The sequence below is a fragment of the Heteronotia binoei genome, chromosome 3 (assembly GCF_032191835.1).
Source record: "Heteronotia binoei isolate CCM8104 ecotype False Entrance Well chromosome 3, APGP_CSIRO_Hbin_v1, whole genome shotgun sequence".
In the NCBI taxonomy this organism is placed as follows: domain Eukaryota; kingdom Metazoa; phylum Chordata; class Lepidosauria; order Squamata; family Gekkonidae; genus Heteronotia; species Heteronotia binoei.
The window spans coordinates 36,968,904-37,040,992 of NC_083225.1; positions in this window are offsets into that span (position 1 = coordinate 36,968,904).

Below are 72,089 nucleotides of genomic sequence, written 5' to 3' on the forward strand. Positions count from 1 at the left end.
TTTAAATACCTTCCCTCCCCAAATCACACCAGGAAGGTATTTAACATTGGCTTTGAAATGCTTTCCCATCACTTGCTAAAGTAGTCTGATAGAATTCCCATATTGGCTGTTGAGGGTTGATTCTGAAAAACAGTAGCTTGCTGACAGCTGCTTAGTGATTTTGTGGGGGAAGCAAGATTTGAACAAGGGCTTTTGCACCCTTATTCCAGATCCACCCATGCCAAAAATAAAATCCAGCATATGGCCCACTTGATGTGTGGGGGTTGATAAGAACTGGTAGAGTTCCAATACCTCCATGAACAACACTATGTCCTTGGCCTGAGAGGAGGCCCAAATAATCAGCATAGACATTGAAGTCCCCCAGAATCAAAAGTCTGGGGTACTCTGATGCCCAGCCAGACATAGCCTCCAGTAGGCTAGGTAGGGTATCTGTTGGGCTGTTGGTACACCAACCAGATAGCCAAACTTTCCTTGGCTTCTCAAACTAGGCCATTTGATGCCAGCAATTTTTGTCATAGGGTGAGTCTTGAAGGAGAAAACCTCCCAAATGAGCATCCCAAATGGCTGGCTCTCTCCCAGATGGCGCCCCCGGGCTACTCGGTCTTTCACCAATCACGGACCACTGGCCGGGGGGGAGGGGTGGCGCTACTCATACGGGAGGGTTACTCCTTTAGGGCTCTCCCGGCCCCAACGATTGATGGCTTGGAATGTGCCGGTCTAGCGTGGGACGTGGGGGAGGGGTTGGCGATCTGGCTGGTGTACCGTCCGCCTAACGCACCAGCCAGCGCCTTACCAGCCCTGATGGAGGCGGTGGCGGGCTGGGCGTTGGAGTTCCCAAGGCTTATGGTCTTGGGTGACTTTAGCGTCCATGCAGACGACGCGGCCTCCAATCAGGCGCTGGACCTAGTGTCTTCCATGGCGACACTGGGACTCTCCCAATTTGTTACCACTCCCACGCATCAGGCCGGACACATGTTAGACTTGATCTTTGCGTCCGGGATTCTGGTGGACGGTATCGCAGTAGAAGCGGTGCCATGGTCGGACCACCTAGCCCTTAAGGCCCGTGTGGGTGCGCCCCCTCGACCCTGTACGGGCGGCGAGCCTATTTTGGCTCGCCCGCGGAGTCAGATGGACCCTGAGCGGTTCCAGAGGGCTCTGCGGGACCCCTGGCCCCCTAGCAATTCCCTCAATGACCTAGTGGATACCTGGCATGACAGGTTGTCCAGGGCCATCGACGAAATTGCACCCCGGCGTCCTCTGCGCCCCCGAAGTAGGCTGGCTCCTTGGTATACCTCGGAGCTACGCAAACTGAAACAGGGACTCAGACGACTAGAGAGGCGGTGGCGGCATACTCGTGACGAAGCGACGAGAACATCCTACAGAACGTTTATGAAGTCTTATGAGATGGCAGTCAAAGCTGCAAAGAAGGAATACTTTGCGGCTAGGATTGCGTCTGCAAATTCACGCCCAGCACAATTATTTAAGATAATTGAGAATCTGACCACTCTGCCCCAGGGCAGACCAAACATGAAAGAATTGGAAATAGGCTGTGAGGCTTTTGCGAAATTTTTTGCAGATAAAATCTCGTCACTCCGCCAGGACTTTCCTGCCACATTGACTGCAGCAGACGAACCCGGGGCTCCGTGCCTGTCTTCTGGTGTTATCTTGGATCACTTCGACGCGCTTAGTCTTGGGGAAGTCGACGAAGTCCTCTCAACTGTACGCCCTACAACTTGCGACCTTGACCCATGCCCTTCCTGGCTAATTAAATCCTGCCAGAGGGAGCTTAGATATCCTATACGGGATATCATAAATAGATCCCTCTTGGAAGGGCAATTTCCAACATCTTTGAAAGAGGCCATGGTCCGCCCTCTCCTAAAAAAGAGTACAGCAGACCCGGCCGAATTGGCAAATTACCGGCCGGTCTCGAACCTACCATTCTTAGGTAAGGTTATAGAGAGGGCAGTGGCGTTACAGCTGCAGAGTTTTTTGGATGACACTTCCGCCTTAGACCCTCACCAGTCCGGCTTCCGTCCGGGTTATGGGACGGAGACAGTGCTGGTCGCCTTGGTGGATGACCTCCAGCGGCATCTGGATCGAGGCGGCGTGGCGGTGCTGATACTGTTAGATCTGTCGGCCGCATTTGATACGGTTGATCATCAGTTACTGGCCCGCCGCCTCGCCGACACGGGGATTGGGGGATTGGCCTTACAGTGGCTTTCCTCCTTCCTCGAAGGACGGGGACAAAGGGTGGCCATTGGGGGGGAACGGTCCCGGAGGCACCCACTAGTATGTGGGGTCCCACAAGGGGCAGTTCTCTCCCCGATGTTATTTAACATCTATATGCGCCCCCTTGCCCAGATTGCCCGGAGGTTTGGACTTGGGTGCCATCAATATGCTGATGACACCCAACTCTATCTGCTAATGGATGGCCGGCCTGGCTCCGTCCCAGAAAGCCTGGACCTAGCATTGCAAGCCGTGGCAGGCTGGCTCAGACTGAGTGGGCTGAAGTTGAATCCAACGAAGACAGAGGTCCTGTGCTTGGGTCGCGGTGCCTTGGGAGGGGAAATCCCCTTGCCAGTCCTTGACGGTGTGCAGCTTAAAGCGGCACACAGGGTCAAGAGCTTGGGGGTTCTTCTGGAGTCTTCATTATCAATGGAGGCACAGATAGCGGCCGCTGCCAAGTCCGCGTTCTTTCATCTTCGTCGAGCGAGGCAGTTGGCCCCCTTCCTGGAGCGCCGTGACCTAGCAACAGTGATCCATGCTACGGTCACCTCGAGACTGGACTACTGCAACGCCCTCTACATGGGGCTGCCCTTGTGCCGAATTCGGCGGTTGCAGCTGGTGCAGAACGCGGCGGCTAGGCTGTTGTTGGGGCTCCCAAGGTGGGAGCACATACAGCCAGGGCTGCGCGGACTGCACTGGTTGCCAGTGGCATACCGAGTTCGCTACAAGGTGCTGGTTATTACCTTTAAAGCCCTATATGGCCGGGGACCTACCTACCTAAGGGACCGTCTCTCCCCATATGAGCCCCAGAGGGCACTGAGGTCATCTGGGAAAAACCAGCTGAATATCCCTGGGCCAAGGGAGGCCAGACTGAAAGCCACCCGGGATCGGGCCTTCTCTATTACTGCTCCACTACTGTGGAACCAACTTCCTGAGGAGGTGAGGGCCATACGATGTTTAGAGGGATTCCGTAGGGCCTGCAAGACCCACCTTTTCAGGATGGCCTTCAACTAGCGAAAATTAGTGGAAAACTGTGACAAAACTAGATATGCTGCTAGAAATGCTTTTACTCTTGAAATGTTTTTACTGCTGAAATTTATTGAAATCTGTTATAACGCCATATTATTATGTGAATTTTAATATTTTGTAATTGTTTTAACCGTGTTTTATAATTGCAACTGATGTAATGTGTGTTTTATGCTGTGAGCCGCCCTGAGCCTGCTTCGGCGGGGAGGGCGGGATAGAAATAAAAAATTATTATTATTATTATTATTATTATGCCCCTCTGCCCATTGGTCTGGGACTAGTGAAGGACTAAGAAACTTGGGGGAGTAAGTTGGTTCAGGGTGACAGGCTTGCCCTCTCTCATCCAGTTCTTGGTCTCCCATGCCAACAGATAATTCTGAAGAACAGAAATCTTATTATCGATAGACCTGACATTGTACAATACTAGTGTCGGAGAAGAGTATTTCTTCCTAGCACCACGACCGGCATTTCTAGGGATGGACAAAGGTAGGAAGGAGACCAAGCATTTTGATATCTCCATCTCCTTCCCCTACATCACCTTGCCCCACTGTACTATCTTCACTGCCCCACCATTACTGAGATCCCTGGTGCTAGCATGGTCTCCCCTGCTAGCTGTTATTCTAGGCCACTCCAAATCTTTGCTACAAACCCAACTGAGAATGTTTAAGTCCCATTAATTTCAGCCTGCTTGAAAGCCCCTTGTCATTACATTAAAATCATATTGTGTAAGTTTTGTAGATGCCGAGAATGGGGTTCTATTCAACAGAAATATCGTTGTTGTGAGTTGTGGCAATGTCAGTAACGAAGCAAGGAGAATGCAGATTGCTACCTAATGCAACGTAATGTTTCATTGTTGTTTGCTTAACGACGTCTGTATTTCTGATGGAAGTGATATGGAATACTAAACGCATTGCTTAAAAGATGCCTAGAACTTGAGGGGTTTGCACTCATTGGCAGGAAAATGATAATATTGGCAGCTCTGGATTAAAAAGAGAGAGGGGGGAGAGAGGGAGGGAAGGAGAGAGGGCCTGCATAACATCCCCCAGTTTACTGTTTTCTCTCTTGCCTTCTGTGGACTAATCCATCTTCTCTTGACACACTTTAATATTTAATGAAACTACATAAACATAGCACATTTATTAGCCTGCTTGTCTCTTTTAGGGAAAACAGAATTGCTGCCAATTGAGGGAGTGAAGTCTTTACTAAGCACCGCATTTCCCCCCTTTAGGATTGCAGCCAATTGTATTGGATTAGAGAAGCTGCTCATATCACAGCATTTCGTGTTTGTGGGCAATATTTCCAACAAGGTTCTTTTTTTTTTTTTTGTAGATTAATCTCTGAACAGCTGCATATTTTTGAGGGCCCTTGAGCAAGAGGTGATCAGTGCTTCCTTTCACCCGTTCCGTTTTTGTGTGGAGGGGAACAAGACGAAGGTGTTTACTGCAGCATAATCACAGCCAGTCCTGTAACTTCTGAGATTAGGAGAAATGTTTTCTAGGGCAATTGCTTCAATCGACCATTTCTCATCATATATTGAATAGGCATGTATGTCACCCTGTGCAGTTAAAAAAATCCTCAAGTTGAGCCCTGACCTGGATAGCCCAGGCAAGTCCAATGTCATCAGATGGCATTAAAGTTGTGAGCTACTGCATAAATTATTATGCTCTGGGGTCATCCTTCCCGACCTAAGACAAAAATGTGTGAGCTGGAGGCTAAAAATCTGTGAGCTAGCTCACACTGACTCATCTTAGAGGGAACACTGCTTGTAACATAATGCATCACTAGGTGGTGAGCAAGACTTCTTTTGGGGGCACTGACCCAAGGTCACCCAGCTGGCTTCATGTGGAGGTGGGTGGAATCAAACATTTTAAGATAAAAACATAACAGAAGCCATGTTGGATCAAGTCAATGGCTTATCCAGTGCAACACTCTATATCACACAGTGGCCAAAAAAAACCCAAACAAGTGCCATCAGGAGGTCCACCAGTGGGGCCAGGACACTAGAAGCCCTCCCACTGTGCCTACCCCAAGCACCAAGAATACAGAGCATCACTGCCCCAGGCAGAGAGTTCCAACAATACGCTGCGGCTAATAGCCACTGATGGACCTCTGCTCCATATGCTTATCAGATCCCCTCTTGAAGCTGTCTATGCTTGTAGCCACCACCTATGGATGAAGAAGTACTTCCTTTTATCAGTTCTAACCTAACTGGGAAACAATGGGAGGGGCTTTAGCTCTGTGATAGAGCATCAGTTTGCCTGCAGGCGGTCCCAGGTTCAATCCATGGCATCTCCAGTTAAAAGAATCAGGTGGTAGGTGATGTGAAAGACCTCTCCCCGAGACTCTGGAGACCTGCTGCCAGTCTCAGTAGACAATACTGACTTTGATAGACCAAGCGTTTGATTCAGTATAAGATGCTTCATGTGTTCATGCTTGGTCCTTCTGCCGTCCCTGCACTCACTGAATGCCAATACTAACAGTTCCAGGATTTGTATCTGTAATACAGTCTCAAATATTAGCAGAATCTATTTCTACATGAAAATCATAGCAAGGAAACCTTTTGTACAAGGTCCTTTGTAGGACAGAGATGAACATAATGGTTTTTGTTTGTTTTTACTTATCTCTCTCTCTCTCTCTCGGCTTGACTTCGCGAACGAAGATTTAAGAAGGGTGCAGTAGTCCATGTCTGCTGCAGGCTCGCTGGTGGCTGACAAGACCAATGCGGGACAGGCAGATCCGGCCACAGTGGCTGCAGGGAAAAGTCTGATTTGGGGTTGGTGCTGTAGCAGTGCAATTCTTCCTCAATCTCCTTTTGTCCTCAAGACCAGCTATGCGTGCGTTCTCAAAGGAAGAGACAGCCTGGTGGATGGTGTGCCTTCATGCTTTGCAATCTGAGGCTAGGTCAGACCACTGGTGATGGTTGATGCAACAGGTGCCAAGGGATTTCTTCAAGGAGTCCTTGTACCTCTTCTTTGGTGCCCCTCTATTTCAATGGCCGGTGGAAAGTTCGCCATACAAAGCAATCTTGGGAAGGCAGTGGTTTTCCATCCTATGCCCTGCCCAGCGCAGCTGCGTCTTCAACAGCAGTGCCTCGATGCTTGTAACCTCCGCCCTCTTGAGGACTTCAGTGTTGGTCACAAAGTCACTCCAGTGGATGTTGAGGATGGTGCGAAGGCAGCGCTGATGAAAGTGCTCAAGGAGTCGCAGGTGATGATGGTATAAAACCCATGATTCGGAGCTGTAGATGAGGGTTGTCATCACAACCTCTTTGTAAACATTGATCTTTGCGCCTTTTTTCAGATGCTTGTTGCTCCACACTCTTTTGTGCAGTCGGCCAAAGGCACGGTTTGCCTTTGCCAGCCTGTTGTCAATCTCCTTGTCGATCTTGGCATCTGAGGAGATGATGCACCCCAGGTAGCTGAACTGCTGGACTGTCTTCAGAACTGATTCACCCACAGTGATGCAGGGAGGGTGATAATCTTCCTGGGGTGCAGGCTGGTGGAGAACTTCTGTCTTCTTCAGACTAACTTTTAGGCCAAATAGCTTGGCAGCCTCTGCAAAGCAGGACGTCATATGCTGCAGAGCTGATACCGAGTGGGAGACAAGTGCAGCATCATCAGCAAACAGTAGCTCGCGGATAAGTTTTTCCATTGTCTTGGAGTGAGCCTTTAATCGCCTCAGGTTGAACAGGCTGCCATCGGTGCGATATCGGATGTAGGCACCATCGTCATCATCTAGATCTACTGCGGCTCTTTGAAGCATCATGCTAAAGAAGATCGTAAAGAGAGTTGGCATGAGAACGCAGCCTTGCTTTACACCTGTGCCTATTGGGAAGGGCTCTGAGAGGTCGTTGCAGTGTCTGACTTGGCCTCGCTGGTCTTCATGTAGCTGGATGATCATGCTGAGGAACCTTGGGGGACATCCTAAACGTTCCAAGATTTGCCACAGGCCTTTCCTGCTAACGGTATCGAAAGCTTTGGTAAGGTCGACAAAAGTCACATATAGACCCTTGTTCTGTTCCCTGCATTTCTCTTGGAGCTGCCTGAGAACAAATACCATGTCGGTGGTGCTCCTGTTAGCTCTGAAGCCGCACTGGCTCTCTGGGAGGAGTTCTTCTGCAATGGTGGGCACGAGTATTCTGGCAAGGATTTTGCCTGCGATGGAGAGCAGGGTTATCCCCCGGTAGTTGGAGCAGTCTGACTTTTCCCCTTTGTTCTTGTGTAGAGTGATGATGATTGCATCGTGAAAGTCCTGTGGTAGTTTGCCTTGTTCCCAGCAGGTGACTAGTACTTTGTGAAGTGTGCTATGTAGTACTGTGCCCCCATGCTTCCAGATCTCTGGTGGGATTCCATCAACTCCCGCTGCCTTGCCATTTTTCAGTTGCTTGATGGCTTTAACAGTCTCTTCTAGGGTGGGGATCTCATCCAACTCTGTTTTCACTGGTTGAAGTGGGGTGAGGTGGATTGCTGAATTTTGAACTATGCGGTTGGCACTGAAGAGAACCTGGAAATACTCCGACCACCATTTCAGTATGGATACCTTGTCTGTGAGGAGCACTTGGCCGTCTGCACTATGCAAGGGACTCTGAGCCTGATATGATGGGCCATATACTGCCTTCAGGGCTTCGTAGAACCCTCTTAAATCACCAGTGTCTGCACACCAGTGCAGTGTTTTTACTTATAATTATTGATAAATAAAGATTTATTTTAATTTATAGCCAGAATACACAAACAAACAAAAGTATATTAGGGATGTGCGCAAACCAAACCATGAACAGCTGTTCGAGCACAAACCAAGCCTGTCCGTGGTTCCTGAACCAGAAGTTCATGAAGTTTGAGGATGGTTTGTGCAGGCTCTGAAGGCATTTAAATGTCTTTGGAGCCTGACCAGAAGTGAGCTCCAAAAGGCATTTAAATGCCATTGGAGCACACCACCAGCCCCGTGGTCCAAACTGAGTGAGCTGCTTTCAGACGGTTGGGCGAGCCTGACTGAGCTTTGAGAGTGACTAAGTCCAGCTGGACTAAACTCCAAGAGTGAGCTCCAAAGGTCTTTATAGGCCTTACATGCCCTTATATGGCCTGCTTATATAAGGGTACATAAGGCCTATAAAAGCCTTTAGAGCTCAGTCAAATTGGGCCACTCTGTTGGTCCAGTCTGACCCGGAGGTGCTTAGGCATTTAAATGCCTTCAGAGCTTTCTGGGGACTGGCTGAACTCCTGAACCACAAACTGAATCATCCAATGGAGGAGTTTGTTGGGGATTCATGGTTCCTGAGAACTCTGAACCGTGAACCTCCAATGAACCTTTATTTTCCTGGTTCATGCCCAATCCTAATGTATATATAAAGGAACAAAGTATAGCAGAAAACCAGTACTCGGTCCACACAATCATACATTTGAATATATCTTTAAATAAGTTTGAAGTGGTTTAATAGTAATTGCCTGTTTGTGGGGATAGTGCAGTTTGTGAACAAACAATGCTCAGTACCCACAGATGTCAGTCTCCAGCATTCTTTGAAGGTAGTCCATGATATGATTAAACTGCATTCTGGTTTATGCAGATTTATGGCAACCGCATGGGGTTTTCAAGACAAGAGATGTTCAGAGGTGGTTTGCCATTGCCTGTGTAGCAACTGCGACCTTCTTTGGTGGTCTCCCATCCAAATATGAAATAGGGCTGATCCTGCTTCGCTTCTGAGATCTGACGAATCTGAGGCAGCCTGAGCTATCCAGATCAGGGCCTATATATTATACTGACCAGAAATTGGTTACACAAGACCTTGCACAAATAGGAGTATTATTGAGTTGACTTAGAACAAATGGCTACCCCTTGCATTTCCCCTTGTACAAAAACTCTAGCACAAGCAAAAATGTTGACTGGATCCGAGGCATGGGGAAATGGAGAAAACAAATTGTGCATGGAACAATCTAGTATATTTAAGAAGAAGAAGAGTTGGATTTATATCCCACCCTTCACACGGAGTCTCAGAGCAGCTTACAATCCCCTTCCCTTCCACTCTCCATGACAGGCACCCTGTGAGGTAGTTGGGGCTGAGAGAGCTCTGAGAGAACTGTAACTGACCCAAGGTCACCCAGCTGGCTGCATGTGGAGGAGCGGGGAATTGAACTCATTTCTCCAGATTAGAATTCTCCACTCTTAACCACTATACCAAACTGGCTCTTAACTTGTCCTACTGGGTTCTTCAGAATGAAATACTAGCATCTTTAGAATAAAACATGAATCAAAGTTATTTTCCTCTACTGAAATGGTCTATAATAATTGCCAATAACTCCAATGCATATGCATGTTTCAATAGACTCTTGTTTCAATGCTCCATTGAAAACCCTTCCATTCCAGGTGATGTATGACATCCTGAAAGGCACAGGCGATGCCTTTTTTAGCTCAAAACCTGGAATAATTTGTGATACCATGATCAAATCCTATCAATCAAAACCATTTTATTCACCAAATCAAGACACTTCACATCTAAACCCCCATCCTTAGCACAAGACTAATTTGTGTTCAATAGTAATTCATATATAATGAAGCAAAACACAGCCTGGTGATATTTATCATCTCTCTGTGCATCAGGAAAGTATTAGTTTTAATGATTTTTTAGGAAGTCTCATAACCATATGTCTGCAATTCAAATGACTGCCTGCGAAAACTGTACAATTACACTGAGACCCAAATTGATAACTTCAGATCTATCCAGCAGTTCAGCACCATTTCTCTTGTACTTCTGATCTCCAGCTATTAAGATTGAATGTCAATTATTAATTCAGTTTGATATAAATGCACATAGCGCCAGTATAGCATCTCTGGAGCTGTTTTATCCTGATCAGTCAAAGTAATTCCAATAACATCTATATTGGACAGACTCATTTACGATCTTTACTTTTACCTGGATGTGCTTTCTCAATACCATGACTGAGCATAAGCCATTGAACTGTCTCTTTTTGTTTCATTTCAGCTCTCAATGACTGCATGCTTTGGGACTATGCATGTATCACCTCCTTCATTTAAAGGCCTTTATGTCTGGCTTTTGCTATTTGCTTACAAAAATCAACCACTGCCTTTTATCTATTCAAAGGATTCCTATAATAGTTATGTGTTTATATGGAATGGTTTCTTCCATCAATTGCCTTCGGAGCACCGAGTTTTTGATTTTGCCATGCAATCTCCAGGTTGCTACTGTCTGCTGGAACCCACTTGTTCTCAAGTACTGCCAATGAAAAGAATTCAGCAGCACAGGAGGTGGGGGGCAAAAAGTGGTTGGTGTCCTAAGCAATGCCGGTTACTGGCATTACTACGCCTCCACATCTGAGATCCTTCAGTGAGCCTTCTCTTCATCATGAATACACAAAGCTGCCTTATATATTGAATCAGAACACTGGTCCATCAAGGTCAGTATTATCTGCACAGGCTGGCAGGTGGAGGTGCTTCACAGCATGCACTACCTGATGTCAAGATCTTATTTATTTATTTATTTATTTATTTATTTATTTATTTATTTATTTATTTATTTATTTATTTATTTATTTATTCTATGACTTATATCCCGCCCTTCCCATAAAAATGGCTCAGGGTGGCTCACAACAAACAATAAAACAGTTTAAATCATTATTACATATATAAACATTTAAAAACATTTAACATTTAAAAAGTTTTGCCATGAATGTTTCCTCTGGCCATGAATGTTCTACTGATTATTTGCTGTGCAATGATAACTTTTGCTCTGTTTTGACTGTGTGACATTTATGTAACCATTCTCCCCTGGACAACAGAAGGCCTGCTCAGAGAGCTTGCATTCTGTGAAGGCCACCTGTTATCAGTTGTACCAGTGTTTCCCAGGTTTTGTTTTTAGAAAACTGCTCAAGGAGGGGGCTTTGCTCTTCCTCTGAGAAAATACTTTGAACCTTGCTTCCCATTTTGCAAACTTGCCAAAACTTGCTTGTATAGTAATGGTTAAGGTAATAGTATAATTGTATGGAAGAACCTCATGGTGTAGGGTGGTAAAGCTGCAGTACTGCAGTCCTAAGCTCTGCTCACGACATGAGTTCGATCCTGGTGGAAGCTGGGTTCAGGTAACTGGCTCATGGTTGACTCAGCCTTCCATCCTTCCGAGGTCAGTAAAATGAGTACCCAGCTTGCTCGGGGAGAGTGTAGATGACTGGGGAAGGCAATGGCAAACCACCCCGTAAAAAGTCTGTTGTGAAAACATTGTGAAAGCAACGTCTCCCCAGAGTCGAAAACGACCGGTGCTTCCACAGGGAACTACCTTTACATTTTACCTTTTTATAATTGTATGGGCTGACTCTCCATGGTCCGTTCTTCCAAGAAGTATCTTGGCTGTAATATGTCTCAATAAAAGAACCTTATTTGATTTACATAATTGTAATGGAAATTAGATAAGTGGTGAGCCAGACAGCCCTTCTCCATGAGTCAGCAGAATCCAGGACAGCAGGGGGTTAAATCCTGCACAGTTTTGTAAATGAAGAACACCTGGGATGGGAGAGCTGTGTAGGTAAGAAGCAGGCAACTGTGGAGAGAAGGTGATGATGGCTTCAGTGACGGATTCAGTAGCTTTGGAAGATGGCAGAGGAAGAACAGCTTCAAGCACAGAAGACAGTGGGGGAGTGAAAAGGCCTCGCAAGGGAGAGGACAAACTTCTAAGCTGTGTGGAAACTGTAGAGAAACCCCACACTCCAGCCTGGTTTCCTAGACAGACTGCTAGCCTCATGAAGTAGACTTTTCTTTCTCCTTATAAAGCTCACTTGGGTGGGTGAGAGACATTTTCACTGTTACTCTTTGTTAAAGCTGAATAAAGCTGCATTTCTTTGACCGCAATTTATTCCTTGTAGGAATATCTAGAACCATGGGTAATGCAATCATAAAGGTGTGCTTGCTGAGAATTGTGCAGAACTTGACACCTGATCCTTTGAACTGGAGATGCCAGGAACTGAAGCTGGGACCTTTTGCATGCAAAGCAGATGGTCTACCACTGAGCCATGGTCTCTCATCCTTATTATTTCAAAACTGTAAATTTCAGGAGGCATGTCTTTGCCGCAAAAAAAAAATGTTGAAACTGATCAGTGATGGCTACAATATTGCCTACAGGAGCCTTTCTGGTACCAAGAAGATTCCCATTGCAACTCCAAGATCTGCAACGTGAATGCTTATTAACTGGCAAAGCTGGGGTTTGCTTCTTCTTAATGTGGAATTTAGGATTAGGGACATTACAAAATATCATGACTATTCTGGTTTAATTTTGTAAAAAAAATTTTTACAGTCCCTTAGCGCTTGAAATGAAATCATTGCCTTTTCCCTGACACACACACACCCTGATGAACATAATGACATTTAGTAGCAAGTTTGCTATCACCTGCACTGTCTAAAAGGACACATAAATGCCATAAAGCAATTCTTACAAAATGGGAGAAAAGAAAGCAAGCCGGATGGAAAAGTTCACCAAAAGCAAAAGAAATCGAAAAGATCATGTTTGAACATCTTTGCTTTGTATACTTTGTATACATGCTTAGAGAAGCTCCCAAGTAAAGATGACACATCTGTTAACAGGAAAGCAAAGAAATGTACATTTCAGTTCCACTTCATGCTGGTATTCGGGGCTTTTTTTGTAGCAGGAACTCAATTGCATATTAGGCCAAACACCCCTGATATAGCCAACCCTTCTGGAGCTTTCAGTAGGCCCTGTACTAAGAGCCCTGTAAGCTCTTGGAGGATTGGCTACATCAGGGCGTATGGCCTAATATGCAAAAGAGTTCCTGCTACAAAAAAGAGCCCTGCTGGTATTATTATATTAGATATCACACAATTTATGTTGTGATATGGGGAGGGACCAGAAGCCTCTGTCAGAACACAATATTGTTCCATTGTAGCATTCCACCATTTAAAAGAATTTCAAGAGAAGGAGAAAGTTTTAATGCCCTGCTTTCCTCTACCCTAAGGCATCTGAAAGCAGCTTACAATCACCTTCCCCTCCCCACTCCACAAGAGTAACCTTGTGAAGTAGGTGAGGCTGAGAGAGTTCTGGGAGAATGATGACTGCCCCAAGGTCACCTGTAAGGTTACCAGCTCCCAGATTCCAGCAAAAAATCCCCTGGTTTCAGAGACTCCTCTCTGACGTGGATCAGCAGACCAGCAGAAGAAAACCCTCCCTGAAACAGGGATATTGCCATGCAACATTCCCAATCTTCCAGAAGTGATGTCATTGTGTTTGGGATGTCATGCAGGGACACTCTGGTATTTGGGCAAACTCTACGGTTTAGAGAGTAAAAAACCCATAGAGTGTCACCCAAATATCAGCATCACAGTGTGATGTTCACTTCTGGGTGACATAATCACACTGGGATGTCACACAACATCCCCACCCACCCCTGGATTGCCCTTCAAATTCCCCCACCAGATAAGTGAGGGGACCCGGCAACCCTAGTCACTCAGCAGGCTTCATGCGAAGGAGTGGGGGATCAAACCCAGTTCTCCAGATTGGAGCTCCCTGCTCTTAACCACTATACCACACACTATACCACTGGCTCTCACCAGTTGAAGCATGCTGTTGAAGTACCAGTTGAAGTCTATAGTGCTGGACTAGGTACACCAGTGATCTGATTAGTGTAAGGCTGTTTTATCCATGTACAGCATAACAAAAATAATAATAAAAAAATCTGGAGAGTCATGGACAGTCATTTAAGAGAAGTGGAAATACTTTAAAATTTTTCATCTTAGAAGCTGTTCTTCATATTGTTGTGGTAGCTTTCCTATACATTCTTCTACTCTTCTGGTCCCTAAGATGAACTTATGTGTCCTGTAAACAATATATAGTTTTTCTGGTCACAAGAAACAAATTATGGGTGCTTTTCCACATCTCCACATCTTTATATCTGAAGCAGCCTCATATTATTTTATTAGCTATCTCTCTAACATTCTCTCTCTCTCTTTACACACACACACACACACAAGCCTCTTAATTTGATGAATACTAAGAACATAAGAATATAAGAGAAGCCATGTTAGATCAGGCCAATGGCCCATCCAGTCCAACTCTCAATACATATACTGAGATATTAGCCTCTCCCTCTGTATGGATTTATTTCCCTGAGACAACAAGTCCTCGAGGTTAAGCAAACTAGAAGTTAACTTTTATTTATAGTTTGAATCTAACAGTGAAGATAGTAAGATAGATGGTACAAAGCTTCTTTTCCATTGAACTTTTGAACTGTTTCCCTATTCAAGCATTTGGAATCTTCTGTTAGAAATTGACTTTTCTTTCCAGTTAGCATTAAGCTGCTCTTCACTACAGGTTCTCTCAGCCAGACATTCTCCTCTCCAGCTCCCTAACTGCTCTCCTTCTTCTCTTAACTGTTGCTTTCAACTGCCTCTTATTCCATCAGCTCTCATTGGCTGGTCTTGACGAGAAGTGGAACCCAACCTGTTTGTAACACAAATGTTAGTGCTCACACTGTTTTCCCACCGTTTCCTTCCCCACTGCAACTGTCTCCCCCTCTTCCACATTTTTCAAGTATTCAGAGCATTAATATTTTACAGCTAGTGACTTGTAGATAGACATGAGTTACCTCTCTGCTTCCATTATGGTTGACTGATTCAGTGCTTCTTAACGGCAAACTTGGAGTCCCAGTCTGGAACTATCTGCATGTAGTATTTTCATATCACCTCATGGGACTTGTATTCTTCTGGACATCTGACCCATTGTGCCTACATGATTGTTCATTAAAAAATGTGTGGCCTGCATCGGGCAGACAGGACTATGCACAGTGTACTAACAGAGAAGCCCATGTGGAGTAGGTTAGGTGGATGGTGTAATGGATTCAGCACTATAGCACTTAAAAAGCAAGCCCCTGTCTCTGGGGGATACTTGCCTATGGTGATTTTATCCATTGATGGCGCAGGTGCAAAACTAATCACAAGCTAGAGCTCATAAGATATAAATTAGTTTATTTATTGAAACCCGGCCTTCTGGTGACCCTGAAAAAATAGACTACCAGTCAATTTAGAAGAAGAAGAAGACTGTAGATTTATACCGCACCTTTCTCTCTGGATCAGAGTCTCAGAGTGGTTTACCATCTCCTTTATCTTCTTCCCTCACAACAGACACCCTGTGAGGTAGGTGGAGCTGACAGAGCTCTCCCAGAAGCTGCCGTTTCAAGGACAATTCCTGCAAGAGCTATGGCTGACCCAAGGCCGTTCCAGCAGCTGCAAATGGAGGAGTGGGAGGGAATCAAACCCGGTTCTTCCAGATAAGAGTCCGCACACTTAACCACTACACCAAACTGACTCTCTTTATGGCAGGAAAGCCTGTACAACTGGTTATTATGCAGGATCAAATCAAGGAGAGGCTCAAGGATTGTGCTAACTAGCAGCATGATCATGGTGCGTTCAAAAGTCGTTTTCATTCATGTTGAAGTTCAAGGCATCTTTAGTGGCTGCTGGTAGATCTGCTTAATTCCGTAATGAACAAATGCTGATGGACAATGGATAATTACAGAATACGTCAGTGGCCCCAAGATGGGTGGGAGAAAGCCTTTCACAATAAGAGGATCTGGATAGAATTTGTGACCTGTATCAGGCAGACAGTAATAACTAACAAATAAACCCATGTGGAGCAAGATAGATGGATGGTGTCATGGATTCAGCACTATAGATTCATATTGTATAAGAATAGACACTCTTTAAAGGGAGCAGGAAGGTTTTTGGGGTTTTTTGCTACCCTTGATTCATTATTGATCAGCGTAACTTTTTCTTCCTCAAGAATGTTTTTTTCTCCCAGGTGGGATTGTCTTTTTTAGACATAAACAGACTGAATTGGCAATTGGTCAGTTAAAAGTGTTCTGTTTTAGCACTGTTTTGACAGGAGGGCCAGTCTGAATGTGGCAAAGAAAATTATTAGGAGAGAAAGAAAAGGAAGGCTCCTGAGAAAACCATCTGGGCTTGAGGTAGATTCTCAGGAATCTACCTCAAGAATTCTGTGATCTGACATGATCTTTTTGGCCAGTGGCATTTTGAACTTTTGTATTCTGTTTGTATTATGCTTTCAGGTGTCTTGTGTATCCTCCCAGGCATGCCAAACTAGACTATTCAGCCTTCTGATTCCAGTGGCACCTTTAAGTCCAACAAAGTTTAATTCTGGGCATAAGCTTGCATGCACATGAAAGCTTTGTTGGTCTAAAAGGTGCCACTGGATTCAGAATTCGTTCTATTGCTTCAGGCCAACGTGACTGCCCACCTGAATTCAGCCTTCTGTGTTTCTTTGGTTTTTCTTACAAAGTGCTGGCTTCAGATACAGCTTTTACAACTTCTATAAGAAAGTTAGAAATTATTCATGGGACAGTAAACCTCTGGAGCTCTGAAATGCGCATATTACCATCTGCCATGATCAATACATCTGGCACACCAGACATGATGTCACCAGCTAGGAATGTGCTAAGTGACTATTTAGATCCAGTATTAGGCACCTGGTCTGTAAAACAGAAAACTGGGGATAGCTAAGGGGAGTAAAAAATAGAAGATCTATGGCTCATTGGTAGATCATCTGCTTGACATCTGAAAGGTCCTAAATTTACATAAGAACATAAGAACATAAGAGAAGCCATGTTAGATCAGGCCAATGGCCCATCCAGTCCAACATTCTGTGTCACACAGCGGCTATATATATATATATATATATATATATATATATATATATATATATATATATATATACACACACACACACACACACACACTGTGGCTAATAGCCACTGATGGACCTCTGCTCCATATTTTTATCTAACCCCTTCTTGAAGGTGGCTATGCTTGTGGACGCCACCACCTCCTGTGGCAGTGAATTCCACATGTTAATCACCCTTTGGGTGAAGAAGTACTTCCTTTTATCCGTTTTAACCTGTCTGCTCAGCAATTTCATCGAATGCCCACGAGTTCTTGTATTGTGAGAAAGGGAGAAAAGTACTTCTTTCTCTACTTTCTCCATCCCATGCATTATCTTGTAAACTTCTATCATGTCACCCCTCAGTCGACGTTTCTCCAAGCTAAAGAGCCCTAAGCGTTTCAACCTTTCTTCATAGGGAAGGTGTTCCAGCCCTTTAATCATTTTAGTTGCCCTTTTCTGAACTTTCTCCAATGCTATAATATCCTTTTTGAGGTGCGGCGACCAGAACTGCACACAGTACTCCAAATGAGACCGCACCATCGATTTATACAGAGGCATTATGATACTGGCTGATTTGTTTTCAATTCCCTTCCTAATAATTCCCAGCATGGCGTTGGCCTTTTTTATTGCAAACGCACACTGTCTTGACATTTAATCCCTAGCATCTCCATTTAAGGGATAGGTAGTAGTTAATGTGACAGGCCTCTACCTGAAACCCTGGAGAGCCACTGCCAGTCTTAGTAGACAGTACTGATGGACCAATGATTCAGTGTAAGGCAGCTTCACATGTGTTTGAAAGCAATACTTCAGTATGTGGAAGTAGCCCATTAAATGAATGGTAAACTAATAAAGGAATATGGAATGATATGGTATAGTCAGGGCTGTAGCCAGGATTTCATGTTTGGTGGGGCCCACAGCAGTATTTTTGTGAGTGGGGCAGGGGGCCACCTAGGGTTGCCAATTCCCAGGTGGGTCAATACATACGGGAAACCACAGTGTATAGATAATTATCAAAACAGAAACCACAGTGTTAAAGCATTGCCAACACTCATGCTATGTCAGCAAATACACATTTATCTTAATACATTCGTTATTATTAATACACTCCAACTTTTTGTTGTATTTAAAGTCCAAAGTTCATCAAAACAAATAAATATCCACTCCGGATGCTTGAAAATAGTAAGGTACCAGTCCCTGCTGTATCTGTGTGTTCTTTCTCAGACACAGGCGATACCACGAAGGAAAGTTGTTTTTTTTCTTTTTCAAGGCAGAAATCCTCCATTAATCCAACCAGTGTGCTTCAAAAAGTTTCCAAAAGATTGGACCAGGGGTCCAATTCTATGAGCCCCCAAAGGTGCCCCTGTTCTTTATTATTCCCAATGGAGGGAAGGCATTTAAAAAGTGTGCGGTCCCTTTTAGTGTGATGGTCAGAACTCCCTTTGGAGTTTCGTTGGGCTTTGCACACCCTTGCTCCTGACTCCCCCAGAGTCTCCTGGCTCCACCCCAAAGTCCCCAGATATTTCTTGAGTTAGACTTGGCAACCCTAGGGCCACCCAGTTTGGCCCTAAACACTTTCTCTGCTTCTCAAGTAAAGTAACAGCCCCTCCTCCCATTTGTCTAACCCAGTAACCCTTCCAGGGGGATGTGGCTGCAAGTAGGCTTCTCTCCCCCCCCCCCCCCCAGTGCTGATCTGAAGCCCCATCCTGCTGGTCTCTCCATTGAAACGTGTAGAAACTGCTTGGTGGACTGTCTAACATCCCTTCCAGATGAAGATGTGGCTCCATTGAAACGTGAAGATTATTGACGACTATCCATATAGAGGGCTCTTCTGGACATCTACTCAGGGCTTAAAATATATATTAATGGACTTTGTTTGAAGTATTATACCAGCACCTTGTTCTTGTTTATCTTATTTGTCAATGTTTGTACATACTGTGAAGATATATTAGGAATATAACTGATTGACAAATTAAAAACTAATGAGTCACCAGGTCCGGATGGCATACATCCAAGAAAGAACTCAAAGTTGAACTTGTGGATCTCCTGACAAAAATATGTAATCTTTCATTGAAATCTGCCTCCGTTCCTGAGGACTGGAAGGTAGCAAATGTCACCCCCATCTTTAAAAAGGGTTCCAGAGGAGATCCAGGAAATTACAGGCCAGTTAGTCTGACTTCAATACCGGGAAAGTTGGTAGAAAGCATTATCAAGGACAGAATGAGTAGACACATTGATGAATACAAGTTATTGAGGAATACTCAGCATGGGTTCTGTAAGGGAAGATCTTGCCTCACTAACCTGTTACATTTCTTTGAGGGGGTGAACAATCATGTGAACAAAGGGGACCCAGTAGATGTTGTTTACCTTGATTTCCAGAAAGCTTTTGATAAAGTTCCTCATCAAAGGCTCCTTAGAAAGCTCGAGAGTCATGGAGTAATAGGACAGGTCCTCTTGTGGATCAAAAACTGGCTAACTAATAGGAAACAGAGAGTGAGTATAAATGGACAGTCTTCACAGTGGAGGATGGTAAGCAGTGGGGTGCCGCAGGACTCAGTACGGGGTCCCATGCTCTTTAACTTGTTCATTAATGATCTGGAGTTGGGAGTAAGCAGTGAAGCACCCAAGTTTGCAGATAACATTAAATTGTTCAGGGTGGCGAGAACCAGAGAGTATTGTGAGACACTCCAAAGGGATCTGTTGAGGCTGGGTGAGTGGGTGTCAACGTGGCAGATGAGGTTCAATGTTGCCAAGTGCAAAGTAATGCACATTGGGGCCAAGAATCCCAGCTACAAATACAAGTTGATAGATTGTGAACTGGCAGAGATTGACGAAGAGAGAGATCTTGGGGTCGTGGTAGATAACTCACTGAAAATGTCAAGACAGTGTGCGATTGCAATAAAAAAGGCCAACACCATGCTGGGAATTATTAGGAAGGGAATTGAAAACAAATCAGCCAGTATCATAATGCCCCTGTATAAATCGATGGTGCGGTCTCATTTGGAATACTGTTTACAATTCTGGTCACCACACTTCAAAAAGGATATTATAGCGTTGGAAGAAGTCCAGAAAAGGGCAACTAGAATGATTAAAGGTCTGGAACACTTTCCCTATGAAGAAAGGTTAAAACGCTTGAGGCTCTTTAGCTTGGAGAAACGTTGACTGTGGGGTGACATGATAGAGGTTTACAAGATTATGCATGAGATGGAGAAAGTAGAGAAAGAAGTACTTTTCTCCCTTTCTCACAAAACAAGAACTTGTGAGCATTCAATGAAATTGCTGAGCAGTCAGGTTAAAATGGATAAAAGGAAGTACTTCTTCACTCAAAGGGTGATAAACGTGGAATTCACTGCCGCAGGAGGTGGTGGCGGCTACAAGCATAGCCAGCTTTAAGAGGGGATTGGATAAAAATATGGAGCAGAGGTCCATCAGTGGCTATTAGCCACGGTGTGTATATGTGTGTGTGTGTGTGTGTGTATGTGTGTATATATATGTATGTATATATGTGTGTGTATGTGTGTGTATATATATGTGTATACGCACCCACACATATATTGGCCACTGTGTGACACAGAGTGTTGGACTGGATGGGCCATTGGCCTGATCCAACATGGCTTCTCTTATGTTCTTATGAATGCTTCATGGTCTTCTAGACCTTGTATAATGAATTTTTGAACTTATATCTGAATTTTGACTGAATAGTTTGATTAGTGTGTGGTTAGTTATTTTTCACGGATTTTTTTCTCTTTCAGTTTTGGCTTTCCATGATTTTCTTAGTACTTGGCTTGGTCTCTTTAACCAGGCAACAGCAAAGCCTCCTTCCCATCCTCCCAGAAGGAACTGCCCCCACCATGGATTCTAAGATCCCCCACTGCCTCTGGCCACCGAGAATCCAGCTAGCAGGGGCTTGTTTCTGTTCCAAGGAAGGCTTCCTCCCTTGACACCTCAATGCTTGGAGGGTCTCTCTCTTTCCCAGCACTCTTCTGTGCCAGCATGATGAGGTGATCTTAGGAGTGAGTCCCATTCCTGGCGCATGAACACTCAGGTGGGTCAGCCACCACAGCAGCCACAGGGGCCCTGTCAGAGCATACTGCACTTGTTCAGACTGGCAGTGAGTGGCGGTGAGCAAAGGGGGCAGATTGGAGGCTCTCCAGTGGAGGGGCCAGACAGATGAAAGGGGGGATCGAATGGAGTAGCCTGCCCCCCCAGGCCCCACTGTAGTCCAATCTCTTCAGAGCTCGAGCACTAAGCAGGGTCAGTACTTAGATGGGAGATGACCAAAGACAGCTCTGTAGAGGAAGGCAATGGCAAATCACCTGCCCTGAAGGTCCCTTGCTGGAGTTGCCATAAATCAGTTGTGACTTGATGGCACATACATGTATATAGATCAGGGGTGGCCAAACTGCGGCTCAGGAGCCACATGTGGCTCTTGACACCTCCACCGCCCCATTGGCTGGCTTGGAGAAGGCATTGCTCTTTTTAAATCACTTCTCCAAGCCAAGCCAGCCAGCAGCTTGGAGAATGCATTTAAAGTTGTTTTCTTTCCACCTCTCTCGCTCCTTCCTTCCTTCCTTCCTTCCTTCCTTCCTTCCTTCCTTCCTTCCTTCCTTCCTTCCTTCCTTCCTTCCTTCCTTCCTTCCTTTTCTCAAGCATCTGATGTTCATGCTTTGTGGCTCTCAAATATCTGACATTTTTTCTATGTGGCACTTACATTAAGCAAGTTTGGCCACCCCTGGTATAGATAAATACAACGTGCACGCTCCTATATCTAGCAAAATACAGAAGCCCAAAACAAGTCCCCAGATTTTTTAAAATTTGGCTGGAACTTAGATTTGCCAACCTCCAGGTGGGGCCTGGAGCTCTCCTGGAATTACAACTGATCTCCAGTCTGCAGAGAGCAGGTACCCTGGAGAAAATTTAAACTTTGGAAGCTGGATTCTGTGACATTACATTCTCACTGAGCTCTTTCCACTTCACAAACTCCTCTCTCCTCAAGAACCAATTCCAAATCTCCAGGAATTTCCCAAGCTAAAGCTGACAACATTACTGGGACTGCAAAAATAAGTGTGTGTGTATTTGTAAAACCAGGTGAGCCAAACTTACCGACTATCCATTTACTAGGTCACCAGTTCAGACCTGGTTTCCAGAGTTCTGCAGTCCATACATGGCACTGACATCACAAGGACTTTAGTCATTGACTCATTCATTTACTTAAATAGTCCATCAGCCAAGTTATAGAACATGATTGGCAGACAGTGAATCTAAAAGAGAGGGGGGGGGGAACGACTAAAATATTCCGCTAAATCAAAGTAAGCAGCTGTTTCTATAAGATACCCAGTTAAATCGTCAATGAGGGAGGGAGGGAAACCCTCAAGTAGTGAAATCAGCAACAAAAATGGTGATTTGGATAATATAACTCAATCGTTAAAACCTACACAAGAAGTTATGCAACTGTTTGCAGAAAATATGCAGTTACAGAGGTAGAAAATCATGCTACATAGCTGATGGGAGAGCAACATCTCTAAAACTGTTTGCTGCATTTTAAACAAAGGCAATTATTCTGTCCAGGGTTTCCAGCAAATACATCCTTCTAGATATATTTAACCTCAAGCTGTGTTATGACTTGTGTGTATAGCTTCTGTGCTCTGGGTACTCCTGGTTGGTGTCCCAAATACAGATGCTGAATCCTGGTTTGCCCTCCTGACAATCATATCCAGGGGTGCATCAGCAGTTAGGCTGATGAAGAATGTAAAGGAGGAGCAGGCAATGAAGTGTTGACAAGACATAGGTTGTGTGAATTGGCTCTCAGTGTCTTCAGCACCTAAGAGACAAAGGATAGTAAAAGCAATCAATGGATTTTCCTTTTCTCTCCCCCCCCCCCCCACACCTGCACTTTATTGTTGCCTTGCTGGGGAAAGGTAAGCCTTGGTGGTGGCTCAAACAACCTCATATTCCACTGACACTTTCAGTTCAGCTGTGTGAGCCAACCAACTGGACGTCTCACTACTTGATTATTCACTAAGAACATAAGGAGCATTGGTGGATCAGACTCATGGCCCATCTAGTCCAACCTTCTGTCTCACACAGTGGCCATCCAGTTGCTCTCAAGGGTCAGCAATAGGTCATAGAAGCCAAAGCAGAGACCATCTCCTGATGTTGCCTCATGGCACTGGGCATCAGAGATTGACTGTCTACTAACCCTATTATCTGCGATTCGAAATAGATTTTTCTTCTTCTATTAAAGTCGATAGCTTGGATTCAGCAGTGTGAAAACAGAAACACACACAGACTTAGTGCACCTCCCAAAGCATTCATTTTATTTAGAGGAACTATTCCCTGCAGTCTGCAGATGAGCCTAAGGAACTCTGAGGGATCCCTAGGCTAGGACCCCACCGGAAGCTGACATCCCTACCAAGTCTACTGATAGTGGCCAAGTTGAAAACTGGCCAATATTGCTGGGGACAGTCCTCACCTCGTAATAAGGGCAATCCATCTATCCTGAAATCAGCAGCTGACCCATCTCTCTGAAATCGACTGAAATGAGAACAAGAAATTCCAGCTACTTATATTTGTTAGAAATGTATATCTGTTCTGGATGTCCTTTGCAATGTTCTAAAGTTCCAGTTATTATAGGGTTAACGCTGTGCCTGATTCCCTATTGTCTGAATGACCTAGGAAGAAGATATTGACTGCTGTCAATCAAGATCTAGAAGCGGGAAAACCTTTTTTGCCTGTTTGGTAGTTAGTCAGGTGACTTCCTTTGTTCAGGCAGAGAGGTCAAGAAGAAGGAGGAAGTAGCCGCCATTAAGCACATTACCTTCTAGTGTAAGCATGTAGTTCTATAGTCTTTGCTGTTTCACCTCCCAGTACCCTTTCCCTGTAGAAATAAATATGTTTTTGCTTTTTCATGTTAAATGCCTCTCAATGATTTTTTTTTTCCAATTTAAATTTTATTAAAATTTTTACCATAAAAACATAAAAATAACAATAACATACATATAGCCAATCTAATCAATATACTAGTTAGGCAAAATGCATACAGTCACTTTCACATGACAGACAGCAGTATAAACTTCTGTTAAGATACATATCTTCCAAACTTCCCCAGAGTTCAAGCTTGGGAAGATAAAGAAACAGAATTTCAAACAGAAATTCCCTAACAATATTTTGCTTAGATTTTGTCCACATTTGAAGGACAAAGGAAACGTGGAAAGCATCCAGGTTCCTGAAAGCCTGTGCTGAAGCTTCACCATAGCAGATACCATGGCTGCCATTATAATAAATTTGAGCTAATCCATTCTGGAGAAGTTCATTTGTTGCTGTCACTCAGTAGGTAATTGAACCAGGGAAATGAATACCTAGCTAACACAGGAGTGAGAGATAACTATGTTCCTTAGTCAACACTACCCAGATTACTGTTAGGATGTCTAAAGCCTTGGCAGCAGGCATTAAAAAAGAGAAAGAAAGAAAAGCTAATTCCCAGGAAACAGTCTTTTCATATTGTCTTATATACCCTTCCATTTCATTTGCATGCAGAGGATTTTCCGGCCACTCTCGCGGTTAATGGACTAATGATTAACAACAGAAGATGCTTTTACAGTCAAGTGAATTAGAATAATTGTTTGAATGAATGTGGGGAGAGTTAATGTATTAAATTGGTCCTCCACACACTGGATGGCTTCCAGTGTCAGACGTGAAGGCTAGCGCACTGAGCATGGAGGCTCCTTGTATGAAAAAAGAAATATTATGCTGGGAAGAATCGCTGAAGATAAAATATCTCTCTGATCTGGGGACGCACAAGGCTTACGTCTTAATCAGAATGTTCTTCATCAGCAGGGAAGAGGACAGCATATGCTCATCACAGATGTTTAGTAGAGTATAAATCATGGAATCATAGAGTGGGAAAAGACTTTTGGAGTCATCTAGTCCAGGCTCCTGCACAATGCAGGAAATTCACAAGCACCTTCCCCTGCCAATGCTGCCTCTAAGCTGTGGAGTCTTGTGAACAAAAATTCTACTTTGTGAGCTACTTGCATTAAAGTTGTGAGCTACTTGCATTAAAGTTGTGGCTACTGCATAAATTAGTTTGTTCTGGAGCCATACTTCCTGAGATAAGACAAAAATGTGTGAGCCAGAAGCTAAAAAACTGTGAGCTAGCTCACACTAATTCAGTTTAGAGGGAATACTGTGCTCCTGCCTTCCTTCTAATGATCTGCCTAAATTCACAGAATCTGCATTGCTCTCAGATGGCCCTCTAGCCTCTGTCTGAAAACCTCCAAAGAAGGAGAGTCTACCACCTCCTGAGGAAGCCTGAGGAACCACTCTAAGGCTGCAGTCACTCACGCTAAATAATGTACTTTCAATCCACTTTCAGTGCACTTTCCAACTGGATTTTGCCTGTTCACACAGTAAAATCTAGTTGGAAAGTGCACTGAAAGTGCATTATTTAGTGTGTGTGGTTGCAGCCTAACTGTCAGGAAGTTCTTCCTAATGTTTAGTCAAAACGCTTTTGATTTAGTTTCAACCCACTGCTTCTGGTCTGACCTTCTGGGGCAACAGAAAACAACTCCTCACCATCCTCTATATGCCAGCCCTTCAAGTATTTGAAGATGGTGATCATATCACCTTTCAGTCTAAGGTGTACCTAAAGTGGTTGAAGTGAATGATCTGTAATCAAAGTGATACTGCATGACAATGACATCACTGGGTACAAAGAAGAACAAAGCTTCGGAAGGAAGGAAGGAAGGAAGGAAGGAAGGAAGGAAGGAAGGAAGGAAGGAAGGAAGGAAGGAAGGAAGGAAGGAAGGAAGGAAGGAAGGAAGGAAGGAAGGAAGGAAGGAAGGAAGGAAGGAAGGCTACTGTAGGCAAACTGAGATGAAATTAAAGAAGATGCTGCAGATTTGTGATTGGCTCCTCTATCTCATTAATCTACAGATAACCACAGGGACCCTAATTAGGATCTGAGCACAAGGAGTCAGACCCCTGCGCTATAGGGACAAGTGAATAGCTCACCAGTCTCTTATCTATTCATCAAGTACTGCTTATACGGTTATCATCTTAAGCAGAAGTTAGTTCACCAGTCATTAAAGTAGTTCTGTCCATGATGAAAGAAACAAAAATCATAAACGAGATTATTGTTCTCTTTTAGAAGCAACTGAACTGGTCCTGACTTTAATGGAAAAGTCCACCCAGATATACCATACAACTTAAGAGCTGTGCTGTTTCATCTCCTGTAGAAATGGAATGCCTTGAAGATTCAGACTCCACTTTCTTTGGTAAACACTAATTTGACTCAGGCTGAAAGCTAGTCCTGCTTCTAAATCCCAATTAGCATTTTGCACGTCAACTCAGTGAGTGTATTTGTGTATGTTCTAGTTCAGCTAGGGACGGCTTTCAATGACCTTAGCCTTGGAAACAAAAAAGGATATTTCACCCAAATGTAATTTGCACCCAGAAGAACTGTATTTGTATAATTGCATGCACAATGTTTTATTCATATAAATATTTTCTGCAAGAGCTCAAAGCATATACATAAAATTTAGAAACACCACCTAAGTGGCCATACTTGCAAATTTGTCCCCAAAGGACTGCAAATGCAACAGAAATGTAGAATGTAACTTTCTTTGTAAAATATATAGAGTGTGATCTTAGGCATAGAAGAAATTCAACAAGACAAAGGCAACACTTATTCAAAACTAATAGCTTCTGGCTGGTTATATGGCATGTGTATGAACCAGGATACAGCACTAAAATTTTTGTATCCAGCTAAACAGAAAAGAATTGCAATCAGTGATTTAAAAAAAATATTTCCACACTATTTGGCTGCGGTAGTATTTATGGTGCAGTAGTTTCACTTCCTGCTGGGCCCAGCATTGTGGCTGCCACTGCCATCTCCCCCACTCTGGACTCCTGGGGTGGGCCTGGCTGCTGTACTGCCACTGTGGCCCATAGATGCAACCCTGCTGGCAGTGTGTGGCTCACCATGGCTGCATCCTTTGCCGAATGCCTCATCTGGCCTCCCCTTCTCCACTACCGGCCTTCTCCTCCTCCACTCCTGGAAGTGGGGAAGGGAGGGTGAGCACCTGGACGCTCTCAGAACACCAGGGGACAGCTGGTGGCTTCCCCTGTTGATGTCGTGCCTGACTCCAGACAGGACGCTCTCCATTTCCTGGCTTTCTTGTGCAGTCCCTTTAAACTTTAAATGGATGCACAAGAGAGCCCAGAACAGCTGAGCGACAGGGCGCATGCTCAGTTGCACAGCTGTTTTCACTATTTTCTGGTGTCACTAGGAAGCAGCATGAACCTTATGAACTATCTTAGCAATTCATGGAAGTCCATGACCATGGACTAGGGGTGTGCACAAAAAACAAATTCTGTATTTGGGGAGGTTGGGTAAACCAACTCTGGAAAATATTGGTATATATTGATATTCCTGAATCCCGGTATGATATTGGGGCTCAGGGAAAAATCAGTAATGCCAAATATATACTCCATAGAGTGAGAGCCAGTCCCCATAGAGTGAGAGCCAGTCTGGTTTAGTGGTTAAGTGTGTAGACTCTTATCTGGGAGAACTAGATTTGATTCCCCACACAGCTGCTGGAATGGCCTTGGGTTAGCCATAGCTCTTGTAGGAGTTGTCCTTGAAAGGGCAGCTGCTGTGAGAGCCCTCTCAGGCCCACCCACCTCACTAGGTGTCTGTTGTGGGGGGAGAAGATATAGGAGATTGTAAGTCGCTCTGAGTCTCTGATTCAGAGAGAAGGGTGAGGTATAAATCTGCAGTCTTCTTCTTCGTCTTCTTCTATAATGGAATTGAACGCTTTCCTTCTGCTGGTCAGTTTCATTCCCAGCCAATCAACTGGGGAGTGAAATTGACTAGTGGATGCAGCAAGGTGACTGGGGAAGGGAAGACTCAGTGAGGAGGGATGTTTAAATTCCCCCACCTGTCTCCCAGGATTGGTTTCCCCAGAAACCCCATGTTCCTGAGATAGGCAAGGGAAGGCCGCTTGAACTGCCTTCCTTCCCACATAAGATCAGGAGTACCTTATAGGCAGCTGAATCATATTAGAGAATCTGGCTTAATTTGGCTTAATAAATACCTGGAAAATACTGATAAGGTATTTTAAAACATTTGTTCCATATGGCAAAGCTGAATGCACACCTCTACCAGACTCATCATGGACTTTGATTCTCGAACCGCGAGCAGGACAAAATTAAGAATTTCGCTTCATGGCTCAGTTCATGCCCATCCCTACTCCACACGCTATAGAATGCAAATAACAGCACAATAGCAATAAACTACACCTTGCAGCAACAAGCTGAAATTACAAATGTAACAGTGGCACAGCCACGACAGCAGCAAGTTTACAGACGCATGCCAGCAACATCTAGCAGCCATCTGTTGTCACTATAACAATATAAAGTAACTTCCTATATTGCTACTCTGATGATGCAGACACAACTTACCAGTGACTTATATAGGGGGAGAACACATAAAATGCATAGAGTACCAAAAGCAACACCCTGATGCCAACAAAATTTCATTTTCTCGAATCAACTCCCTTTCTTCTGCCAACATATTCCCTCAGGTGGGCTTTGATTAGAGGCAAACAGGGCTTTTTTTGAGCAGGAACGCAGTTCTGGCTGGCTTGGTGTCAGGGGTATTTGGCCTAATATGCAAATGAGTTCCTGCAGGGCTTTTCCTGCAAAAAGCCCTATGTGTATCAATGTTGATGTCAGGGGGTGTGACCTAATATACACATGAGTTCCTGCTGGGCTTTTTCTACCATAAAAGCCCTGGAGGTTTGGCTGCCTAGGTTGTACCTGGGCCAGAGTGCAGAGTGCCACTTCAGCTGGGACTTGTCAGGGGTGATGGTCTCCTGATGCAGCTTCAGAAAGGCAAAAGTCACTGCCAGGTCCCCCACAAGTGGTATGCACTCCCCAGGCTTCACTTCAATGGCATTCCACAGCTAGGGTGAGAAGGTGGAATAGTCAGTAGTCAGACCCTGTTTGTCCTGAGCAACTTAAAGGAGGTGGATGGAATTGGTCCTGTTGATCTGGGGCAAATGAAGTATGCAGGGGTGTCGAACTCATTTGTTATGAGGGCCGGATCTGGTATAAATGAGACTTTGTTGGGCCAAGCCGGGCTGGGCCATGTTGGGCCGGGCCATGTGTGTAACTATTTAAGATTGCGTAGCAGAGATATAAGCTTGTTAAAGACACAGACAAACACAATTAAAGATTTTTTTTTAAAGCCCTTAAAACATTAGCACATTGGACTTATAGATGCTTTCTTTGACTATCTCCCATGGGATCCAGGGAACTGGGCAAAGGAAGCTCTGGCTCTTTCCCTCCCTCCCTAGGGAACCAGGAAGGGGAGGAGCCTCAACCAATGGAGAAATTCAAGGTTTTGCTTTGTTGCTCCTGTGTGATTGAGCAAAGCAAGCTGAGATGCAAAAGGAAGCAAGAGTGAGGGAGAAGGAGGCAGATGACAGCTAGTTGCTCGGGGGGGGGGGGGACTGGTAGGAGCCCTCTTGGGGCATCTTTGACACCCCTGAAGTGCAGTCTATACATGGCTAGAAAACAGCAAGCTCAGGCATGTGAGGCAGTGATGGAATACCCTTCCTCAAAATAGTAACTGTTAGCAGGTCCAAATGGAAGCAAAGGAAGCTGCAAATAGTTTAATTCCCAGAGAGCTTTAGAATTAACAAAAGGGTAGATGACTCAGCACCTTCCCCTGCCAGAACAGAGATCTGTCTTGGGGTTGTAGACCTGCTGAAATGATGTTACAGAAGAATGCCAAAGAACCCAGTATTCTGGTTCTTGCCTAGGAGTAGCTCCGCATCTTCATATCTTCAACATTTCCTCAGGAAGTGGACATTGCTGACCCAGAAAAGGGGAAATGCTTCAGGACACATTTAAAGTCAAAGGATAGATGCTTATCTTCTCATTATGTGTTATATAAGTTGTATAAGACTGAACTCAATGTAGTGATGCTCTAAGAATTGTGTCCATTAAAGGAAGTTCCTAGAATGTCTCCCGGAAATGGCATCACATCTTTCCCAAACTCCACCCTCACAATCTTCCAGCATTTGTTGAGGACTGAGGCAATCCTAATAACAAAGCATTTGAACTGACCCCTTAACAAAGGATTAATTTTGCAGAAATTAACAAGGAAAGTGTTTCCAAGCTACTCAGCTAAACATTATCACCTGCTAATTGGTGTAAATCAAATAGTAGTTAAAACGATAACTTAAGTGTCTGGTTCAGAAGATTATGTTCCCTTTTCATATGTCTTTGTCCTTGAGGGCTCAAATGATGTGTTTCTTCAAGGGAAGGGGGGGGGAGAAGCTGAGGCACGCACACACACTTCTAGTACACAGATGTTTTGCCAGCCAGAAAATTGTCTGAACTGGACCACTGGCATTGTAGGTAACAGACCTAGAGAATGGCAACAGCAAACAAAATCACGCATCTTCATAAAACAAAACCTGTCTCTTTGACTAATTTGCTCACGTAGGAGACCTGGAAAAGGGAATATTTCCTCCCCTCATGCAACCTAACCCACAAAAAAATTGACTCGTATGTAACCGCTAAGTCAGTTGGCAGAAAATGTACAATATCAGCAAAACTCTAAGAACACAGTTGCATTGGGGGAATTTCAAAAATGTTGCTTATCCAGCATCATCAGTTCAGCAGCCTCAAGGCTAGTTTAATTAGGCTACAATTCACATGCCAGCAAGAAGTTTTGTAATTACCTTCAAATGACCAAATCTTGTAAAACCTAGGGGGGATTAAGTATTCCCCCATAATGAACCATGCTGAAAATGAAATTGGCTGGGAGTTGTTATCCATGATATTATGGAAGAGAGGCAAATCATGGAAACAGAGAGCTATTTGTAAAAACATTTGCAGAATAAATATCTTTTAACAACTGTGCATAACGAATTTGCATACCGTTCACAAGGAATATGATAGATTTCATATTCTCATCAAACAATGTGGCCATATTTATGCCAACATAATAATTTCATAGCCATCTATGTTATATATTCTTGTGGCTTGATGCATGTGAAAACCAATGTGAATTGGATAGCATACATTCTATTATTCTTTTTTTTTTTTACTTTTGTTTCTGTATAAGGCCATTGGTAAACCTCTTCAGTAGATTTAGGGAAATATTGCCTGAATGCTGATTCTGAAGGTTTTAAAATCAGTGGTGGAATAAAAAAAGCAGGATCTACTAAATAAAAATAAACTTACCTTTAAACAAAAAAGGGGAAGATGTGTACTACTCATCAGGGCTGGCCCAAAAGCATGCGGTGCCCCAGGAAGACTTACTGCCCCCATGCCCCCAACCTGACCCCCTCCCATTTTTCTGCAGTGCTGCAATACGGCACTGTGCTTCACTTCACTCTACTCTGCTTCTGGCACTCTCAGAAGCCAGCCTCATGCTTACCAGCTTTGGCCGGCATTGCAATAGACCCTTCTGTTAATATAAAGCAGAAAAAGGCTTTTCTCCCCCCTCCCTTCCTGTTTCAGAAGGGAGGGATGAGAGCAGAGCCTCTTCCTGCTTTATATTAACAGAAGGGTCTATTGCAATGCCGGCTGAAGTGAGTAAGCACAAGCTACTCTGCGTGTTCGTGGGGGGGAGGTGGCCTACTTGCCACCCCCTCCTTCCCCTGCGTGCTCAGAGTAGCGACGCCAGCCTCATGCTTACCCACTTTGGCCACCATCGCAATAGACCCTTCTGTTAATAAAAAGCAGGAAGAGGCTTAGCTCTCATCCCTCCCTTCCAGAACAGGGAGGGAGGGGGAAGCAAAGCCTCTTCCTGCTTTATATTAACAGAAGGGTCTATTGCAATGCTGGCTGAAGCCAGTAAGCACGAGGCTGGTGTCTGAGCATGCCAGGGGTGGGGGGGACAAGGTGGCTTGCCCATGCGGGGGGAGGGGGAGGTGGCCTGACCACTGCCGCTGCCTAACTGCCCCTGGGCAATTAGGCATTTGTCTTGGGGGGTGGGGGGAGAGCCCAATTCAGTGCCCCTCCTTGCCCAGCACCCTAGGCAAATGCTTAATTTGTATAGTGGGCAAGCCAGCCCTGCTACTCATAAAGAGCTGAGACAGAGCTTTGATAGATACATACAGGGCTTTTTTTTTTTTTTTTGTAGCAGAAACTCCTTTGCATATTAGACCACAGGACTCTTCATACAGGACCTACTGTAAGCTCCAGGAGGATTGGCTACAGAAGGGTGTGTGGCTTAATATGCAAAGGAGCTCCTGCTTCAAACAAAAAAAAGCCCTGGATACAGATCAATTCATGCTTCAATGAAGTTAGTTCATTCATTCAGCTGCCATTGTTTAGATGCTGGGTAATGAAATATACATTCATGTGTAAAGGAGTCCTTTTAGGAATCCTTTTAGGCTTCAGTATACAATAAAACATAATAGTATGGGACCAGAATGGATGGAAGGAAAACAATGTAGAAAAGCCCTCAATTTGAAGAAGAGGAGAGTTGTTTTTTATACCCCGCTTTTCAGCATATTATAAAACCACAGCATGGCCCACCTTCATGAATGAGCTTCAGACCTCCGTGATCGATCCTCCACTTTCCCTCCATATGTCTCCTATATTTTATTTTTTTGAATGCTGTATCATTTATTTGCAAACTACAGTTTTCCAATTTGTGAACAACAGTCGGTTTTTGTACCCACTTTTCTTTACCTTAAGGAGTCTCAAAGTTACCTACAATCACCATCCTTTCCTCTCTCCACAACAGGCACCTTTTGAGATAGGTGGGGCTGAGAGAGTTCTGAGATTTTGGGCTGGAGCTTGAGGAAGGCAGAGTTTGGGGAGGGGAGGGACTTCGATGGGGTACAATGCTATAGAGTCCAGCTTTCACAGTGGCCATTTTCTCCAGGTGAACTGATCTCTGTTGCCTGAGGATCAGTCGTAATAGCAGGATATCTTCAGCCACCACCAGGTGGTTGGCAATCCTAATTCTTTTTCAACCTCTGGAGACAAGTCAATTTGTTTTGGTTGCAAAGAAGAATTCTGAAAATGATGACAATCTCTGATACCCTATACTAACCCATAAGAACATAAGCCATGTTGGATCAGGCCAGTGGCCCATCCAGTCCAACACTCTGTGTCACACAGTGGCGAAAAACCCCCAAGTGCCATCAGGAGGTTCACCAGTGAGGCCAGGACACTAGAAGTCATCCCACTGTGCCCCCCAAGCACCAAGAATACAGAGCATCACTGCCCCAGACAAAGAGTTCTGACAATATGCTGTGGCTAATAGCTACTGAAGGACCTCTGCTCCATATGTTTATCCAATCCCCTCTTGAAGCTGGCTATGCTTGTAGCCACCGCCACCTGCAGTGGCAGTGAATCTGTCTGTCTGTCTGTCTGTCTGTGTCCGTCCGTCCATCTATCTATCTATCTATCTATCTATCTATCTATCTATCTATCTATCTATCTATCTATCTATCTATCTATCTATCTATCTATCTATCTATCATCGTCTGTCTATCTGTCTATCAGACTGCCACTCTAAGGTCAATAATGGAATGATTTGGAAGATTAAACTCTTTTCCCACTAGTTTTTGAGTGCTGAGTTTTTCAATGTCAGATTTATGTCCATTCCCCCCCCCCTATGGACTGACCTATTTGTTCACTGAAGAGAATGAAAGGGCATTGCTGACATTTGATGGCATGTATAATCTTGGAAGATGAAGAAGTAAATAAACCTGAGATGGTATGGCTGGTGTTGGTTGGCCACTGTTTGAGACAGTATGCTGAACCACTTGTCTGATTCAGCAAGGCTCTTATTATCTTCCTAATCTGAGGTGGTGTTTTACCTGTTATACATGCGTATAAAATATTGTTTGTACATTACAGGAAATTGTCCATTGCTGAATTTATGCCAGCTTTGAATATGGCATCATTTAAACTAGGATGAAACTGAAATTTAGAAAACACACACCTCTTTACCAAACTGTAATTTAGAATACATTTTAGTGTGTAATTTAGAATACATTCATGCTGTCCAGGATTACCCAAAGATGGTGGCTCTGGCATTTGTAGGTTTTAAAGAGTCGTTTGTATTATTGTTTAGCCGTAGAAAGGGCAAGATGCAATTACTGGATGACACATTCTGTACTGATTCCCATTATCTTCAGGATGGAATGTCTCCTTCAGATAAATGGTGCTTTGCTTCAGCCTACAAGAAGCGCTGTCTTTAATTCAGCACAGAATGGTAATGTAAAAATATTGATCCATAATCAGTTGCTGACACTCCTATTTTCCTTAAGTTGTATATTTGCCAAACTGCAGACGCAGCATTACTGTCTAGCTTACATGTCCCCCACCACACACAAAAAATTAATTTCCAACATTTCATCCAAATGCCATTCTCTATCTAGCCAAGCTGCTTTGAGTTCTATCACAAAGGCTTCCAGTTCAGCGGTTACTGATTTTTAAGAGAACTGCTACAAGGCATTCTCTGCTAAACTCATTTTAATTTCCCTATAAGCAAGCTAAGAAGATTAATAAATCTGAATTTCTCTGAAGAGTCATTCGCATTGTCTCAAAGCAATCACTCATTGTAATTTTCGTTATGGGAGAATCCCAATTTGCAGAACAACTCCTTAAAAGCTTTCCAGTAAATGGGGTGAGAGGGAGCAGCCAAATCCTTTGTCATCAACAAGTTCTCCCCAGCTTTATTTCAGACACCACAACATTATGAGCCAAATTCCACTACGGTGTAAATGGATGTGATTCTGGTTAATGTTGAAATGGAAGTTTCACCTAGAAGAGTTTGATTCCTTCCGCAAAAGTGGACAAATCCCAATTGTATCTGAGAGGAATTTAAGTTGATAGCGCTCAAATGTCACTGCTATAAAATATGGCCAATTTAATAGCTATCATATTTTACTTTTACACTGTGGGCAAAAATACACGGCCACTTGAGTACATTTTTAATGTTAGAATCGTTTGTGTCCTCCATAGTGTTTTCTGTACAATTTAGGGCTGAAAGGTAACAAATGTCCATGGTTGCTCTTTGAAGAAGCAAACCAGAAAGCAGCATGAGAACTAGCAAGTCAGAACTGTCACAAGCAATGTTTCCTAAGCAATTGCAGAGTTAGTTCGATCACCTACTGCAGCTGGTCAGTCCAATTCACACAGCAGCCTATATGACCCAGCCATCACAAAGGCTCCTGAGTGACTGTAGCAGCTATCAGATTCAATAGCTACAGGTTTCCACAGAAACTTTCCTTTCTAGTTTCCTCAATGCCACACACTTGTTTCTTTTGTGCACTCTTCAGCCAATCCTGGGTTCTTCCAGTGCAGAGAGGAACAAGACAGTCACAAAGAAAAGAAGCAGCGATGGTTTCATTGTTGAAGAGGCTAGGTGCTACTGTTTGCTCAGAAGCAAGCCCCACTGGGTTCAATGATGCTTATTCCCAGACAACTGTGCATAGAATTACATCAGAATAACTAGAACATCAACGTGCATCCTGGACTTTAAATGACTATATAATGGAAATGATTTTATTGTATATTTGTTTTTAATATTTGATGTTGTTTTTATTTCCTGTTAGCCGCCCTGAGCCTGTCAGGGGAGGGCAGGATATAAATGTGATTAAATAAACAAGTAAGCAAGCAGTTGGGATGAGAAAAAGTGCAGAGAAGGCTGCAAGGGGGCACCATAGGTACATATATTTATTGACTTGGACTGTTGCAGCTACAGAACAAAGCAGGAGTCAAGTATCACCTTTAAGACCAACAAAGTTTTATTCAGAATGTAAGCTTCCGTGTGCTCAAAGCACACTTCATCAGACAATCGTAAGGAATGGCAAACAGTCCTAAATATAGAGAAAGTGGACTGTGGGTTAGTATGCAGAGTCATGGAAATGCTTTTTAGCAGATTAAAAGAATCATGAGTTGGGGTCTGGTGTTTCTTAGTTAGTGTTAACTGGGCTGAAACAACAATAAGAGGTTTTTTTTTTTAAGCAGATTGATGTCCATGTACTAAACCCATTAGTTATCCTCAAGTGAAGTCTGTTGTAATGTTTTTGTTGTTCAGTCTTTGGGTTAAAATGAGGGCATGGGTTACTTAGAGGTTTGATTTAAAGAGACTGAACAACAACAAAACATTTGTTCTACTGCTTCAGACCAACATGGCTGCCCGTCTGGATCTGTTGCAGCTACAATCATATGGAGCCCTCTGGCCTTAACTGCCTCACAGGCTGAGTAGGTTGATGTGGAAAAAAAAAAAACGTTTTATAATAAGACAGTTCCGGGATATCATCACTTCAGATGATATCATGCTGGTGACTTCATGATTAAAAATAAACGGAAGGAAGATGGGTTGTTGTGAAGCATGATAGAAAGAGCATGCTCATTTTCTATGTATAAGATTCTTTCCCTGTAGGAGATCATTTAAATATTCAATTCCCTACTGAAGTATGAGGTCATGGAACCCAAGAACAGTTTCACACCTTAAAGTGTAGCCATGGACAGTTTTTACAGCAAAACTCACAGTACATGACTGACATTCACACAGTGTAAGCCCAGCTCCATAATTTAAATGCTAGAAAAATCTACTCTCTGCCTGAATGCGAACAATGGGGATACAATAAGTCTGACTTGGTGCAAAAGGCTTTTTTCTTGTGTTTCTTCTTGCACAAGGCTTTTTTTCTTGTGTTTCTTCTTGCACAAGAGCTCTAGTGCAAGTGGAAATTTTTCACTGGATCCAAATCAATGTCCGTATGTTTTACTCAGTTCTTATCATACTTAGCTGTGGTGGAAAAATCAAACTGTGATGGGACTGCAAAGATGAACAGGAGGGACTATACCACCAGCCAAGTCTGGTTGTGTCTCAATCACTCCATTTATGGGAAGTTTGAATAAACTGAAATCTTGGGTGCAGTTGAAATGGGTAAAAACTATGAATGCTTCCAGAATTGTCTACAGCTGAAATTGTTCCCCAGATTTTAAAACTGATAATAGTCTAGACTTGTTTCTAAAATGAAACCTATATGCTAATATTCTCCCATAGTTTTGCATTTTTCTAAGTTCCAAATTTTGTACAAGGCATTTTGCATATATTCTTTAGTGGAACTTCCAAAACACATGAAGCTGCTTTATATGGAATCAGAACACTGGTCCACCAAGGTCAGTACTGCCTACTCTGCGGATCTCCAGAATCTCAGGGTGAGGTCTTTCACATCACCTGCTACCTGACCCTTAAGGTATGCTATGTAAATAACAAAGATGATCAGGGGCTGGGATGAGGATAAGAATGAGAATGATCAAGGGCCTGGAGACCAAGCCCTATGAGGAAAGGCTGGGGGACTTGGGAATGTTCAATCTGGAGAAGAGGAGGTTGAATGGGGGACAGAATTGCTCTCTTTCAGTCTTTGAAGGCTGTCACATAGAGAAGGGCAGGGAGCAGTTCCTACTGGCAGCAGAGGATAGGACTCACACAATAATTGGCTTAAACTAAGGGTGGGAAGGTACTGGCTGGGTATTAGGTGGAATCAGCTACCTAGGGTGGTGGTGAGCTTTAAGCAGTCTTTAAGCAACAGCTGGACAAACACTTGTCAGGGATGCTTCAAGGGGACCTGATCCTACACTGAGCAGGGGGTTGGACTAGATGGCCTGCATAACCCCGTCCAACTCTATGAGTCTATGATGCTATAAATAAATTATAAAAGGACATGGAGAGTGTCAGGAATAATGCTCTGAGCTAGGCTTCCCAACCCTCCCGCCCTGGCGGGGGACCCCAGGATTTACAGCCTCTTCCCCCGCTCGCCAAAAAAACCAGAAGCAGGGGGGGGGATATGGCGAGCTGCGAGTCCGGGTCCTTCTGAGCCCATCTTGCCACGCTCCTGGCCTGCCTCCACCCTCCCCTTCTCTGATTTTACCTCAGAGGCGGAGCAGAGCGGGCAATGCTGCTGCGCTGCCACCTCTTCTCCGCTTCACCGTAGCTGCTCCTCCGAGATGGGCTCAGGCTGAGCCCATCTTGGAGGAGCAGCTACGGTGAAGTGAAGAAGAGGCGGCAGCGCAGCGGCGTCGCCCGCTCCGCCTCTGAGGTAAAATGAGAGATTGGGTGCTGGGGCAGGGGGGAAGAAACAAGCAGCTCCGCAGCCTGCCCCCCTCAGCCTTGGTGGGTTAGCCGCTGGAGAGAGGCAGGCAGCGAGTGGCAGAGGAGGAGCTTTGAGGAGACCACGCCCGGCCTGCAGGACGGGGTGGAGGAAGGCCGTGAGGGCAGCTGAGAGCTGAGTTGCCTCCCACTCTGCCAGACGGTGTGGACCCCGGTGGGCTTCTTTTCCCCACAGCGATGCCTTCTCTGCTGCCGGCCTCACTGCTGCCCGCCTCACTGCTGCCCGCCGCCTATTCCGCCCCTTTGCCGGCAACTGCTTGGCGCACAGTGGGTGGGGATGAGGTTTCTTCAAAGTCTTAGGGGGGGGGTTGCAAAAGGGGAAACTTTGCAGAAAGGGAAACCCTCGCCCCCTTGAGCGATGCTGGGCTGGTCACTGCTGCATCTCCCAGGCTTGTTCCTTGCTGCCTCCGAGGCCTTCGTCCCCCACGCCCCCAAGTCCTTGGGATTTCCCATCCACCACCAGCATCCTGGTTTTGGCTCTAAACAAATTTGCATCTAGTTATTGGCTTTGGTGATTCCAGGTCGTTTAACATACTGGAATTAAATAATTGTTCTATGGAGGTGCATCAAGTAAACATCTCTTACGGCCTCTACGCTGCTGTTCCCTCGAAGCTGCAAGAGTCTTGTGAGCAAAAATTCTACTTTATGAGCTACTGGCATTAAAGTGGTGAGCTACTTCAAATAAATTAGTTTGCTCTGGGGCCATTTTTCCTGAGCAAAGACAAAAATATGTGAGCTGGAGGCTAAAAAACTGAGCTAGCTCACGCTAACTCAGCTTAGAGGGAACACTGCTTACGGGAGGGGGGAAAGTGGTGGGGGGAAACTCACCAGTCCAGCTATCTACAGAGTGACTCCAGTCTAGGTAAGCTCTTTCTCATTTTGCAAGGCAATCCTAAAGAGTTGCACATTTTTAAACCCATTGCACTGTCGGTTTCGGTTTCTAAACCTCTTCATCCCAGACACCAACAGAGATTTGTTGCTGTTCTCTGTGTGTAAAGGGCAGCACTGGTTATTTGAAACTCCACAGTTCTGTGGTCCTAAAGGTAAAGGTAAAGGTAGTCCCCTGTGCAAGCACCGGTCGTTTTTGACTCTGGGGTGACGTTGCTTTCACAGCATTTTCACGGCAGACTTTTTATGGGTGGTTTGCCATTGCCTTCCCCAGTCATCTACGCTTTCCCCCCAGCAAACTGGGTACTCATTTTACCAACCTCAGAAGGATGGAAGGCTGAGTCAACCTGGAGCCAGCTACCTGAACCAGCTTCCGCTGGGATCGAACTCAGGTCGTGAGCTGAGGGCTCTGACTGCAGTACTGCAGCTTTACCACTCTGTGTCACGGGGGGCTTAATTTAAATTCCAGGAATTATTTTTTGAAGATCATAAGTCTCAGAAATGTGTGAAGCGATGCCTGAAAAAAAGGGTTCCTAGGCATGTGAAGACTGGCTTGCTCTGTCACTGAAGAACGTGTTCTGGCACATTTAAGTGTTAAGTAACTGTATTTCCCATGTTAGCTGGCTGTGGGTTTGCCCCGTATTTCTGCTTGTTTTTTAGAATTTGAACTTCCCTGGATCAGAATCCACACTTCTAGTATTTCTTTATTATTAAAACAACCTCCCCCCCCCCAACTGAAGCTCAGCCTGAGCCCATCTCGGAGGAGCAGCTACGGTGAAGCGGAGAAGAGGCGACAGCAGCGCAGCAGCGTCGCCCGCTCCACTCCGCCTCTGAGGTAAAATGAGAGAAGGGGAGGATGGAGGGAAGGAAGACATTTAAAAAGGTGTGCCATGCCTTGAAATGCGATGGCCAAAACTCCCGTTGGGGTTCAGTGATGCTTGTCACACCCTTGCTCCTGGCTCCACCCCAGTGTCTCCTGGCTCCACCCCCAAAATCTCCTGGCTCCACCCCCAAAGTCCCCAGATATTTCTTGAATTGGACTTGGCAACCCTACTCTGAGCTCTGTGGAGGAAGGTCAGGGTGCAAAACATGCAAAATAAAAATATCAGTGAGTATATGCAATTAATCAAGTCTTCTAAGATCCAGTTTGGTGTAGTGGTTAAGTGTGTGGACTCTTATCTGGGAGAACCGGGTTTGATTCCCCACTCCTCCACTTGCAGCTGCTGGAATGGCCTTGGGTCAGCCATAGCTCTGGCAGAGGTTGTCCTTGAAAGGGCAGCTGCTGTGAGAGCCCTCTCCAGCCCCACCTACCTCACAGGGTGTCTGTTGTGGGGGAGGAAGGTAAAGGAGATTGTGAGCCGCTCTGAGACTCTTTGGAGTGGAGGGCGGGATATAAATCCAATATCTTCTTCTTCTTCTTCTAAGGAATTCTTGCAATATTACTCCCTTCCTCAATAAACAAAGAGGTATCAGTTGTGACAGTGTTAGTTCTATCCTTTGTTAAAATATCACTAATCATTTTCCATGTTGCCAAATAGTCCAAGGCACATAGCTTCTTTTATGAAATTTACCAGACTATGCATAGCCAGCCTTCTCTAAAGCCCTGAGTATGAGGAAACTGAAGGAGGAAAAAAAATGGAGTTACCCATGAGTTCCACTGAGAACAAAGTGACACACAGCTTACCATCACAATAGCTGACAGGCCTCAAAATATCACAGTGGTGTGTTGCTTCCATTTTGCTTTGAAGAACTCCCACAATCCCTGTCCATCCATGCACCAAGAACATCTTGGGGAAAGGATGGGGTATCTAATAAATCCAGGAAATTTAGGGGAAGTAAAATGTGTTTTGTACAGCCAAAAAAAAATCCAATTTGGGGGGGTTCTAAAGTCCTTTCAGAGGATGAAATATGAGGATAATAGACACACAACACACATGGAAGGAAACATTATTATTATGGAAAGGTACTTATAGACACTTATGGGTAGGTGTCCATAAATTGTACCAACTCACTATTTTATGCCCTTATTTATTCACACAGTAGTTGACCGGATGAGGGTATATCTTTTTTTTTTTTAGAGACACAATTACATTAGAAAAAGGTATGATTGAACAATACTCTCCTCAGAAGTTTTTCCATAGACATTAACCAGCTGGCCATTCAAATAAAAGTCTGTCATTTCCTCCTCAGCAAACACCCTATTTCTGCAGCTGGTTCAGTGCCTTATGAGAAAACAGTCGGATACATCCTGAAATGCTAATCTTAGCCCAAGGCAGATCTTTTCGCTTTCTTTGTATTTCTTTCAATGCATTTATCTGTTTTGTAAAATGATCTTTCCTGCTTCCATTGATAATATACTGTCTCTAGTCACCTCCATCTTCACCCCTATGAAATCCCAGCATCTTTTCTGATACAGGAATAACAACAGAGAGACAGAGAGAGAGATTAATCCTTTGCATTTCTTTTCACTGAATAACTGATAGCATGTCACTAACAAAGCATAGAAAAAAACACAACAACTCAGTAAAATCCAATTGCTGTGAAGAACCCTGGTTGGTTTCTTTAAGCATCAAAAACACACTTCTGCAGGAACTTGTTAGGATACCTTAAAAGAGAAATGACTTCAAAAGAAGCTTGGCCATCTCCATCTCTGGCCTTTTGAGGTCACAGTTCATAGCCCCATCTCTAAGAACTGAATTAGATCAGACTAAATGTTGCTTTAGGAATTCATAATGAGAACCAGCCAGCCAAAGTTATGGTATTTTTTTCCCTATTATTCTATTGATTTCAATGAAAGAGAGACAGGAAAAAAAACCCCATGATTTGTTGTCCAGTTATAATCAGTTGGTCATCAAAGTGTTTCACTGCAGATGAAATACACTTACCTTTGCATAAGGCTCATTCCAGAATTGTCCACTGAATGCAATGGGATCTGTTTGGTTATCTAAAATTATTTTAATCCACTGTCCTCCACTTGCAGACTCAAGAAAACTTAAAAGAGAGCCAGTTTGGTGTAGTGTTTAAGTACACAAACTCTTATCTGAGGGAACCGGGTTTGGTTCCCCATTCCTCCACTTGCAGCTGCTGGAATGGCCTTGGATCAGCCATAGCTCTTGCAGAGCTGTTCTTGAAAGGGCAGCTTCTGAGAGAGCTCTCTCAGCCCCACCCACCTGACAGGGTGTCTGTTGTGGGGGAGAAAGGTAAAGGAGATTGTAAGCCGCTCTGAGATTCAGAGCGAAGGGTGGGTTATAAATCCTCCTCCTCATATTTTGCACCAGCAGAAGTTTCCAAATTGTCTTTAAGGACGGTTCCATGTATTTCTCCATAAATGTACATAATTGGGCTCACTGTGGTATATTATTACAGCAGTGTGGGCACTGACTTCCATGACCTTGTGTAACATCTGGGGGCCTAAGCTCAATTAAAATAGATCTTTCTTCCCCAAGCATTGCTAAACTAGTAAAATTATAACACAAATGGGAAGTTGGCACACAACTGGTGTTCTAGGCTTTCAACTTCCTATAGCTAGAGTTGTGATTTTGGAAGAAGTGTTATGTGTAGCATATGCAGGGACCATGTGACAAATGTTTCTTGCTAAGCTCCTTTGTCCATAAACACAAGTGGGGAAGGAAAAGAACCACAAACTCAAAAGACACAATCAGATAGATTTGAAGGTCAGATTTTAACAAATGGATGAATGTCATTCCTTAACTGCTAGCTTCACTGCAGCAGGGTAGAAAACAGAAATAGGCCTTAGAGTGGCTGCAATATGATTAAATGCACTTTGAGTTAGATAATGATGGGATTCTAGCTACCAAAGGAAAACAAAAGCAGGTCATTACAAAAAGAAGACAGCATGGAACGGCTGGGGAAAAGCAGGCTGTGGCATGAGCAGCCGCATAAAAGGAGAACAAAACCAATGACATAAAAAGCCAAATTAGACTTGAAACATCAAACAGCTTCAATTAGTCACAAAGAATGGGGCTAAATTTGAAAGCAGTTAATGAGGAGGGGAAAGGGAAACGACAAACAATATGTACCGGCTAACAGCCAACATTGTTATCAAGATGAAATTTATCATTAGAGAACCAAGAAGGGAGTGTAACATCATCCCGACACAAAATAATTATGAGAGGAAAGCGACTGCATTGTATCCACAGCTGCTTGAATCTCTGCGAATCATTTATCAGAGGCTGTAGCTATGATATGATGGATATATCAGCGCCCTTTGATACAGTTGGCCATTCGGTCCTGATCAACTGCCTTGCCTCCCTGGGGGTAAGAGGTACTGGCCTTAGCTTGTTTCCTTGTTATTCCAGGGACAGTCTCAGAAGGTTGCTCTCAGGGAGAAGAGGTCTTCCCAATGAAACCTGAATTGTGCATCCTACAAGGTTTGGTATTCTCTCTGATGTTATTTAACAGAGAGAGAGAGAGAGAGAGAGAGCCTCTTGCTGAGGTCATCAGGAAGTTTGTAGTTGTATACCATCAATATACTGATGACACTCAGCCCTTCCTCCTGCTGGACAAGCAGCCAGTGACAGGGCTCTCAGCACTATTCCAGTGTCCGGATACCGTAGTTCAACGGTTAAGGGGAAGTTGGCTGAAGTTGAATCCATCCAAAATGGAGGTCATGTGGCTGGGAAAGGCTGAGATGCTAGCTGGAGGGTCACTCCTGAGACCTGCTAGTGTCAGTTGACAGCTGTAGTCTCTGTAAAGAACCTAGAGGTGTGGTTGGATTCTGCACTATCATTGGGTAAACAAGTGGTAGCATGGTCAGTGCTTTTTCACCTACACCAAGCCCACCAGCTGGCTCCTTATTTGTCCGGGTCAGAAATTCTCTCATTGATCCATACAACAGTCCTCTCCAGATTGAACTATTGCAATTCACTCTACGTAGGGCTACCCTCGAAAATGTTTCAGAAACTGCAGGTGGTCCAGAATGTAGCTGACAGGTTGCTGGCTGAAACATCATGGTTCACTTGTATTACAGCAATTCTGCAGCAGCTGCACTGGCTACCAATCAGTTTTCAGATCCAATTCAAGGTGTTAGTGTTGATCTTTAAAAAACCCTTAATGGTCTGAGATCCTCATACCTATGGAACTGCCTCTCCTGTTACAAACCCACATTCTCTTTGGTTGTTGTCTAGGGACCTCTTGCAGGTGCCTGACCCAAGGATTGGTTGGCTAGCTATCATCAGGGGAAAGACCTTCTTGGATGTGGCTCCTACCCCAGTGCAATACACTCTTGAATTACACCCCTGTCCTGCCAGACTTGTTCCACAGGACATTCAAAGCTGAATTTTTAAGGTTGGCCTTTGAAGGGTAAATAACCACATTGGCTGAGGATTTAGGCACTGCTTTGCAGAGGAGAGAAAGAAAGCCTCCCCTCAATTGGCTGACAGACAGAGGAGGGAAATTGCCACAGAAAGCCAGCATGCTAACTGTGTTTATTTGGGCTGCTTTGTGAGTATGTTTGTGTGTTCAGTTTCATTTAGTGGAAGTGCAGCCAGCTTGGATGGGAGACCAAAAGGAAAGCTGGATAGGCAGGGTGAGTAAGCAGAGCCAGCTGGGTTTTCCTGGTGAGTGTGTTAAAGGAAGAGAAACAGTGGAGTCCCTCTGTTTGTTTGGAGGAAAATGCAACCCCCTAGGCTACACTGCTTTCATTTTCCTGAAAGAAGATTGTTTGGAGCAAGATTGTTGGAAGGCTAGTTGTTTTAAATTCATTGTTATGACCCACTTCTTTAATGAAACATAATTAAGAAGTATTTTGGTTTGATGTCATCTTATATGTTCAATATCTTACTAATCACAAGGTTGTATGATACTGTTATGTTCTTTGTGTGTGTGTGTGTGTGTGTGTATAGTAATAAACTCAATGATTTTTTTTTAAAAAGAAGTGCTTTAGCCAGGACTTGGAACACAGGGTGGGTAGAGTGATGTCTGTCTTGACAAGCCTCTATTTTCATTGATCCAGCGGGCTTACGTCCATTCCGAGGAGAGAAAGTCAATAGAACCCTAGTGACTGTATAGTTTAGATTAGCCTCATGTTTTATTTTCCTTTCCTAATCCTGAAATACATTGTAGTGCTGTGATATACTTTTCCTATGCACTTGTGCTATAGCAGCTAAGGTTTGTGTTACAGTTTTTGTTAAAAAAAACAACAACACAAAACTTCTCAAAGAGCTCAGACACTGTTCAAAGATTCTCTCATCTTCTCACTTTTTTTCCATGCAAAGGACTACTTGGCTGGGCTGGGCTGGGCTGGATTAGATAGCAGGCAGAAGGAAGTGGGGTAGAATGGAGCCGGATCTGTTCCTCAAGCGATAGATAGATAGATAGATAGATAGATAGATAGATAGATAGATAGATAGATAGATAGATGATAGATAGATAGATAGATAGATAGATAGATAGATAGATAGATAGATAGATAGATAGATAGATAGATAGATAGATAGATAGATAGATAGATAGATAGATGATAAGGGGCAGAACTTGAGTAGTGTCAATTATCCCATTAGCGGGGTGGGGGTGGGGGGAGCAAGTAGGACAAATAATCTCACATGCACATATGTTCCTTTCCCACCACCACTACCATAAACAGTCCACAAATGCACCACAATGTTTTGAGAATGCTGGATAAAAACTTATTTCACAACAACATTGAAGCGCTGAACCCGGGGAAGGTAACCCATGTGGAAAACACCTGTTATAGTTTCCTTCTTTGTTGCAATTTTATAAAGCACTTTCCCAAGAACATACACTGGTTTTAGGAGATTTATTGTACTCTCGAGTGAAGAATTACTTCTTTTCTTCCCTGTACTCAATATGCTGCCAATCAACTTGATTGGGTGCCCCTAGTTATGGTATTGTGGAAGAGAGGGGAAAAGAAGCTTTCTGTCCATTTTCTCCACTCCACATATAATCTTTTAAAAATCAGCCATGTCCCCCCCCCCCAAGGTTTGTTTTCTCTAAATTCCTGAATTGTTTTGGTTGCCCTTTTCTATGCATTTTCCAGCAATACAATATCCCGTTGAGAAACTGCGGCTAAAACTGTACATATGCGGCCATACCACAAACCGTTTTCAGTTCATTTCCTAATAATCCCTAGCATAGAACTTGCTTTTTATACTACTACCACACACACACTGTTATGCAAAATGAACTTGCAAACAGTCACCATGTGAAAGCACCCAGAAACTTTACTGTCCAATCTTAAGGTACAGAGTAGTAAAGAAAAGTAAAATGGCAGCAATATTAGAGACAAATTGAAGTGTTCAATGATAAAATACAGTAGCGATTTACCTGTACGCAACCAATTAACCATTTACTTTGCAAATTTGTAGCTTCTAAGTGTGGTTACTTTACTAGTGTCCAGTAACGCTGTAACCCTGAAAATATGTGTGGGTACTCCAATAAGAAACATTCCTCTCAGGAATAAAGAGAAGGGTGTAGAGATTTCTTCAAAAGAGATGCAAAAATGCAAAGGAGAGGAGGGAATTTAGACAACTAAAAACAAGGAATCCCTAGCAAGAATAAGAATGAAGGAGTGAGTACTAAGGAAAGCCACTTGAAAGCCAACTTGCAGAGGATGGCAAGTAGAGCAAATGAGCCAAGAGACAGGAAAGGAAGGTTGTGGAAGAAAAGTTTAAAAGACAGGAAGGTTTAATGGAGGAAATTATATCATACTCTGCCTATCCTTAGCAGAAGGATTCTGTTGTTTCATGTCAGCAGCAGTGGCAGAATTTTGGGCAACAGAATGGACTACAAAGCAGTGAGACTTGAGGATCTGTTTTTATGTACTTCTGCATGCCTCATAGAAAGCAGATGGGTTAGGGTCATAGGGTACCTGTAGACAAATGGTATTGGCCAGTTAGATCCACCTAATGGCTAGAGTCTCTTGAGGGACTGTAGTGATTGGCCCACTTGGAGGATTCAAGTTTTCCTTAGAAGAAGAATTGCAGATTTATACCCCGCCCTTCTCTCTGAATCAGAGAATCAGAGCGGCTTACAATTACCTTCTCCCCCCACAACAGACACCCTCTGAGGTGGGTGGGGCTCAGAGGGCTCTCACAGCAGCTGCCCCTTTCAAGGACAACCTCTTCAATAGCTATGGATAACCCAAGGCCATTCCAGCAGGTGCAAGTGGAGGAGTGGGGAATCAAACCTGGTTCTCCCAGATAAAAGTCTACGCACTTAACCACTACACCAAACTGGCTCTCTCAGCTAAGTTAATGCAGTGGGAAGGAGTGAAGGGTCTGATTGAAACATTTTATCTACTCAAGTTGCCAGTATGATAATGGTAAGGAAATGGCCCTTCGTGGGGCTCTTGATTCGATTTCCAGAGAAGTCTAAATTATGGGGGAGATTCTGAAAGGTTACATTATTGTCTGGCAAAACAAGAGTCATTCCTTGCGGCCGGGATGTGAGAAGTTTTGTGAAGAGCCACACAAAAGAGTTTTATTTAATGTGCCCCTAAATTCTCATGGCAGCCAGGAACTCCTGAAAGTTCCTGGGGAGATATATGTCTTAAATTGTGATACTCTGACTTGATATCAGACTGATGGATTCATCTAAGCCTCTGACTTTGCTAAACCAGATCACTGAGCACAGAAAATAATGGCTCTTGGAGGGAGAAATGGGGGTGAGTAAATGTTTTCATTGAACTTATTCACCCAGGCCTACCACCACCACCACCACCACCATCACCCTTCTTGATGGGCAGGCTCAGGGCTATTTATATTAGGTACATGCAAAAACTGATTAAAACCAACTTAAAACAGTAAACATCAGATTATTTTAAAAGCAGATGGAGTCAGAATCCCAATTATGCCACCATCTCACACCACTATCTAAATACCAGTGGTGCCACCATCTTGTGGGTGGTGGAAGTGGGTGTGCCAAGCTAAGTCATTGCTGCCCTCAACCTGGTGGAACATATCTGCCTTACAGGCCCTGTGGAATGATGGTAAATCTTGCAAGGCCTGCATAGAATTTGGCAGAGAGTTTCACCATTTGGGTTCAGGGCAGAAAATGCCCTGGTCCTCTTTGAGGACAGCCAGGTATCTCTTGGGTCAGGGACCATCAGCAGATGTTGATCACCAGAGCACAAGGCTCTCCTAGGGGTATACCAGGAGAGGAAGTCCCAAAGGTACATGGGTCTCTGGTCATTAAGGGCCTTAAAGGTCAACACCAACACCTTGAACCTGATCTGGTACTTCACTGAAAGCCAATGCAGTTCTCACAGCACTGGAGAGATGTGAGCCATGCACTGTGTTCCCTTAAGGACATCTCATTCATGGTTGATTACTACCGGTTCAGACCACAACAGAATACAGTTATAGTTAGTAAAACAGTAACCATGTTGGTCTTTTGTAGCAAAATAAAACACAAGTCTAATGGCACCTTAAGGACTAAGAACCCTTGTTTCAATATGAGTGTTCATGAACTACAGCTCACGACTCCTTTAGCCTTTAAGGTGCCAGTGAACTTTTGTTTTATTGAGGTAGGATTTTTTACCCCAATGTGTATTTATCACAGAGCAGTTACTTAAGACAAAATTCTTTTGCATATTTGCCTAGTTTGGAGAGATCCTTGAGTTCCCCACCATCTTAAACAATTTCGTATTGAACACTTTATCACTCATGTGAAGTTTTGGATTACCTATTAATCAGTTAAGTAGCTTCAATTCCTATGGTACCCACTACTTACTTCTCTCTACAGTGCAATCCATTTTACTGCACTTGGACCACTGTTCCTAAATATCTCTGTGCGAAAGCACATCTTTGTGATCTAACAAAGAGCCATTGATCGTTTTCTCAAAGAGTTTGAGGATGTCATTTGTAATTTCTTATCAACTGATTAATCAAAGAGACAACCGTTCACACATATCACTAGTTTGAGAAATACTGTTTTGTTTTGTTTTTAATCATGGTAGCCATTTAGATTTCTGCTCCACTTGCTTTGTTTGGATTCCAAAGTTTAATTTTAACAGAATGAGCAAATATTTTACAACTTTCCCATTACAGAAGGTTCAAGTAAGCATGGGAGCTTGGTGAGGCAGAAGCTAAATAATCTTAGTTCCTCCACCCCTAATAATCTATATGTTTAGAGAAGGAGGAGGCAGCATTGCTTCAAAAGAATAGCTTCTGTTTTTGAAGAATATCGACTTTGAACAACTTCTAGACAGAAGAAATGAAGCAGCCATTAAGACTGAATCTAATGCCTTGATCTTCATGCTTCAACCTCCATGGCATACATTTTGAATGTCACGATCAAAAGGTTAGCTACAGCTGAAATGGATTATAGTCACCTAGGATTCTGTGTAACAAGAGTTTGTTTCTTCGTTCCTTTTCAGACTTTCATAAGAGATGTCAGCAAGCTTTTCAGTCAGCAGTACTCTTTATGAATCTATTTCATTTTCCTATTGAACATCTGTGATGTCTTCTGACAGACTAGAGAAGCATTATGATTAAAACTCGGAGGTTCAGAAAGGCAATGCATTTATTTTGTACATGTTTCATTTTGTTAACACAACATCAAAGAGTGGCTTAATTTGAAGTAAGGTTTATCAGGGATTAGTCCCATAATTCATTTGATATATTAGCTCTCAGTCAAAAAATATGATGCAATGGAAAGACCCACCCAAGCCATCAAAATATGCCTGTGCTGTGTTCTTGTATGCAGAGAAAGTTCAGTCTTAACAAAGTTGAAATATGATGTTTACTATATAATGGAATTGTGTGGTACCTCTCCCTCTGCCCCTCTCTCTCTCTCCCTCTCCTTGTCTTTCTCTCTCCCTCTTTCTCTCTGTGTCTCTGTGTGTAAAATGCCATTAGTCATGGACAATCTATGGCAATCCCAGCAAGGGGCTTTCAGGCAAGTGAGAAGCAGAGGTGGTGTGCCATTCCCTTCCCCTGCAAAGAATTCCTTGGAGGGGGGGCGGGGTTTAAAAACACACCATGTGATTCAGTGCTTAATGGGCATATACAAAAGCAGTCAGAGTTGCCATTTTCCTAAAACAGCTCTTCATTGGAGGTAAAATAACAAACAGTGAGATGTAGTATTTGATATACATGATTAATATTTTTAATTAAATCAACGTACATAAATGTGCCATGAAACAAATTGTTATTCTACAAAGAAATTTTGAATATCACCATTCTTAAAACCACGAAGAAGCCAATTTTCCATTTCTGTCTTACTCCAGCATTGCTGGGCTTGTTTGGAAAGAAGGCAATGAGACTGAATGGTAACAGCCACGTGCTATGGGATGCTTGTGTGGTTATAGTTATTTACCTCCTGATTTTTGCACAACAGCGCATTATCTAATGGCGTGTGCAGGGCTTTTTTTTTTAAAGCAGGAATGCACAGGAATGCAGTTCCAGCTGGCTTGGTATCAGGGTGTGTGGCCTAATATGCAAATGAGTTCCTACTGGGCTTTTCTACAAAAAAACCCTGGATGTGTGGATCACCACCACCTGTACTCCTTTACATTCCCTTGTAAGGGTTCCACAGTCAGGCATCTTGATTGTCATCTCCAAGAAAAGGCAGGAAGTGCTGCAATTGCCCTGCCCAGCTACTAACAAAACCAACAAAACTTTGCTATATTCCATATGTTCTTCAGTTTCATCATATTTGGCTTAACTCACAAGGTTATTGTTAGGGATATTTTGTTTGGAAAATCAATTTTTATATCCCAAACAGTTCAATGGATCATTGGATCAAAATGAGATTAAGAGCTCTTTTAGTATAAAACAAAACATAAGTTTATTTCTATAGGGATGGGGAACTGGAGAGAAAATAGGAAGCACTATCAGCTACATTTTACCACTAAAATAGTCTCATTGCTAATGGAAACTCTTCTCCTTCTCCTTGACCTCTCTCTACCTAGACAAAGGAAGTCACCTGACTAACTGACCAATAACATAAACAAACAAACAGTCCTTTCATGAGCTTTTTCTTCATTGGCAGACAGCCAAGTTCCTCTTCCTAGGTCAGGCAGGCAATAGAGAACAGGTAAACATTTTAACCCTATAATGACTGGAACTTTGATCATTGCCAAGTCATGCAGGACAAGTACAGAATTCCAACAGTTATATCAACAAAGTCCTTCTTCTTCTATTCCCCAGAGCGCAATCAAAAGTAAAGTAGAGCTGATGCATGAGACTTTCCAGTGTAACCTCTCTTCAGGCTCAGAGTATGCCTACCAGGATGCTTCTTGTTTCATCTCACCACCGCTGAAGCTTTGTTTCAATAGCAATTCCCATGACTTGGCAATTGGAAGCATTGCTGAAACTGAGATTATTTGACTGTGTGAATTGGTACTGGCCACAAATGCAGGTAAAATTACAAACACAGCAGCATGCAATCAACCCGACTGTTCTGAAGATTTAATGACCCTGAAGTTTCTGGGAGAGTCTCTGCTCTCACTAGAGTCCTCTCTTTGGTCATTATGATGTCCCTAAAGGTATGCAAATCCCCAGGAACAGAATTTCAGGAGGTAGGAAGATTCAGTGGGCTGCATAGAAGGGTGGGAAAGTGGGAAAATCATGTTCCATGAAGTCAATCTGAAGGTCTGGTGCTTTAAAGAAGGATTAGATAAATTCTTGGAGGATTGATATTTCAGTGGCTACTAAAGGGAATCTCATATCCAAAGGAAGCAAGTCTCTGAATATCAGTGCTAGGGAGAATGCCTTATCCTCTACATCCTGTTGTTGGTCCTCCAGAGCAACCAGTTGCCTACAGTGTAAGACAGGATGTTGTACTAGAAGGATCACTGGTCTGATTCAGCAGGGCTCATCTTATGCTCTTATATTTGGTCAACAGCAGGAATTCTGAGAAAGACCCTGAGTTGTAGGATTATTCCTGTGCCATGTGACTTTGGACACTGGTGGTACTGTGAATTTGCAGGGTTTCATGACATTTTATATTCTTTTCATATTGTATTTTCATTTTAATTTGAATAAGGGAGAAATATTACACTCAAATGTTTAAATGAGGTCCAAGATTTACTGAGATGGTGTCCTAAAGAAGAAGAGTTGCATTTTATACCCCACTCTTCACTACCTGAAGGAGTCTCAGAGCAACTTACTATCTCCTTCCCTTCCTCTACCCACAACAGACACCTTGTGAGGTAGCTGAGGCTGAGAGAGCACTGGGAGAACTGTGACTGACCCAAGGTCTCCCAACTGACTTCAAGTTGAGGAGTGGAGAATCAAACCCAGTTTTCCAGATTAAAATCCACTACTCTTAACCACTACACCAGCTGGGCCTCACATGATAGAGAAAGATTATCTAGGCATTTGAACCCACCTTTGGCTCCAATAGAAGGTTCCATGTATTCTAAGAATTATACATGTGAAGTCGGCATAAAGTTTTGTTAAGTGACCGGATTCCTCTCCCTTCGTTCTTAAAAGGCATGTGCTTGATCCAATTATTCCCTTAGGCTAAATGCCAACAGAGGAAGTGTTCTGCTGATGGAACAAGACTTCTTCCCCCAGAACAAAGTGGAAGGTTACTCAGTAGAAGGGAATCATTTGAACCAAACCCATATTTGCAGGGGCCAAGCATAGGGTTTGGTATGATGGGCAGCCTAGAGCCCCTTACCATCATTTGGTTGGATGTGAGGGCAACCTGGCCGCAACATCTGTCACCCCATTGATTGCCAAGTGATCTGGTTGGCTGGACAGGTGTCCCCTACCTCTCTCACCACTCTGTGTACATCCCTCCTGAAGCTGCAAATTTGGTGGAAAAAAACAAGCATCCCAGGTAGAAGGAGTATACAATTCTTCGGTCAAGGGTATACGCTCAAGGATATACATTCCCCTGCTAGAACCTTCTCTTGGTCCATTTTTGATACTTTAGAGGGTGGGATCCTTTCATGACTCATGGGAGTTTATGTATTGGATGGGATCAGGGAGGGGGATGCATTAGAAGTTTGTTCTGTGCCCACAGAAATGATTTCTGGTCCCTGTATATTTGATATACTAATATTATTGCTATATATTTGTTTGTTTATTATATTGTAGGGCTCAAAGAGTAATACCAGAAGGCTGTTTCTCATGCCATCAAGAAGATAATTAATGTAACTATCTGTTGTGTCCTAAAAAGAAATGAGTGGGCAGCTATGTCTGGAACAAAACAAAAAAAAACTAGTTTAAAGAGGGAAAAACCAGATGGATATCCTTCACATTTGCTTTGTTTGGCAGGAGAACAAAGTAAAAAAAGATCTTGTCAGGTTTGCCAACTAAATTAGAATTTACATGATTCATATTGGAAATATTCTATAATAATGCAGATTATGGGAATAAATTAGTAACTACAATTGGCCCTGGAGGACATATAGGACGTTTCCATCTGCCATGGAGGGATCAAATAATTAGTTAGCAATGTTGTTTTGCAGTTCTCTGATTGTTCAATAAGCATTGATCTGTAAAAAGATAAGTCACCTTTGTAGACAGGCATTATTTGTAATGAAAATATGATACTTTATTTTGATATGGTTTCTCTGAAATCACAGCATCTATTATCAATATATCAATTAATGATTCCCTGTCTATTTTTTTTCTGAATGAGAAAGAGCATAATAAACTTTTATCTCCACGAGATTCATCTTTACGGTTTTCCAGGGCTTTCTTTGTAGCAGGAACTCCTTTGCATATTAGGTCACACACACACACCCCTGATGTAGCCAGTCCTCCTGGAGTTTACATTAGGCCCTGCATTAAGAGCCCTGTAAGCTCTAGGAGGATTGGCTACATCAGGTGTGTGTGACCTAATATGGAAAGCAGTTCCTGCTACAAAAAAAGCCCCGCTGCTTTCTTTTACATTTTGCCTTTATAGTATGCAGCAGTAGCCATGATGAAAACCAGGGTCCAGGATAACTTGGTATGACTTTTCATGCCCTTCATTACTTTGAAGAATCCTTTATCATCAGAGGCAAAGTGGGAAGAATGAAGAGCAAGCATTTCCCATGGTTCTTTGGTAATTCTCTTGCTAGGAACACCTACATGACTAGTCCACTGGTAACATTCTAGAACAGCGTTTTCCATTGGCAGGGTTGTGACCCAGCATCAGGGCACCCGGGCCTCAATCCTGGGTCGTAAAGCCTCCCACTGACGTCCCCCCCACACCTCCCCCCTGCGGCATCACACCAGCCCCCGCACCTCCTCCTCCCTCCTTTCCCCAGCCCAGGTCAATTTCGGGCTGTGTAAAGCCCTCTGTCCCCCTCCCCCGTGACCACCTCATCAGTGGGGAAAATGGGGCGCTCCCAGCGCTGATTCACCGCTCAGGAAGTGTGGGGGCAGGAACAGTTGCAGTGCCCTTTTCAGATGCCATCCCTTCCATCTTCCGCCGGCCTGCCTGAGCGGCTCATCAGCGCTGGGAGCGCACCATTTCCCCCCGCTGACGAGGTGGTCGGCAGGAAAGGGGGACGGAGGGTTTTACACAGCCCAAAATTGACCTGGGCTGAGGAAGGAGGAGGCACAGGGGCTGGTGCGATGCCACACAGGGGGAGCAACTTGGCCTGACTTTCCCCTGGCCAGAGTCAGCCGTTTAAAAGGTAAGTTGCTCCCAACTCTTTTTTTTTCATTTTTCTTTTCTTTTTCTTTCTCCCTTTTGTCCCTCTTTTCTTTCACTCCTTTCTTCCCTTTTCCTTCCTTCCTATTTCCTTTGTTTTTCTTTGTTTTTCTTTTTTCTCTATTTGTTTCCAACTCTCTTCCCCTCCTTCCTTCTGTCTCTTTCATTCATTCATTCATTCATTCATTCATTCATTCATTCATTCATTCATTCTATCAGTCTTTTCCCCCCTAGTTGCTTTATTTCCCATTCCCCTTCCTCACTCTCTTTCTCTCTGTCAGTCTTTTCCCTTGTCTCCTTCCTTCCTTGTCAAGCTAATCTGAGCAGAGCGGGGTGGGAGAGTGGGGGAAGAAGCTTGAAATTCCCTACTATTTCATGATTCCCCAGCGCTGCCATTTCATTTCTCTTTCTTTCCCTCTCACTTTTTCTTTCTTTCTTTCTTTCTTTCTTTCTTTCTTTCTTTCTTTCTTTCTTTCTTTCTTTCTTTCTTTCTTTCTTTCTTTCTTTCTTTCTTTCTTTCTTTCTTTCTTTCTTTCTTTCTTTCTTTCTTTCTTTCTTTCTTTCTTTCTTTCCCCAACACTGGCATCTTTCTTCCTTCCTTAGGGGGCGGGGAGAGAAGCTTGAAACGCCCTGCCATTTAATGTTTTCCCAGGCTGCCATTTCATGTTTTCCCAGGATGAGAGCATTTTATATTTTTAGTTTTCTGCTGTGATTCCTGTGCTTTTTCTTGATGTTTTATTTTTAAAATTGCATTGCAAAATCCCATTATTCTCTTACCTTTCCTAAACAAAATATTGCAAGTTTTAGGCTTGTTTGTACATTATTTCCTGTCTCCCGGCTCCACCCTCAAAGTCTCCTGGCTCCACCCCCAAATTTTAGTGGGCCACGAAGCAGAAGTGTAAAAATAACTGGGCCATGAGGGGGGAAAGTTTGGGAAACCCTGTTCTAGAGAATGGTGAAACCTCTAAGTTTGATGTGGTGTTTGCTTTAAAAGGAGAATGTTGATTTCGTGATTGTTGATTCGTATTTTGTGATCAGTTATATCTTATTGGGTGCATTTTTGGCAGTATACTTTATGGTATTATTCCTGTGCTTTTAAAAGGTAAAGGTAAAAGTAGTCCCCTATGCAAGCACCAGTTGTTTCCAACACTGGGGTGATGTTGCATCGCAATGTTTTCATGGCAGGCTTTTTCACGGGGTGGTTTGCCGTTGCCTTCCCCAGTCATCTGCACTTTATCTTCAGCAAGCTGGGTACTCATTTTGCCGACCTCGGAAGGATGGAAGGCTAAGTCAACCTTGAGCCAGCTACCTGAACCCAGCTTCTGCCAGGTTCAAACTCAGGTCGTGAGCAGAGCTTGGGCTGCAATACTGCAGCTTACCACTCTGTGCCACAGGACTCATTCCTGTGCTTTTACTACTCTGCAAATCAGTAAGGTACACCTGCACCAGCCCCACCCACTTTCTAAATATACTTGGTGAGTGCAAGGAAAGGTGCCCATGGGCACCATGAAGAATCCTACTCTAGGTCAAGAACCTCTTTCATCTTAAAAAAAAAAAAAAAAGTTTTCCTACTGGAAGAAGGCTCCATGCTTAGCTGAGCTAAGTGGTAGGATGCATCCCAGTGAAACTTAATAACAGTTTCTGAGATCTGAATGAAAATTTGAATGACAGTGGAAGTTTTGCTTAACATACTTTTCATTGCTGGTTGTCAAATGCATTTGTTTTAATAAGGATAACAAAGACATATCACAGAGTTTTAAGCACACAAACTCAGACGCAGCACTCAAAACCCACGGATTGATCTCCCTGTAGTTTCATTTCCCTGATAACAACAACTTATTATTCTACATAGAAATTTGACAAAATGATGGTTGAGGTTTTGTTGTGTGTCTTTTGTTATTCTGTGTGGGATTATATATACATATCTGTTTCATCTGGCCATATACTGCACCCCACAGAGCAGTTATGTGACAGATAGGGTATAAATGAGACATTGTTGAACTAAGAAACAATGATTCATATCTATTAACAGACTAAAACAAAATCGCTTGATGTATAATTTGTTTTTAGCACAAGAAAGCATACTGCAGAGATGCTGTCTGAAAAGGGCTCTTGAATGAGAAATAAAAAAGTCTGAAAACAAAAGAAATGAGGCCTGAAAGTGATTTATTGATAACGTACTATGATGTACATCGGCAACACAATGTAAAATAGGCAGTGTTTTCTTTCCAGAATGTATTTTTAAATAGTTATGGTAGCAAGTAGATGCTAAGTGAATATAAAAATCACAAACTGAATTTTTTTCTGTGGATAAATGTGCAAGTAAGAGACTCAAATTATATAAACTACTGAGCACTGAATGGATTTTTTGAGGTGAATAGATGAAGTGGCATTCATCTAAGTAATAAAGAAAAACACAAACACCATTCAACAGTGCAAATAGCTGGAGAAAAATGGATTTTCAAACATGTTGTTGGCTTGTGAAATAGTCGTGAATCTTTTCTTTGGAAGTCTGAATACGCCAAAAAAACTTAAGCCAAACATTTGGACAGAAGAAACTTTCTCAAATACCCAGTTACAAGTTTCATAATTCTTTTAACTCACATCATAACTCCTACAGATACTTTGAAATTCTTTTAATTGGATTAAATGTATGGCATTTTTGATTAAAAATAATCACTGATCTACTATGTAGTTGACATCTAAACACACCTATTCAGGGGTGGAATTCTAGCAGGAGCTCCTTCACCTATTAGGCCAGACACCCCTGGTGTAGCCAATCCTCCTGGAGCTTATAGTAGGCCCTGTAAGCTCTTGGAGGATTGGCTACATCAGGTGTGTGTGGCCTAATTTGCAAAGGAGCTTCTGCTAGAATTCCACCCCTGCATCTACAACACATCTGGTTAGTGATGTGATACTTTGTATGAGTACTTGCCGCATATGTTTATTGTTCTAAACAATAGCACACACTGAGAAGGCAAATGCTGGGCCTGTTCCAATGCTGTTCAGCAATGGAAGAGTTGGGAATTACGGTTGCAACACCCCAGCTGCCATTGTCAACCGGTTTTGGGCCTCAGCCCTGAACCCCAAACAATTTTCCAGGCAAGAGACTTTTGTTGTTCAGAGAAAACAGTTTTTATTTCACTTTCTGCAGATAAGTGGAGAGATGGGCAAACAGCAACGCCCTTCTCTACCTGATTTAGCCAAGCCCCCAGCCTCTTAAAGCTTTACCGACGTAATCTCTACCTCACCCTGTGGCAAACTGCCATTGGTCGCAGGGTTCACAGTCTACCTTGACCGACCGTGTGAGACTGGGGGGTGGGATTTAGACATACAAGAAAGATCAAGTTTCTCAGAAATAGAAAGTTATCATATTGCTTAGCAACGTCTTTCCCTTATCTACTCAGCAAAACAATGGAATTTATGTTCACAGCCCTTGTATTCACAGCTCGCCCTTGAACATATCTTTCCCTGGACCTTTAACTTGTGAAAACTCTCCCTACTCTAAATGTTATTTTATTGCTTGCTTAGAGAGACAAATGCTGTTAAGAAAACAAAAAGGCAGAATACAGAAAGAGGGGGTTTCTATCTCTAAGTCTGAAAGTTGAAGGTTAAATACCGCAGAAAATAGCCTGGCCAGCTAACTGCTAGAAACTAGGAAAAGGTGGGGGCTTTCTGGGAGTCATACTTCTCCTTCTATTGAATTAATAAACATCGATTATTTATTCTATCACCATGGGAGGAAGTGCAGCTGGGACACAGCCCGCAGCAGAAGCAGCAGCAGAAAGAAGCAGCAGGGGAAAGGGCTCTCTTGGACTGGACCTTCTGTCTTTTGAAGTCAACCTGGCAACTGGAGGGGTGAAAAGAACCATGAGAAACCCCATTGGACTGAGTTTTTCCATTATCCCAGGATCCAGACCCTACCAGAGGGGGTTAGGGGAATCTGAGGATGCCCAGACCCTAGAGGACTTTTTAAAGGGTGGCTGGGGTGGAGGTGATGAGGAAGGGTCAGACCCCCCAAGTGCTTTGGGAAAAGACAGTGGCACAAGAGGGAGAGAGACCAGGGTGCATTAGAGCCCCAACACTCCTGCCAAAATAAGAACCTCAAGAGCAAGGTTTTGGGCTACAACCAAGACTGAATCCAGCCAAGATTAGGCTTCAGCCAAGACTGAAACTTATGGATGTCCAATATGGCTATGCCTGAAGTGGGTATTAGTCTATTATAGGTCTGCCTCAAACAGCCACACTGTTCCCAAGTAACAGTCACTGAGTTGGCAGGGGGAAGGGCTAGAAATAATGCAAGGTGGTGAAAAAGACACAAGGGGGGTGGGGGGTGGGAAGCCAGCAGTTTTCCGTCTAAACTGAGTTAGTATGAGCTAGCTCACAGTTTTGCAGGTTCTGGCTCACGCATTTTTGTCTTAGCTCAGAAAAAATGTCCCCAGAGCAAACTAATCTATGTAGCAGCCAAATCACTTGCTCACAACTTTAATGGTAGTAGCTCACAAAATAGAATTATTGCTCACAAGACTCCACAGTTTAAAGGAAACATTGGAGGTAAGGGAAGGAAGAATGATTAAATTGGAATTTGGAAAGAGCAAGTGAACTCACAGGAAGGGGAGAAGATTGAGGATTTACCCTTTGACATGGAAGTGATGTCACAGGATGTACCATTGCTTGACTTTCTACTTGGAAGTGACATCAGAGTATATGGCATCACAAAATGGCATCCTTATTGAACTCCACCCTCCCAACTCTATGATCTCTAGGTTTTTCCTTCCAAATCTCCCGGAATTTTCTGAGCTGGTATTGACAACCGCCCCCCCCCCCCACCATGGTGATTATCATTTTTGATTATAGCCTATTTAATACAGGCATAGAATCTGAGATTAGAAAATGAAGGGTCACACATCCTGGATCTTTCTTCAGAAACTAGCAATTCAACACTACAGAATTTAGTCTAGGGTTCTGCTGACAGATTCCCCATTTCCAATCACTTTGGAAGGATTGTAGAGCTCGAAGATCCCAAGGGCTAGTTATTTATTGCTAAAATGTGCCTGTGGGTCTACTGTGGACATAGTCTATAAATCAGACCAATATAACTCACATTTCCAGCCAGCTCACCAAAATTATGATGCATCCAAAGCCCTCCAATTGAGGACACAAATTAGAGGGCTGCAATCAAGTTATCTCACCTCTAACAGCTCAGCCCTGCTCTTTTGACCTCCCATAGCTTCCTGGAGACACTCTGTCAACAACGGTGTCTTATTATCTTCTTATTTGGACCTGAGGTCTCATTCTACAATCACATCTTTCTCCCTTGTGTAAACCTTTAATCCTGGGAAAAGAAATTCCGCTAGCTAACCTCTAGGTATTCAATCTTTTTTTGTTTTTTTGCTGAGCTGGTTAACTTTCTATACTGCACAAGATAAAGTTTATAAATGATTTTGCTACAGGGATTCCTATAGTACATTTTTTTTTTTTTAAAAAGTATAGTGTTGAAAAGCCAAGCATTCTCAAATCTATTCAGAAATGAACTTATTTGCAGAGAAAAGGGTATGTAAACCTGTATTTGATCATATTTGCTTAAAGAAGCAAATTTTATTAAAATACTGCATCATCGTGTATGGATGGCTGAACGTGGCTCAACTTCTTAGATTCTTCTTAGAACTGAAGAACATAACAGAACCGAACGACACAATGACAATATAACAAGCAACTTCATGGCAAATAGAATATCAGAATGCAACACTACATATTTATTATTAACTCCCTTCTCTTTTCAAAATATCAATCTTTATCATAGACATGGATAAAAGAGGGGAAGAGATGAAGTTCAATGGTCAAAGGAGAGAAAGCATAGAGCACTAAGAAATGTGATTGGATTCTGTAGTCTGAGGTTATTTGAACTTTGCTCTCCCAAAACCCCCAGTGTTGCTAAAGGGAGAAAGCTGGTTGTATTTGCTCATATTGCTGAGACAGCACTGAAAATAGATGGTGTTGCATTTGTCATTGGTCTTGGATTTGCTGAAAAAGGTGTATAACCCTTATATTAGAGTGGAGTTTCTATTGTGTTAAGTAAAATTTCTGCTCAAGAAAGAGCTGGCTGTGCTGGCTGTACTAGACCTAAACTGTGTACAGTTTCCTAATGTATACAGAGAAGATTTATAATATGAGCAATACGTACGTGTGTGTGTGCAATTTTTTATGATTTCAGATTTTTCTGCAAACCTGAGGAGTGACCCAGGTTTGCTGAAAAATCTGTTTAGCCTTCACATGGCCCCAATCTGCATATTTAGCAATCAGACATCTGCAGATCCATACAAATGTAGCTTTTTTGCAGATGGGGGCATGGGCTGCTAATAGCATATACAAGTGAGACTCATGTGGGGAATCCCATCTCTCTCCTCCCATTGTAGCTCTAAACGCACCACACACCTATAGTGACAGTGTAATGGTCTAAGACAGTTAGCTTGGTAGCTAGGAACAGCTTGCACTGATTGGCTGAGCCGCAGCCATGGTTACCGAATGTATACATTTGCAAGGAGGCTTGCAGGGGGAAAAACGCCTCACAATTCAGTTCAGTTTTGAGTACTGAAGGAGAGGAGTTCAGTCTGAGTTTCAGTACTGAAGGAAATCAGTTGTGACAAGCAACTGGGAAGGAGCTGAGAACAGACTGTGGGCTGAGTTCCTTGTGAGACAGAACTGAGTTTAAGGTTTCTGTCTGTGAGAGAGTTATTTGGAAGAAGGGGGCAAACCAGGCACTTTCTGTGAGGAAAAAGTATTTGAGGAGATCTGTCAGCACATCAGGGCAGACTCCTGGTTCAATTAAGAACACCAACACACTAAGGGAGAGACTAGCTTCTTCTGGCTGAGAAGGAACCCCAAGAAACAGACTGGGACACCATCTGGGTGAGACTGATACACACAGGACTGAGGGGCTTGTGATAACAGTCAAAGGGTTGTGTCCTGGGACATTACGCTAAGGTCTGGAGTGTGCCTGTATGCTAGTGAGAGTGAGTCTTTGAGGGAATATTTCTGGCACAAGTCAGAAGTGTGTGTGAAAGACAAAGTGTGTGATCCTTTATTATGTTTATGGTTTAAGAAGCCTGAGCAAAGGGCTATATAAACTTCTCTAAATAGAGTGTTTCCTAAGGCTAAGGAAGCACTGACTGCCTGCTTGTTAGTTTTGTAAAACTTCTTCCAGTTTATATGTCATATCAATTCAGCCTGCCAAATCTCTGGTGATCAGAGATTGTCTGTTCCATTGAACTCCTGCCTGCCAACTGATTTGTTTACAATAACCAATTATCAGGGGTCGTTTTGTAGGAAAAAAAGGTGGTGGAGCTCATCTAGGGATTGTTATGCAGCTGCAACTACTATTCGATGGACAAGGTGGGAAGGAGGAGGTGGAACTGTCAGAAAGGTTCAGGAGCTGTGCTCCTGTGAGCTCCTGCTGAATCTGAGGCCTGCCAATTATTATTATTTCACTCCCTCCCTTGTCCTTTGTAAATCAATAACTATACTTTGTGGTTTTGACTTTAAAAAGTCTAGTGCTCAGTTGTTTTATGACAGGATTTTATTTGGTGTGCCTGAGGTACTGGATGAAGGTGACAGAAAAAAATGCACAGTGGTCATCTTCCCCAATCTGACCCTGATGGTCCCTCACAGACAGCATTAGTATCTGGGAGCCACTATGAGCCCAGAGCAGTTCCTGTTATCTTCCACCACCATGACTGGCCCCAGAGGCTCTCCTGGAGTCTTCTGCTGCACAGCTAGGCTTGGAGTTCCTCCCAGATCATTCCATCATGGCAGCCAGGCAGAAAGTAGCTCACTAGAGCTCTCCATCATTCAGGCCTGGAGCCTCTTCTGGTGTCCACCATGATTCATCTGGTAGGTCTGGCCAATACCAGATTTTCCACAGAGTCAGGAAAGTCAGGGGTAAGCTTGGGAGGCTGATGGCTGCAGGACAGGAGCCATATGTTGCTGTCTGATCAAGCACTTTAAATCTGGTTGGGAGGGACAATGGCCATGGATCAAAGTACTTGTTTGATCACATCCTAGCAGAGCAGGGCTGCTATCAAGGAAATAGCATCCAAGGAATTACTAAATCTCTATTATTCACTATAGGAATTAGGTTTACCAAATTTTCTCTGGAATGTACTTCAAACACACAGCTTCTTTAAAAAAAAACAAACAGATCCATCTTTTTTTAAAAAGTTGCTAATAGTGTTTTTATACTGATGGCAAGTACATTTGGGGGAGGGGAGAAAGAGTCACAATTTCTTTCTAATTTACTCTAACAACAATCCCAAATTATTTGCTTAGACTTTATTCTTCAAAGGCACAACACCCGAATGCACTATAGGCTTAAAAAAAGGAATGGGAAAACGATGTTTCCATATCAGGCAACCATGGTCTTTGATCTTTCAAATTCACAGCATGCTTCAAAAAATACCACATTAAAAACAAATGGGGGTAAATATACACACACACTGTTGGAGCCTCATTAAAAAGTATCAGAATTTTCTCATGTCATTGACAAGAATTGTCTTTGTCTTTAAAAGAAAAATGTCTTCTAGCTCTAATTTTCCTGACTCTTTTAGTTGGCTCCTCCTCCAGTCGTCCACTCATAAGAACATTGAGCAAGATAGATAAGTGCTAAGGTTCTTCAAGAACCATCTGAGCCAAATTGCAGACTTCAAGCAAGGCTGGAGATTTAAAAAAAAAAATGACCCATAAATGTTCTTTAATGTCGAAACAACAAGGAGGGAGGGAAGCAGAGAAGGAACAGATACACTATTATAAAAGGTTGGCTAAACCATTGAAGTCTTCCCAGTTCTTTGAAGAACTGAAGCTTTTTTGGGTTGCCTGCATTGTTAAAGAGGAGCATGTAAAACCACAGAAGTTTTACAAAGCAGGCATGGAACGTATCACAAAGTGTTGTGGCCATATTGCTGCTAACTCCTTTCCTGTGGCCAAAGCTACAGCAGGAATAATCAGAAATGCAAACTTTATTAAGAAGGTTGCTGGGACCTCTGAAGAAGTAGTAGGTGGTCTATCGAATTCAACAAGCAGAGCTGAAGCACACTGTCATCAGAATCACATGCTGCCTCACTAAGTGGGTGGGACCACTTCTGACAGCAAGTGGAAAACTGGGTTTTCATGTTCTCCCACATCAAATGTTGGTGGCACATTGAAAGCAAATGGGCCCATGGAAAAACGGAAGCTTCATTCTTTTTCTTTTATCAGAAAAATCAACATCTATCCCATTGGCCATACTTTTCCTGCAACACTGGTGATTTCTTGTGGCCAGGAGTGGCAAAGCTTTTGTTGATGGAACACATCTGCAAATCAATTGTCCTTGCTTTGTAGGCTTCCCCCAAATTCCCACAATGCACAAGAACAACCAGGAGTTGGCATCATTTCCAAAGACAGTTTTCCAGCCATCCGCCATCCTAAAGATTGAAAATTCTATTGATTAAAAATCAAACCAATTTATCCCATCAATGCGAAATTTGGCATGATGAATATAAATAGTGAAAGGTGTAAACTGGTCAATGTTAAATTAAAAAAAAATCAGCAGGCTATGACTAAACTGCAGCAATTTTAAAAAGCCCATCCAAATCAAACCTACATTTTAAAATTAATTTGGTTAATTTAGATTCAGTCAAGCATCCAATAATATATGTGGCCGCTTGCACTCGCTGGGCTTCTGAAAATCCCTAGTTAGTTCTGAAAGTTGGGGATTTTATCATTTCCCGTTTTAAACAATGGAAAATAAATAAGGGGAATGTACTCAGCACAAATCACTTCCACAGATTCTTACAGAAGAACACAATGGGGTAGAACTAGGCAGTTCATAAGGCACACTGGGTTTGTGGAAGGTGTGGCATACCTACATTCAGCTCAAGTGATGATTCAGCGCTGCATGGCTGCATTCAGATGGACAATTTGGGCCAACACAGTCACACCCACAGCCAGATTCAAATGGTGTATTTACACATGCACATCTGGAATCTGCCACACACTCGCCCTTATCTGACCTCCTAATGCCACTCTGCTGCGTCAAGAAGCCAAATCGCTGGAGCATTTCCCTGGTGCATTTCTGGGCCATCTGAATGGGGGTGGGGGGACACCATGGAAGTGCCCTGCAAGCACATGAGTGGGGCAGGCACAACCCATGCCTCTCCCAATGGCCAGGTGTTTGCCATCTGCTTGCAGTGGGGTGCCTCAAACTGCAACAGCTTTTTTTTAAAAAACCTGAGAGGTTGCTGCTGTGATCTCCCAGTCTGAATGCAGTCCATATATTGCCACTTAACTAGTTTGGTGTAGTGGTTAAATGTGTGGACTCTTCTCTGGGAGAACCGGGTTTGATTCCCCACTCTTCCACTTGCACCTGCTGGAATGGCCTTGGGTTAGCCATAGCTCTGGTAGAGGTTGTCCTTGAAAGGGCAGCTGCTGTGAGAGCCCTCTCAGCCCCACCCACCTCACAGGGTGCCTATTGTGGGGGAGAAGATAAAGGAGACCCTGAGTCTCTGATTCAGAGCAGGGTGGGGGTATAAATCTGCAATTCTTCTTCTTCTATAACATGCCATTTGTTTGAAAGTTTCCTGGGCCACCATGTATGTCTAATCTTCAGCATGGTAAGTCACTGGTTATGTAGCCTAGAATGTTTTCATCACTAGCCCTTTTTCAATCATATTCACAGGCATCATCTGACTGGCAGTAAAATTTCTCAAACCATTTCTGCAACTGTCAGCAATTTTCCATTATGCAGGGTTTTTTTTTTTTTTTTTTTTTTAAAGGCATGAGAAAGTCAGTATCTTATGAGGAATTGCAACTGTGTAAATACCTGAATAAATGCTGTAGGATTTCACCATCAGATACTATAGCAAGAATGAACAAGCACAAACATGCATGTGATTGACAGGCTATGTCCCACATCTCCCTAAGAGTAACCAGTGAGAGCTAATGGAATATTGGTGAGGAACAGCTGAAAAACTGCAGTTAGGAGAGCAGTTGGGAGTCGGCAGCTAGGGAGCTGAGAGAGAGAAAAAATAATATCTCTGGCTGAGTGAAACTAGAGAAGAGCTGCTTAGAGGTGGCTGAAAAGAGTCAGTTTGTAACAAAGGATTCCAATTGCTGGAATTGGGAAACAGTTCAGAAGTTCAACTGAAGATGAAATATTGCAACATCTCCCTTCCCTTCTTCACTGTTCTATTCAAACCATAAATAAGTTAACTCCTTTTTATTTAAATCTATCACCTATGTTCCTCAGGGAAAGAAACACACATGCACGTACAAGTTAATGTGTGTGTGTTCTAGGATATGAATGAATGGTAGTAGTATGGGAATGGAACAGTGTTTGAGCTCCCAACCCATATAACTGTGTGTGAGTGAAAATTTGTTGTGAAAGAGGGCTGGGCTACCCTATCTGTGGATTGCTCTGGAGGTGAGAGAGGACATAAGGTATGAAATAGTCATGACTCTCTATTTTAAAAGAAACAAGAAGTGTGGTGAATGTGACACCTTGACCTGAGAAGGAGGAGGAAAAGGAGAAGAAGAAGAACTGTAGATTTATACCCCACCCCTTCTCTCTGAATCAGAGACTCAGAGCGGCTTACAATCTCCTATATCTTCTCCCCCCACAACAGACACCCTGTGAGGTGGGTGTGGCTGAGAGGGCTCTCACAGCAACTGCCCTTTCAAGGACAACTCCTGCAATAGCTATGACTGACCCAAGGCCATTCCAGCAGCTGCAAGTGGAGGAGTGGGGAATCAAACCCAGTTCTCCCATTTAAGAGTCCACACACTTACCCACTACACCAAACTGGCCCTCTCTAAACAAAGAGTCTGCACACTTAACCACTACACCAAACTGACTCTCTGAGCGTTTTCGCACTGACCTTACTCGGGAGCGACGTCCCTCTTCACCGCACAGCGTCTGCGCGGATTTTGCACTAATTGCTCCGCAGAACCTGGAAGAGCCACAAAGTCCCACGGCTCTTGTGTCGCAAATGTATACTGGTTTTTGGCCAGTTTACATTTGCGACGCAAAAGCCACGGGATTTTGCTGCTCTTCTGGGTTCTGCGGAGCAATTAGTGCGAAATCCGCGCAGACGCTGCGCGGTGAAGAGGGACGTCGCTCCCGAGTAAGGTCAGTGCGAAAACGCCCTCCCTAAACAAAGGTTTAGAGGGTAGTAGGTACTCTGTGGGACATAACAATGTGGTACTAGAATTACAGTTTTAGGCTACAGACTATGGTACATTAACACTGACACCAGCAAAATTAAGCATTGGAGAAACAGTAACAAATATTCTTTTCTATCCACTTAGATTCCAAGATAACAGCTGAAGTGATGTAATAGATTGTTGCTTGGGTAGTCAATCAGATTCCATTATTTTAGTTAGCATAATAGCCACTTCCATTACCTGTTACTGGTGCCCATGCAGAATTGACTTACATCCCCCTACTTTATAGTAGGGGAACTCATTTAAAACCTACCCACATTGCTGTTGATTTCTGAGCTAGTCTGATATTTAAATATCAAGCCTGCTAGAGGATTTCATTCAGCTGATTTTCTCCCTGAGTAACCTGACTTGACTATACAATTGGTATAATTGCTCACAGCAGAGAAAGACTGATCATGTTTGGCTCCCAACGACAAAAGCTTGTTCTTTGAAATTGTTAACCTGACTATGATGGTCTTTTGTTCTCTTTGTGGGAAAGCCAAGCAGAAGGATAAAAGATGTTTTCCCTCAGATTCCCACGGGAAGTCAATGTTTGGAATATCTGCTTTTCTATCTGCCTCCTGTTAACTGCCTTAGTCAATTTAAGGTGATGTGCAGACTCTGAGTTAAAAATGGATTCCAATAATCAGATCTTTTGAGGCGCCTACAAGTTCCTGGCCAGATGCTTTCATGGCAGGATTTTCAGAACAGAACAGCAGATTATGTACTTTCGTAACTACTTGAATTCTTTCAAAATATTAAAAAAAGACCCTTGATGGCAACAGTGCATATGGATACAATTTCCTTTGAATATTAGCACTGGTATTAAGTGTTAAGCATATGTGTCTTAAATAGTTTCCCACCTAGGAATGGATCAATTTCAGTCAACTGTATTTTGTTCAAGAGAATTCTTTAAAAAGATAGCTATCCAATATTTAAGCTATCTTTTTTTTAAAACCCCAAATGGGAATATTACAGAGAAAGTTTGTCAGTGGAAGCTTAAAAGGCTGCAAGTCTAAATTCTTTGCACTCTAGTGGTGACCCTCTACTTAGGTTGATTCAAACACCAGAGAGATATTAATGTAGGATTGGATGTAGCAAATGACAGATAAATGGATGACTGGTTTTTTCCTATATTTTCCTCCCCCAGCAGCAGTGGCATATATATAGACCAGGGGTGGCCAACGGTAGCTCTCCAGATGTTTTTTGCCTACAACTCCCATCAGCCCCAGCCAGCATGGCCAAAATTGTGCTCTCCTCCCTTTTCTATCAACAGTACTCTACTCATGGAAGAACTTGTTTCCTTACCTATCCCCACTTCAGATTTCTGATCCGATTGGGTATTGACAGCCTGGCAACCAGTGAGAAGGTGCAAATAAGGATATGGCAGTGGGGTATAACACTGGCTGTGATGTTCTATCATTTCCAATAAAAAACCCAAAAAGTGACATAGACAGCTCTAGGAATCACTGGAACTCTATGATAAAACCATAGAGTTCCTAGTGATACCTAGAGCTACCCTATGTTACTGCCAGTTTTTTTTTTTTTACTGAGTGTGACATGATGCCACAGCCAGCATCAAAGGTTCCCCCTCCACACACACACACACCATTTCCACTCAGAGTGGAAGAGGACAACAAGAATACTGGACAGGAAATTCTTCCTGACCGGTGGCTTGGCAGGTATAGACCTATCTGAGTCCTCTGATCTATTGAATGAACTTTTCTGACATCAAAAAGGAATGTGTGTTAGGGAATTCAGGACAGATCTGCAACCATCAGCAGCTTGGCTCTTCAATGGGCCCCACAGATGTGCATGGAAACCACCAGGCTCACAGCTGGGCAGCATACTTGTCAATGTCCAGTTTTTGAGAACAGGGTCCTCCACATAGGACCAATGAGGATCCTCTTTTTGGCACTTACGGGAAGGCTACTGTAAGTGGGAACTGAGCAACGCTGATAATATAAAAATGAATCACCATTCCAGCATATATATTGTGGGAACTGTTGAGTCAATTAAAACAAAAACTAAAAGAAACTATTTTGTTTACTTCAAGAACAAGTTGAAGTTGAAAAATCCAAGTGATTTAACATGCTGGATATTATCTGTAAGTGGAAGTGGAAGTGAATTCAAATGAGTGCTAGAAAGTAGCTTACTGGGTTCTTTATCATTAGAATAATAATCAGAAAAACAAAACTTAGCCAGGACCGACCTCTTTAGTGCTCATCGTTCCCAAGCAACTGCAAGAAATGACACATTCAGCGTTCAGAACACTGCTGCTCAGTTCCTATGAAGTGTGCACTGCATTCAATATTAATAATGGGTTACTCCTTGATTGATGGTGTTGTGATGTGATGCCAAATAAATTATTTGCTGCAAAATCACAGTGTTGCCCTCAAAGTGAGCACCTAAGACGATCTGAGTAGGACTCTGAGTATACATACTTAGGATTGCTCTCTGAATTTTCAAATTTATGAACAACCTTCCTGACCTGGATGGCCCAGGTTAGCTTGAACCAGCATGCTCAGCTCAGGGGCCGTTGGCTGGCCCTCATCACCAGGTGTCAAGAGAACCACACAGTTTGCAGCCATGTGAGATCCCAGGGTTTGCCCCTCTACTTTCCTCCTCAGCAAAAAAGCCCTGGCTCTTATCCAAAAGAATAAATATACATAGATCTGACATTAAAAACCAGAACACTCAAAAACCTGTGGGAGAACATTTTAATCTTCCAGGTCATTCCATTGCTGACCTAACAGCAGAAATCCACAAACTAAGAAACTTCAAGGAGAAATGGCTATGTGAGATTGCTGAATTTGAGTTCATTCACAAGTTCAGAACAATGGGAACCCCCCTCACCACAAAGACTGAACAGGGACACAGGATTCTTATCTCACTACAGATGCTAATGTTCTGCCCTCAGGCATTTCTCCTCTGCTCTGATCAAGCTGATTACAATATGTGTTGTACCTTCCCATCCTTTACAAGCTTCTTCTACTTCTGAGAGCCCAAGTATCTGACAAAGGGACATTTGATCATCAAAATATTATAGCCTAGACTAGAAATCTCATTGGTCTTTAAGCGGTTACTGGATTTGAATCTTGCTCAGGTGGTTGTGTGGATCCTTGAACTCCACTGTGGATATTCTGTTCTTGTTATGCCACCCCTGCATGCTGACTGAATGCACAGAGAGGGAGTAGAGGCATAAACCTGTTTGCCCCGCCTTTGCATGATCACATGGTCATCTGCAGAGGGCAGCTACATAGGGGAAGGGGCTGTGCAGACATTCCATCCCCCATGATTGGCAGCACTTGTAAGGCCTCTGTATGGCTGCACCCTGAGAGCCAGTTTGGTGTAGAGGTTAAGTGTGCTGGCTCTTATCTGGGAGAGCTGGGTTTGATTCCCCATACCTCCACATACACCTGCTGATGTGACCTTGGGTCTGCCACAAGTTCAAGTTCTCTCAAGGCTGTTTTGCTCAAGAGCAGTTCTGGGAGAGCTCTCTCAGTCCCATCTAACTCACAGGGTGTCTGTTGTGTAGAGGGGAAGGGAAAGGAGATTGTAAGCCACTCTGAGACTCCTTTGGCTAGCAAAGGGTGGGGTATAAATCCAATCTCTTTTCTTCTTCTCTTCTGAAGATGACCAGATGTTCTTACAGGGGCAGGGGCCAGCATGCTTATACCTGTTCACCCTCGCCATGGATCCAGTCAGTACATTGGAGGTGGGTGCATTATCTATGTCAGATTCCAGTCATGGCCTGATAAACCAAATATAATAACAACGGTGAAATCCTGGGCAGAGTTGCTATACTATAAACTTATGGATAGTCACTAGGGGGAGGGACGGTGGCTCAGTGGTAGAGCATCTGCTTGGGAAGCAGAAGGTCCCAGGTTCAATCCCCGGCATCTCCAAAAAAGGGTCCAGGCAAATAGGTGTGAAAAACCTCAGCTTGAGACCCTAGAGAGCCGCTGCCAGTCTGAGAAGACAATACTGACTTTGATGGACCAAAGGTCTGATTCAGTATAAGGCAGCTTCATATGTTCATATGTTCAATAGTCTTAAACGGGAGTAGCTGTGCCTAGGGTTGCACTGTAATATCCTAGTCCCTCGTGTCCTTTCTTACTTTCAGCGTTATGCCTTACTTTGCATTTTGTGGAATTTTTGTTTGCCATTTTTTATAATGTCAGACATATGGATAGAAATTGATCTTAACTTGTCCTCAGTTTTGCATTTTATACTACTCCCCCCCCCCCAATAAAAGGAATTATGTTGTTGGATTTATTCAGGATCTTATTTTTGAAAGCTATGCAGATTTTTTTTTTTTTAATATGGAAGTATTCTTTCAGCTGTTTATGAATAATGCAGGCTTTTTTTTTTCCTTTTTAAAACCGCATGATTTACTGATATATCAAAAGAGTGAACCATTTTCTGGAGGAGAGGAATTGCGAAAGTTTGCATTTCAGATCAACGGCACCATCTTTAATAATTTAGGTGTAGCTAAATGTGGATAAAGATGATGGGGCTCATCTGAAATGCAGACTTAACAGTTCTTCTCTAGCAAGGAGGAGAGGGAAAGGTGGCCGCTTTCTTATCTTCTTAATGGGCTGGTTTTTGAAATAAAACATTCGTTTCAAATGTGTATCGAGTTTTCCCCTTAATCTGATGGTGATATTAATGAGCAAGAATGTATACATTATACGCATTTCTATCTGCCTAGTACTAGATCATTTGACAATACAAATACTCTACCTAGCATTGCTTGGTAATGCATTCCTTTATTTAGCACATTTTCAACCCTGCCATTCCTCTAAGGAGCTCAGAGCCGTATACATGGTTCCCTCCCCTCTCACACTTTGCCTTCACAACAATCCTGTGAATTGAGTTATGCTGAGAGAAGATGCCTGGAAAAATAAAAAAATCACCCAGTGAATTTTGGAGGAGGGGCTGTGGCTCAGTGTAAGAGAATCCTTCCTGCATGTAGAAGGTCCCAGGTTCCATACCTAGCATCTCCAGTTAAAAGCTGAGGTAGTAGGCTATGGGAAAGAGCTCTACCTGAGACCCTGGAGAACTGCTGCAAGTCTAAGTAAAAGGTAAAGGTAGCCGTGAAACCACAGAGTCGGAAACAACTGTGCTTGCACAAGGGAATACCTTTACCTTTAGTCCCCTGTGCAAGCACTGAGTCATTACTGACTCATAGGATGACATCACATCATGACATTTTTTGGGTAGGCATTTTGTTCCAGGGTGGTTTGTCATTGCCTTCCCCAGTCATCTACATTTTACCCCCAGCAAGCT